At 38.3% G+C, this 57,477-nt stretch overlaps 3 protein-coding genes and 1 pseudogene across 3 annotated transcripts; 2 read left to right on the top strand and 2 right to left on the bottom strand.

Annotated features, from left to right (window-relative positions):
• The first annotated feature begins 15,186 nt into the window (after window positions 1-15,186).
• LOC143540202 (MLO-like protein 11) lies at window positions 15,187-21,281 on the top strand. Its single transcript, XM_077033325.1, has 15 exons — window positions 15,187-15,407; window positions 16,031-16,088; window positions 16,198-16,424; window positions 16,514-16,630; window positions 16,760-16,820; window positions 16,892-16,986; window positions 17,074-17,148; window positions 18,027-18,112; window positions 18,235-18,284; window positions 18,364-18,404; window positions 18,485-18,655; window positions 18,751-18,786; window positions 18,869-18,936; window positions 19,063-19,123; window positions 20,659-21,281. The coding sequence occupies exons 1-15, from the start codon at window positions 15,276-15,278 to the stop codon at window positions 21,064-21,066; spliced, it is 1,686 nt and encodes a 561-aa protein (XP_076889440.1). The 5' UTR covers window positions 15,187-15,275; the 3' UTR covers window positions 21,067-21,281.
• Window positions 21,282-32,286: 11,005 nt separating this feature from the next.
• On the top strand, window positions 32,287-34,957 carry LOC143540201 (putative nuclear RNA export factor SDE5). Its single transcript, XM_077033324.1, has 11 exons — window positions 32,287-33,132; window positions 33,210-33,235; window positions 33,338-33,415; window positions 33,514-33,584; window positions 33,666-33,853; window positions 33,947-34,032; window positions 34,114-34,170; window positions 34,284-34,351; window positions 34,462-34,562; window positions 34,635-34,696; window positions 34,799-34,957. The coding sequence occupies exons 1-11, from the start codon at window positions 32,604-32,606 to the stop codon at window positions 34,928-34,930; spliced, it is 1,398 nt and encodes a 465-aa protein (XP_076889439.1). The 5' UTR covers window positions 32,287-32,603; the 3' UTR covers window positions 34,931-34,957.
• Window positions 34,958-38,478: 3,521 nt separating this feature from the next.
• On the bottom strand, window positions 38,479-42,497 carry LOC143540200 (uncharacterized). Its single transcript, XM_077033323.1, has 13 exons — window positions 42,123-42,497; window positions 40,735-40,847; window positions 40,589-40,645; window positions 40,414-40,509; window positions 40,244-40,314; window positions 40,113-40,155; window positions 39,923-40,003; window positions 39,768-39,827; window positions 39,510-39,560; window positions 39,318-39,411; window positions 39,161-39,210; window positions 39,037-39,081; window positions 38,479-38,949 (listed from the first exon to the last, which is right to left on the bottom strand). Exons 1-13 carry the CDS (start codon window positions 42,478-42,480, stop codon window positions 38,554-38,556), a joined length of 1,515 nt encoding a protein of 504 aa, XP_076889438.1. The 5' UTR covers window positions 42,481-42,497; the 3' UTR covers window positions 38,479-38,553.
• Window positions 42,498-56,469: 13,972 nt separating this feature from the next.
• On the bottom strand, window positions 56,470-57,237 carry LOC143540228 (putative ubiquitin-conjugating enzyme E2 38 pseudogene; annotated as a pseudogene).
• Between the last annotated feature and the right edge of the window lie 240 nt (window positions 57,238-57,477).

Here is a 57,477-nt window from a genome sequence, read left to right as displayed (position 1 = left end):
AACAAAGAAATGGTGGGACTTTAAACCACAACACAGTGTTAAAGAGATGTGTGTTATTTAGAGCTCCACTGACTACGTCGTGTTTTAACTTGAGGTTTAAAGCCTCTCTACAATAACCAATCTTATTTCTTTTTCTTAGTATATACGATTGTTATCTTTTTGTTGATATTTAATTATATGACTTGTTACTTTTTTTTTAGTTTAACGTATATGAGGATGTGTTTGCATTCTTGAACTTGTCTGTTTTTTTAACATTTTTATTTGAAATAGTTTTGTTAGCCTTCGAGTTACATTGTCTTCAGAATCATAATAAGATACCTTAAACCAAGTTCACGCTGGTATATATAGTCGAAACTCCAATTTAGAGATATAAGTTATGGCCTGGTTTTTTATTTTATTTTACTTTTGAACTATCATTCTATCAAGTGGATTTTCATAGCAGGTTATGAAATTACGTGTAAGTAAGGCTATAAGGTTCTTTAAGCGTGAACGACATGAAAATATGCCCTACGCGTTCAAATCCTCAGCTGTTAATAAATAACAACTTCCACAAGCCATCATCATAATCTTCAGTCTAGCAATAATATCAGACGAACCCTGAAGAAACACTAATTGACCCCGAGTAGATTATGGATAATCTGGGGGTTAAGTAATGTTTCCCACGAGGGTTAGGTCCGGCAGAGATGGTTATTCTGATGACCTGCAAAACAGACACCGTGAGCTCGTCACTGAGAAGGGGGGGGGTTCCTCCTTGTGACCACCCTCCGGCGTGAGAATCAGACTAGATTGCTCTGAATATGTGTATATAAAGAGAGATTGCTAGAGAAGATAAGATACAAGATAATGATATCGTTCCAAGGTGTTGGAGTATTTATAGCCGAAGGTAGGTTTCCAAGCAGGTACAGCCAGTTGTATAATATTCCTGTTCTACCAACTATGGGCTACGCCCGTGCCATGCTGGTTGGTGGGTAGGCAGCGGCTGATAGTGACAAGGCCGGCTGTGTATTGTTCCCTTTCCACCAACTGCAGGCTATATGCGTGCCACGACAAGGGTTGGTGAATAGGCAGCGGCTAATAGTGACAAACAGTACTAGAGCGTGCTCCTCCTCGTACTGTTGTCGGTGAGCTGTCACCCTGTGATTGGTTCATGGGCTGCTTTGGTCAGATCTTGTCTATTTTGTCCATACCTTGGCAGGTATAGTACAAAAGATCTTCCAGAAGCATACGGACTGGCTCATTTGGGCGGGAGTACTCCCGCCTTGCTCATTCCTTCAGGTGACACTGAATTATTGAGAGTTAGTGCCTTGTGCGTGTAGCCTTGCTATTAGTGCGGGTAGCCTTCCCTGATGGCTTGTATCCGCAGCTGTGGGAACAGGCGGGGTACTTCACCATTGGGAGGCTTTCCCTGCGGGAATAGCTGGCGTACTGCGCGTAAGGTCTTCATCTCTGAGCATGGTGGGTCCTGCGGAACCAGTTGGTCCTTGCGCAGAACGTCCCTCTTCAAGGTGAGTCTTGCGGGTTCAACTGGGCTCTGCTGGGACCTACCTCTTCAAGTCCCCCCAGTCCAATGTTCTTATTATGAATTGTTAATAAGTGATGTGAACTTTGGACTTAAGCAAGGGGTTTTGAAAAGGATTTAGTTTTAAGGTTGTCCGTGGGGATTCTTCCCGCGGTTTCCCTAATGTCACGCAGAAATTCCCGACTTTTCTGCTTGACCTTTGGGTATGATGCGGGTAGGTGTGTAACCTCCTCGCAAGTCAGGAACGTTGGGTTTCACTTGTGTAGATTCTCCACGAGGTTTTGGTAGTTTTAAACATAGTGATCAATTATGTTAAAGAACCAATTCCATCCTGGAGCTTCAAACAATCTAGTTCTCAACGTTCCAGCTATGCGGGGATGTTATTTCCCTTTCCGCAAGCATGGCCCAGAAGATCCTTCTTGGTTTCAATTCCCTGCGAGTGCTAAGTATGTGAAGGGTTTCTCCTTGACACTGTACCCGCACTCGTCTTATAGTTATCTTACTTCCAAGGTATTCTTGGCGTCCATTCCCTGCGGGTGCTAAGTATGTGAAGGGTTTTGCCTTGACACTGTACTCGCACCTGTCTTATAGTTACTTGGTTGCCAAGGTAAGGGGTATAGTCCCGCTTACTTTTGAATCTTTTTGAAATTCGAAGAGTTGGTGAAAGGATAAGAACAGTCCAAACTGTTGAAACGTCGTCCGACGGTTTCTTCTGACAGTGTCAGGACGTGCAGGAAGTTATGGCGACGTGACAGTATATGGTCATTCCAGACGCTTTTTCAGGCGCGTGGGCGCGATTTTTCGGGCGCGTGGGGTGCGGATTTTACGGCGCGCGTCCCGTCAACAGCTGTTGCCAGCTTGCTTTTTCCACGTGTCATAGTTTCATTGCACCAGCTCTTTTCTCTCTCCTACGCATTAAATTCATCGCATTCATTGCGATGAGTATATAAAGGGGGAAAGGGTTCCTGGTAATCCACACTTTCACTTCTTTCTTCTTTTTCTAAGCGATTTCCGGCGAATACTCTAACTTTCTGTCGAGCATTCTCCTGAAATCGTTCTTTACCTCCAAAACATGTCGTCTACTCATGATCCAGAAGCTACCGTCGAGGAGTCTGACTTGTATGTCGAGAACCCGACGTCTACGTCCGATAAGGACGATAAGAGCACTGCTGGCGAATGCCAGTGTGCTCTTCCCATCGAGCTTTACCGGTACATCGTCCGGAAGTTCATGCTGGAGCCGTTCGAGCCTGAGTTTCCGGAGCCACACCAGACGGTGTACGATGCCCCCAAGGGCAAAATAGGGGTATATGCCGCCTTCTTCGTCTATGGGAATCTTAGGTTCCCATTGACGAAGTTTGTATACCGTGTTCTGGATAGACACGGTGTGCAACTGACGGAGGTACACCCAATGGCGAACGCCAAGATCCGCCATTTTGAGTGGGTGTGCCTCATTCTTGGCGTGGATCCCCACGTCGACCGCCTGATGACCTTCTACTCCTGGAGGTGCATCCAAGGCTGGTACACCCTGGTCACCCGGATCAAGGGTTTGAAGATCTGCGCTACCGAGCGCAGTCTTCGGTCTTGGAAGCGGGAGTTCTTTTACATCTCTGCCCGTGTCGTCCCTATAGCGATGACATTTAAGAACGGGAGAGCTCTCCCCAGCCTTCACGCCTCCAACTACCAGGAGGCGGAATGGTTCTCCAAGATTTCCCGGATCCAGACTCCGGTTTACCGCTTTCCGGAGTCCGGGAAGGTGATGCTCAGTATGAGCAGGGTGTGGAAGGATGCTGGGGCGGATGCGCCACAGATTCCCATCGTACTTGAATACGGTTTGAACTTTATCCCTTACGGTATGCTCCGTCTTCTTTGTTGATTTAAGGTTTTTTCTAACTGTTTTTCTTTTTATTTCAGAGGGAAATGACTTGCAGTCCCTTCTGCATCCGCGGGAAGCTGACGGTCCCACTCGGTTGGGTACTCGTGCTCTTGACGAGAACGAGTTGCCCATCCTTGCGCAGACTGCGGATCGGTTTGTGGAGGCCTACCCGCCAGGCCACGAAATATTGAGCGCCACGCGGCCAGGTAAAAGACTATTTAACCCTCGCCCTCTGAATGCTGAAACCTCTGCTGGAATTCCTCTAATCTTGTCATCTTCTGATGAGGAATCCGCAGATGGTCCTTTTTTTGCGCGGAAGAAGAAGGCTGCTGGCGGGAAGGGCAAGGCGAAGGTAGCCTCCATTGCCGACCAGTTGAACCGGTCTGAGTCGGAGACCGAGAGTGAAGAGGCGGCGAGGAACCCGGGTGGTATTGAGACCACTGCTCTGGAGGTTGAAACGGCTGTCACCTCCGAGCAGCCCAGGACAACGACGGTGACCGGTACGAAGAGGCCGGCTCCATCGGGTTCGTCCCCGCCCGTTCGCACCTTCAAGCTCAAAAGGACCCGTAAGTATACTTCCTTTATCTTAACTGCATAACTTTCCGCCATTATATTTATATATCTTCTTTGTGCAGGCGTGGATGCTACCGCATTCCAGGGTGGAGCGGGGAGGAGCACCTCCGGACCCATGACGGTAGGTTTGGTCAACCTACCTGAGGCGATGACCCAGGAGACTGCGCCTGCTTCAGTTGTTGGTTCAGTTGCTCACCCGGTTGAGCCAACTGTTCCAACTGTGACGACGTCTCCGCCGGCTGTCAGTGTCATATTCACTGATTCCTTCACTGAGCCGGCGGTGAGTGTTTCTGTGGATTCTTCCACAGCCGCGGCCGCGGTTGTGAGTTCACCTCCGGTGAGTTCACCTCCGTTGGTTTCTACCACGGCGGCCTCCGCTATGCCTCCTCCGGCGCCGGCGACTACGGCCGGTCCTTCAGGTATGTCCGGGGTTGGGGCGTCAAGCCAATCTCTGCCTCCTTCCCATCTGCCTGACCTCTTGGATGGATATCCGTTAGGTTCGGGTGATGGGTTTGGCGGCTACAGGCCTGTCGTCGACCCTACAGGTGCGTAGGGTTATTTTGGCCTTTTATTATTTTATTTTATATTTTTTTTATCATCTTTTCCTAACTGTTTTTTGCTTTTGCAGTGTCGGATTCCAATGAAGTGTATGTTCCACGATGGAACATCCGCTGAGGAACAACCCTTCGGACGCCTGTGGAATGCGTCGAGTGGGCGCGCCACGCCGCCCCAAGTGGGGCGCTGGGGGAAGCAATGTCAAGCTACCAGGAGGGTAGGTTGACAAATGAGCTCCGCATTCTCGTAGCCCGGATGCAGCCGCGCGTCGAGCTGCTTTGTAGTGAAAACGACAAGTTAAAGGCAGCTCGTATCCAAGAAGTAGCTCAGGCGCGGGCTGTCCGGGAGGAGAACAGGAGGCTCTCCGCCGTTGCTGCGGAGAAGGAGAAGGCCTTCAAGGCCCTTGAGGTTGAAGTTCAGGCTCGTCTCGAGGCCCGTTCCAAGGCCGCCCAAGCTGTTAATGAACAGCTTCGGTTGGCTAAGGAAACTGCACGGAACGCAACCGAGAGGGCCACCAAGGCTGAAGCTGCTGTTGAGCCTCTACGCATCGAGAATGAGGAACTTAAAGCCAAATTAGAGAGGCTCCAGCAGGCTCATGATGCCTTGGCCATGGAAGATGCCAAGAAGCTCCAAGAGATCTTGGACCAGAGGGGGGTGCTTGACCACACTGAGCGTAAGCTAAAGGGCGTCGAAGACGCCGCAGCCAAAGATGTGTTGCTTGCCAACCTTACAAAGAACGAAGCCGAACGCGCCCGTAATGAAGCTCAAGCTGCCCTCCAGGAGGCTCTGGTTACCAAGGAATGGCTTCTCCGAGAAGCGTTGTCTCTGGTATGCGCAGTTTCACAATTTCTTTACGCTTTTCCTTAGAAGAGTTTTTGATATACTTTTGTTTTTTAGGTTGTGCATCGGGTGTTCACGAACACATCATATGACGATGCGATGAGCGCAGCCCTCAACGCTTCTCATGAGGATGGGGAAAAGGCTGGCTTCCTGCTTGGTCTAGGGTTTGTTGAACAAGGCATTCCGCCTTCCAACTTCCCTCTTTACAATGTGGATACTGAAGCTGCGTATGACCAAGCAGTGAATCAGTATGTCGCCTTCCCGCATCCGGTGGTGGAGAAGGTAAACGAGATTGCTGCTGCTGATGATGGGCTAGCTATCCTCAAAGCTTTCCTTGAACCGCCACACTCTACTGATGGTGCGGGGTCCAAGTGGGAGTGGTCCTGAAGCTTGATACTTTAGATCCCTTTCCACCATTAGAGTAGATTTTTATGTTTGTATAGACTTCTAATCTTGTATGCGGGTATGTACCCAGCAATTCTTGTAATGTTTGAATGTTGATGGAATAAAGATTATTTGTTAATGCCTTGCCTTGTTTATTTCGCGCATATTTTGTTTTAACTTAGCAATTTCTTGAGTACTTAGATAAGTTAACTTTTCAACGTGGCAGATAATAAGTTAAATTTTTGCTTCCTCTTTCGTGATTGTGCGGATAAGACCGTCACTTTCACTTAGTAGGATGGCTAAACTTTACCTATATCTGACCTGCGTGGAAGTTTTCCTCATCTTTTCCTTTGAAATTTTCTAAGTGTTTTGAATAAGTTAACCTTTCGACGCGCGGTTGCCAATAGGTTAATGTTCAGTTTCCTCTCATGATTGTGCGGGTAGGACCGTCACTTTCATTTATTGGGATGACCAAACTTCACCTATAGCTGACCTGCGTGAAGGTTTTCCTTATCTTTTCCTTAGAAATTTTTACCGTTTTATGTGTTTATGCGGGTTTTGCCGCCTTCCACACGCAACGACTTACTTCTTCCCATATTTATGCGGTGAATACCGGCATATCAGTGTGGGAAGTTCATAAGTATAAAGGTAAGGCTATCAACACAATGTGATAAAGGAGAATCATTTCCATTAGAAGTGGCTCTAAGCCTTTTCTTTACAAGTTTGGAATTGATCTACATGTAACATTTGCGTAATTGAGCTCCGTTCCATGTTCTTGGGATAGGAGTGCCATCGAGCCTTTCGAGCCGGTATGCGCCTTTTCCCAAAACATCTTTGATAATGTACGGTCCTTCCTAGACCGGTGCCAGTTTTCCTGGGCGCTCTTGGTTTGAAGCCTCGTTGTTACGCAATATGTAGTCTCCTACATTGAAGTTGCAGAGTTTTACCCGCGTGTTGTAGTACTTTTGCATTTGTCGCTTGTAGCTTTCTTCACGCGCTGTGGCTAAGTCTCTGCGTTCCTCGGTTAGCATAAGGTCTAACCGTCTTTCCGCATCATTGTCTTCTGGCTGAATCAAGACCCTTGGTGAGGGCAAACCAATTTCGACTGGGACCATGGCTTCAGTGCCATAAGTGAGGCTGAACGGGGTTTCTCCCGTACTGGCCTTTTTCAGCGTTCTGTTTTCCCAAAGGACGTGTGGAACTTCGTCTACCCAGCCGGATCTGTGTTCCAGGAGTCTTTTCTTTATGCCTTCGACGATGCTTTTATTTGCTCTTTCCACCTCGCCGTTACCTTGCGGGTGTGCCACTGAGGTAAAGGTGTGGGTGATTTGAAGTTCTTCCAGCCACTTTTGTAGCTTCTTGTCAGCAAAGTTGGTGCCGTTATCACTCACCAAAGTCTGTGGAAGTCCAAAACGACAAATAATAAATTCCCAAATAAATTTTTTAATATGTTTTGCGGTTGTTTGGGCTAAGGGTTTTGCTTCTATCCACTTGGTGAAGTAGTCGATGGCTACCACTAGGAACTGAACGTTTCCTGCTGCTGTAGGAAATGAGCCTGTCACATCGATGGCCCACTTCTGAAATGGCCATGAAGAGGTGACTGGAACAAGTTCATTCTTCGGGCGATGCGTGTTGGGTGCGTAGAGCTGGCAAGACCTACACTTTCTGATGTATGCCAGCGCATCCGTATGCATCCCCGGCCAAAAGTATCCCGTGTTGTTTAGCTTAGCTACAACAGCGCGTGGACCTGCGTGTACTCCACAGATGCCTTCGTGTACTTCCCTTAGGAGGTAGTCAGCATCTTGGTTGTCCACGCATCTTAAGAGTGGGCCAAGAAAGTTACGTCTGTAAAGGATGTCATCGATGAGTTGATAGTTTAATGCTTTACAACGTATTTTTCTTGCCTGTGTTTTTGACTCTGGTAGTATACCCGCTGCAAGGTAATTTATTATCGGTGTCATCCACGTTTCTGTGCCAGTTTGGATGACACAAATTTCCTTGTGCGGGACTGATGGTGCTTCAAGGAGTTCAATGCGGATGTCCTTTCCCAAATGGGTGAAGGCTAATGATGCAAGCTTGCTTAACGCATCCGCAGATTTGTTTTCGCTACGCTTGACGTGTATGACTTTACAATCATTAAAATCGCGCATAAGGGTTTTTGCTTGTGCGAGGTACAGGGCCATTGTGTCGTTCACGGCCGTGTACGTTCCGTTTATTTGGTTGGCTACTAACATGGAATCCACGTGGGCTTCCAAGTTTTTCACTCCCATTTTACGCGCAATTCTCAGCCCGGCCAAGAATGCTTCATACTCGGCTTCGTTATTCGTACTTGGAAAATCCAGTCGAATAGCGTAAGTGTATTCTTGGCCTGCTGGGTTGGTTAGTTTCAACCCTGCGCCTGAACCCTCGTTGCTGGCTGCTCCATCTGTGTAGAGTCGCCAGACATCATTGATGTCCTGTGCTGGGGAGGGTTGAGCCTCCTCCTGGCACTCTTTCTCCCGCGAAGCGGGGACTTCTGCAATAAAGTCGGCCAGGACCTGGCCTTTTATGGCTGGTCTTGGCTTGTACTTTATCGCATATTCCCCCAACTCAATTGCCCATTTGGCTAGACGTCCCGATAACTCGGGTTTGCCTAGAACGTTTGCAAGTTTGAAGTTGGTGAGAATGGTGATTGGGTGACCTTGGAAATATCGTCTTAGCCTGCGTGAAGCCTGTACAAGTGCTAAGACTAGTTTTTCCAGGGTGGAGTACCGGGTTTCTACGTCTGTTAGGACACGGCTAACATAGTAAATAGGCATCTGGATACCTTTTCGCTCTACTAGCAGGACTGCCCCGGTTGCTCTATCTGTGGCAGAAAGGTATATGATTAATTCCTCCCCCGCTTCTGGTGCTGTGAGCGTTGGGAGTTCGATCAAGCGTGACCGAATTTCCTGAAAAGCTGCTTCCGCTTCTGGTGTCCAGCGGAAGTGCGTTTTCTTTAAACAGTTTCTCAATGTTGACACGAATGGGAACGACCTATCCGCATGGTTTGACAAAAAGCGGTTAAGTGCGACTAGGCGTCCATTCAGTGTCTTGGCTTGCTTGATGGTAGTAGGTGATTCCATTTTGATAATGGCTTCGACCTTTTCAGGGTTCGCTCTGAAGCCATCTTTAGTAACAATGACTCCCAAGAACTTCCCTTCTTCCATCCCAAAGGAACACTTGCTCGGGTTGAGCTTCATGTTTATCTTTCTGAGCGTGTTGAAAGTTTCTTCAATGTCTTTCAACATCGCTTCTGGCTCAGGGCTTTTGATAACCAAATCATCCATGTAGACTTCCAAGTTTCTCCCAATTTGGGCATGAAACTCTTTGTCCATCAGGCGTTGGTATGTGGACCCTGCATTCTTAAGTCCGAATGACATCATTTGATAACAAAATGTGCCATCGGGCGTCCAAAATGCGGTTTTGTCCTGATCATCTACAACCATGTGGATTTGATGGTACCCCTTATATGCGTCAAGGAAGCATTTAAGGCGAAACGGTGCTAATGAATCCACTTTGAGGTCAATTTCGGGTAACGGGTAACAATCTTTGGGGCATGCTTTGTTTAAATCTTTGAAATCTATGCACATGCGCCATTGTTTGTTAGCCTTCGGTACCATAACGGGATTTGCAACCCATGTTTGATATCTACTAACGCGTACGATGCCCGCGTCAAGGAGTTCCTTGACTTGGGTTCTACACGCGTTAGCTTGTTCCTCCCCCATTACTCTGCGCTTTTGTATGACTGGTGTAAAAGCCAGGTCACACTTGAGCTTATGCTCTGCCTTACTTCGAGGTACACCAGTCATGTCAGCTGGTGTCCACGCGAAGATGTCAGCGTTTTTCTGTAGTAAGCGTTTGAGCAAGGTGCGCGTAGGATCAGTGATTGTTGGGCCAATTGTAACAGCCTGGTCAGGGTATTTGCCATTGAGGGCCCATTTTTCTGGCTCGGTGATGGTTGGTTTAGCCATCTTTGGTTTGGGTTTAGATGAGACAGATGCGATGCATACCTGGGGGATACCGGTGATTATCGCTACACCCTCAGCAGTTGGCCATCCCATCATGCCGTGGACTGAAGATACCACGGCGTTGAATCTTGCCATCCCGTCTCTCTCGAAGAGAATGTCGTATGTGTGATGTGGCTTCCTCATTACGACGAAGTCCACGTCTTCTGTGCGGGAGTATTTCCCGTCCGTGAGAATGACGGGGAAAGATAGGATACCCAGGGGGGTGTTTATGCTGCCGTCGAACCCTTCCATTGAGGCGTAAACCGTTTCCAGGCGTTCTTTGTCTTCGTCGTCTAGCTTGTCAAAGAACTGCCTGTACATAACCGTTGACGAGGCGCCGTTGTCAGCAAGAGTGCGGGAAGTTATGTAATGCCCCAGCTGGCTTTTGATGACGATAGGGCCTTCCTTGCTGGGTCCTCCTGGCACTCGCGGGAAGCGCACCTCAGCTTCCTTCCATGCGCATGGTTCTGTCGTTCGTCTTTTTCTTCCTCTGATGTTGCCATGAACCATGTGGATGCTGATGTCAACGGGCTTTCGTCCGTTGCCTTTATACCGGTTATCATTCCTTCCTCCATTCTTGATTGATGCCACAAGGTGTGCAAGTCTTCCATCCTTGACGAATGTTTCAACAATATCCTTCAAGGATGTACACTCCTCTGTATTGTGATCCTTTGTCCCGTGGAAGTCACAGGATTTGCTCTGATCCGCATTAGGTCGCTGCCGGATCATTGGAGCTTTTGGCCATGGGAGTTTTTCGGTGGCAAATATCTCCGTGACGCTTTTGGTGAGTGGCGTCCACCGGTGTTTTCGGCTTGAAGGGTGCGTGTTATCCCTTCCGCCAACAAGAGGGCGAGAGCTGGATGAGGTGTCAAAGTTTACCCTTGACTGCCAAATACCTAGCTTCCTCTTTTTGTTCTGCCGGGCGGTCCGAACATTGTTTTCTCTGGTCTTCTGCGTGTAGAGGTGTGTACTCTGGGGAAGATCCCTACCCAGTTGCTTCTCCGTCTCGGCAAAGCGCTTGGCCGCCGTCATGATGGCATCCCATGTGGATGGCATGCCGTCCTTACCCGTCAACGTGCGGATAAGCTCTGGGTATTCGGCGCCCTGGATGAAAGCGGCGCGAACAAGATCTTCACTTATGTTGCCCAGACTCAGCTTTTTGGAGTTGAAGCGAGCGATGAAGTCTAGTAAAGATTCATCCTCCTCTCTAACGCAGTTGAGGATCGTCCACTGTTCTTCAGTATATTTCCTCTGTTGACTGAAGTGTTGGCTGAACTTGTGCTGAAAGTCCGCCCAATCATAGATGTGGTGGACCGGTAAACGATCGAACCACGCCCTGGCCGCTCCAACCAGTGTCATCTGGAACATATAACACCACGTGGGTTCCGTCCAGTTGCTGACGGTTGCCCCCGCTATGAATCTGTTCAAGTGATCGTCTGGGTCGGATATACCATCATAAGTGCCGATGTTGGACATCTGTTTGGCACTTCTCGGGGCGATTGCTTCCGCAATGTCCCTTGCAAACTTGGACGTTCCCGCATTTGCAGCAGTTGGTCTAAAGGTTTTGGAGAAGTCACGTGGGTTTCCCCCGCGTTCCTTGGTTTGAAGGTTTCTCCAAAATTCCTTCTTGGTTGGAAGTCCGTTTTTTTACGCTTCCCTTTCGCCCTGTGGCGAGGGTTTGCGTCGGCGTCGGATTCCTCCCGATCATCGTCCGAGTACTCGCACTCACTGTTCATGTTGAGCTGTTGTCGAGTGCTTCCGAATTCGTCAGCCTGTTGGAGTGAACGCAAGCGTTCATCCAACTCAGCTTGGAATTCCTTCTGACGTGCTTCGGCCCACGCCTTAACTTGATCGAGTGTTTGGCGAGGGAGCCTCGTCTGTTTCTCCAACTGGGCATCAGTGAACCCCAGTGAAATATTGTTTACTGCACTTGCCCCGGCTTGGGTAACCGGGGTAGTGTTCGTAAAATTTGTGTAACCGCCGGTGTTCCCCCCAGTAGCTGGGGTTGTGGTTACCGGGATTTCTTGGTCACTCACTGGCCTTGGGACCGGAGTAACGTTAACAATCTTTTCAGAGGTTTTTGAAAAAACTGAGAATTAGTTCTAGCTTTTATGCACGGATGGCGCCAATGAAGAAACACTAATTGACCCCGAGTACAGAGATGGTTATTCTGATGACCTGCAAAACAGACACCGTGAGCTCGTCACTGAGAAGGGGGGGGGTTCCTCCTTGTGACCACCCTCCGGCGTGAGAATCAGACTAGATTGCTCTGAATATGTGTATATAAAGAGAGATTGCTAGAGAAGATAAGATACAAGATAATGATATCGTTCCAAGGTGTTGGAGTATTTATAGCCGAAGGTAGGTTTCCAAGCAGGTACAGCCAGCTGTATAATATTCCTGTTCTACCAACTATGGGCTACGCCCGTGCCATGCTGGTTGGTGGGTAGGCAGCGGCTGATAGTGACAAGGCCGGCTGTGTACTGTTCCCTTTCCACCAACTACAGGCTATATGCGTGCCACGACAAGGGTTGGTGAATAGGCAGCGGCTAATAGTGACAAACAGTACTAGAGCGTGCTCCTCCTCGTACTGTTGTCGGTGAGCTGTCACCCTGTGATTGGTTCATGGGCTGCTTTGGTCAGATCTTGTCTATTTTGTCCATACCTTGGCAGGTATAGTACAAAAGATCTTCCAGAAGCATACGGACTGGCTCATTTGGGCGGGAGTACTCCCGCCTTGCTCATTCCTTCAGGTGACACTGAATTATTGAGAGTTAGTGCCTTGTGCGTGTAGCCTTGCTATTAGTGCGGGTAGCCTTCCCTGATGGCTTGTATCCGCAGCTGCGGGAACAGGCGGGGTACTTCACCATTGGGAGGCTTTCCCTGCGGGAACAGCTGGCGTACTGCGCGTAAGGTCTTCATCTCTGAGCATGGTGGGTCCTGCGGAACCAGTTGGTCCTTGCGCAGACGTCCCTCTTCAAGGTGAGTCTTGCGGGTCCAACTGGGCTCTGCTGGGACCTACCTCTTCAAACCCGAATAACATATTCATCTTACAACTTATTTAAGTATAACTTTTTTTTAAAAAAAACGTTAACAAACTCGAACTTGACTCACTTCGAGCTCATTATTCAAAACTCGAGCTTCACTCAGTTGTTATTGTTTTAATTGTTTATTAGATATTCAGATTAGATTTTTTAGTTCTATACAAAATTAAGAGTATTTGCTATTTATTTAAGGTATATTGTGTTGAAATTTTGGACAATAATTAATATTTATTAGTACTTGTTACTAATAAATAAATAAATTAGTAACGTGTCTAAAGAGTAAAGATGAATGCGATATCGATACTCTAAAGTGTGTAGTTGAGAACTTGAACATTGGTAAAAATATAAATGGGTTTGTCCCACATAGGTAGAACGCTTGAGAGCCGCATTAGCATTTTTGGTGGTTAGACCGGTGTACTACGACAAGTGTCGATGTGAGGAACGACCTTGTGACAAGTGTTGGTTGATCTGATGAGTCAGCGTGCCATGTGTCACGACCAGGGAGTCAGTGTGCCACAACATGCCATGTGTCGTGACTGAAGGTGAGTCGGCATGCTAGGTGTCATCTTCTGGTGGTATGCGCACCACACGCTGCCACGTGTCCCGTGACTCATCACATGGGTTGCTATATATAGACATCTCGGGTGAGCAGATTTGGACACCGAAAAAAAAACGAGACCTAGTAACATGACTACGAATTCGGTCACACAATCAACCACTAATTCTCAACTTTCGTTTCCAGCTTTGAGATCTCGAACTCTCGTTACAAATAAAGTTCGGGTGCTAGGTTAATCCCGGCAGTACATACTGCTTCGGCTGTTGTACCCTGGGAAACAGACGGGCTTGCGGAGGTAGCCCGAAATCTGTTTTAAGGGAGCTCTGTTTAACATAAATCCTCAGCCACAACGGGGAACCACAATTTGTTCAGTTTTGTAGCTAGAAATGTGTAGATGTTTTCGGGTGATCAAGACGGGTTCACCAAGCGAAGGGGTGTACAAGAAGACATGACTCGGAGGTGATGCTCGGGTCTCGGTGAACACGAGCTATACGATGTGAGCTTGGTTCCGGTGAGGCTTCAACACGATGATCAACTCGGCTCCGGGCCAGTTTCAACTCGTCAAAGAATTCAGCGTTCAAGCACAAGTTAAGGACTTCGGTACGAATCAAGACATGTATATACGTTATATTTGTTGTTATTCTCGTTTAAATTTGTACACGGTATATGTACTACAATTTCCCAAATTGTATAAAGAGATTATTTGTTTGTTTTATTAATATTGTTTAATAAAATCGTGACTCATGTCCTACATATTGGTTTTATTAATCCCAACTATTGTCTTTTGGTCACTGTCGGTACCAACTAATAAATTGGCTAATGACAGTCCCAACTTTTAAAGTATTTGTTTCTAATGGTTCGCAACTAACAAAATCCTAATGCCATTAGTTTCAGGTCATCGGAAAATCATTTTTGGCCGAAAAAGTCAAATTTGTTGCCGGAAAGCACCACCCGAACACCGCAACCACCACCAATTGACTCACCGTCAACCAACTACCACCACTCGAGCACAATCAACCGATTCCGACGATGGTTATAGGGTTTCCGGCAACCTCAATAATCGGGGCTTTTACTAGAAAAAGGTTCCTAAAGGTCCGATACGAAGTTGCCAAGATGTTTGGGACGAAAATATTGAGTTTTCGGGAAAAAGTTTGAGTTTTCCGACAAAAAACATTTTTCCGGCGACCTGAAACTAACGACGCTAGAATTCTGTTAGTCGTGAACTGTTAGGAACAAATACATTAAAAGTTGGGACCGGGAGCAGCCAATTCGTTAGTTGGGACCGGCAGTGACCAAAAGACGATAATTAGGATTAATAAAAACCAATACACATTTATTTAATTATTTATTGTTACCTATATATGTGTATATATATATATATATATATTATTAGCCAAAAGGGTTGCGACATGGCTTGCTGCTCGGTTATTTAACATTGTTGTTTGTTTTTAACGAAATCCAAATTTTTCATTTTCAAAAAGGAAAATTATATATAAAAAAAAGATGTTTATTATGTAATAATTTATTATTATACTAATAAAAATATTATATTTATAGCTGTTGTCTGTGCTTCATTCAAACTCCAGATGTAGAAAACTATTAACAAAACTACTTCCAAGAACCAAACCCTCAATTTGCATATTTATTTATTACATTACACACTCAACACACACAGTTGTTGGGTATCTTTGAAACCACTAAAGGTTCAATCTTGATTTGTTCAAGACTTAGTAACTTTTTGTTATGCTATGTTATCATTAACTTGTTACTGAGCTCCAAGAAAAGTGGGTTTGAATTATTATTGGGTTATTAATGTGTGCACACCACCTGTTCGACTAAATGTCTGTGAGAGATTATTCAGAAGAAAACACAAATCTTATTTATTAGAGTTGTTGTGTGAAGTATGTCTTCTGAAGTTGACCAGGAAGAGTCAAGATCTTTGGCTTTGACTCCAACATGGTCTGTGGCTACTGTTTTGACTGTCTTTGTTGTTGTTTCGTTGATTGTCGAGAGGTCGATTCATCGGTTAAGCAATGTAAGTGTTGTGTTCTTCATTCTAATGTGATATATGCTTGTATTGTTTAATTTGGTGCCTACTGAGAATTTAGGGGTGTGCACTGTTCAGTTTGGGCTAAAACCGAACCAAAAACTGAAACTTTAGTTTTTAAATTTTTGAAGACGGTTTGGTTTCGGTTTGGGTTCGGTTCTGCATTTGAGCTTGAAAATTCTGGGCTTAAATCATCTTGTTTATTGATAACTATTTTATTATTATACATTTGGGCTAAAATATATGAGTTACATATTTATCAAAAGTTCTTATAAATTACATAAAATAAAAACTGAAAATGTATAAATTCGGTTCGGTTTTTTTTTTTGGTTTTTATTACATGCAAAACCATAACCGAACTGTAAACGTGGTTTTTACAAAAACATAAAACCAAACCGTCAGTTTTTGTTTTGTTTGGTTTTTTCGGTTCCCGATCGGTTTTTCAGTTTCATGCACACCTTTAATTGAGATAATGAATGAACGATATGTGATTTATCCAAGTGTATGCAATAATTTGTTTTTGTTAATATTTATGCAAGCCAATTTGTTACTATTATGCTGCAATAGTTATAGGTTTTAAATGTTCCTGACAATTTAATTTGACATGCCAGTGGTTGAAGAAAACAAACCGCAAGCCGTTGCTTGCTGCTGTGGAGAAAATGAAAGAAGGTATTCCAGTATACAAAACCTATTTAAGAAATGTAACTGCTTCATAGTTATGTTTTTTTTTAATTTAAGAAATGTTAATGATTCATATGTTTTGGTTGTTTGTGTGCAGAGTTGATGCTTCTTGGCTTCTTATCCCTCCTTCTAACAGCTACTTCTAGTATTATATCAAACATTTGTATCCCCTCAAAATTCTACAATAGCGCATTTGCTCCATGTACTCGATCCGAGGTTGATGAAGAAATGGAGAATAATGATAATAAGCGGAAACTTTTTATGAGTTTCGTGTATCCTCATAGGAGAGTGTTGAATGTATTGAATCAGAACACGTGTAAGAAGGTAGGTCACAATAATTTACAATCGGTACTTCATGTATTATGTTTTTTTAAACCCTTTAATATATTTTTGTTGCCATTTTTAATATACAGGATTACGAGCCGTTTGTATCATATGAAGGCCTTGAGCAACTCCACCGCTTTATTTTTGTCATGGCAATAACTCACGTGTCGTACAGCTGCTTAACAATGCTTCTTGCTGTAGTGAAGGTTACATACTTATTATTATTATTATGATTATGATTATTATTATTATTATTATTATTATATACTTGATAATTATATAAAGATAACATAATATGAAAATATTTATTTGTTGTAAATTTGTAATCTCTCCAGATTCATAGTTGGAGGAGATGGGAGGATGAGGCTCAAGTGGACCGACATGATGTGCTAACCGGTATTATATACTTATCATTTTTAAATTTAACGATGGTATCATGTATACAATTAATATATATTTTAATGCAGAAATATCAAGAAATGAGCTATTTAAGAGACAATCAACAATGGCCAAATTCCACTCATCAAATCCGTTAGTTAGGAATGGATTTTTAACTTGGATGGTAGGTACATTCTCTCCTATTTTTGCATAGTTAGCTTTAATCTTTCTATGTGGATGATAATATTTTATTATATAATTTGCTATACAGATATGTTTCTTTCGGAAATTTGGGCGTTCGGTTGTTCGTGCAGATTACCTAACTCTGCGTAAAGCGTTCATCATGGTATGCCAAATTTCGACAAAAGCAATTAATATTGTTGTACAGTTGCTGAGGTCCCCTTTACAGCTAGATATCACCCTATATCTACTTGGAAAATATTTATGTTTTTTAAAAATTTATTGCACTAGCAATAAGTTGGGGAGTAAATTATCCAAGCCACTTGTGAGCTTCTCAAGACCAGCTCGCTAAAAGCTCAGATCGTGACAAGCTTATACGAGCACGGACCTAAAAACAAGCTCATTTAATTAGTGGGCCCGAGCTGAGCTTCACTTATCGAGCCCGTGTAGACTCTCGAGCCTAAATGAGCCCACTGTTTATATAATTTTTATTTAATGTATTAAATATATATACACACACAATAATAAATATATTTTATAAACTTATGATAAAATAACTACACACACACACACGCACATATATATATGATGATTATGAATATAGTTATAAATGTATATAAATCAACATAAGATAAAATTTATAATTATAAAATAGTTATAAACGTGTATAAATTAATTAATAAAATAACTAATAAATAATAAACAAGCGGAGCTGGAGCTTTAGAAGTACAGCTCGAAACGAACCGAGCTTGAGCTCTCAGCCTCTCGTAAGTTAAATGAGCAGAGCTTGAGCTCTCAGCCTCTCGTAAGTTAAATGAGCCGAGCTCGAGCTCTCAGCCTCTTGTAAGTTAAATGAGGCAAGCTTGAGCTGAGATTAGCTTGGCTCGTTTACACCCCTAGCCATAATGCATTGTTAGTTGGTTAACATGAATAACGAGTCTGAACATCAATGGTCAACCTTATATGATATGTAATATGGGCAATTAAATTTGTTGTACCTTCAGATTATTATTCACAGTGGTTTATTTTTCTTATTCATGACAGAACCATCACCTCACATCAAAATATGATTTTCACAGTTATATGATTCGTTCTATGGAAGAAGAGTTTCAAAGAATAGTTGGAGTCAGGTAATGTATTTTCTTTCTTGCTATTTTTATTCACACATGTTAATTTTATACATAAATTTAACATAAATACCATTACTGTTCGAAAGTTGATTTTTTTTGTTTGTTTGTTCGGTTTCTTGCAGTGGCCCGCTTTGGGGGTTTGTGGTTGCTTTTATGCTGTTTAATATAAAAGGTACGTGATGTGAACTAATTATGTATAAAACCAGCGTTGGAAAAACAAATCTTGATTGATTATCATGCATATCTTGCAGGATCAAATCTTTATTTCTGGATTGCCATTATTCCTATTACTGTACGTACTCGATTTTCTTATCTTATTAACATTGTGGCTAGCTTTAGATTATAGTTCTGATTGCATATGTATACATTCAGCTTGTTTTACTTGTGGGGGCAAAATTACAACATGTTATTGCTACTTTGGCTCTAGAGAGTGCTCAAATTACTCAATATTTTAGTGAAACGAGATTAAAGCCTCGAGATGAACTCTTTTGGTTTAAAAAGCCAGAGTTATTGCTCTCTTTAATCCATTTCATTCTTTTCCAGGTCAGCATCACCTTTTCATTGTTTCAAATTTGTTTTCATTAATCCAAAATCTTTAGATAATTTGGTTGTCTAACTTGAAATAAACTTATGTGCAGAACGCGTTTGAGCTAGCTTCGTTCTTTTGGTTCTGGGTAATTTCAGTTACTTGATTTCTTAGCCATGTTTGATGTTTAAACTTGAGTTGTATAAACTTTTTTGTTTTTGTTGTTGCAGTGGCAATTTGGCTATAATTCTTGTTTTATCAAGAACCACACAGTCGTGTATATACGGTTGATTTTGGGGTACGTGTTTGTTTACATTCAGTTTCACCAGATTTTATACGTGTTGGTTAAAAGTAGCAAAATGGGCTGATCGGGTTGGGTGGTGGGTCAAAACAGGATATCGCTCACTTTTATTATGTGTTATAGGTTTATGGGCCAGTTCTTATGCAGCTATAGCACCTTACCGCTTTATGCACTCGTTACCCAGGTATAATTTCCGACCAAAAATTTTAAAAAAACATTTACACACACACATATATTAGGGTAAGGATCCTAAGAGAACCCTTTGCAAATTGAGAACTTTGAGAATCATTTTAGACCACTAAAAAAAACCTCTAAAAACATATTTAAAAAATTATAAAACAAAAAAAAACGAAAATTTTAAAAAAGTAAAAAAACCAAAATTCTTATATTTCATTCCGGTTTCATAAAAAAAACAAACACACAAATTTTTTTTTTTAATTAATTCGTATTATACCTATACACATGTGTATAATTTTATTTAATCTCTAGCTACGTAATATACACATATGTACATTATCATTTACCTTAAGTTATACATGTATGTATAATAAAAAAACATGTGTGTAAATATATGTACATATTATACATATATGCATAATTTAGCTAAACTGAGAATTTTTTTTTTCGTTTTTTTATGAACCGGGATGATAAATAAGATTTTTTTTTTACTTTTTTTATTTTTGTGTTTTTTTTTTGTTTTATGATTTTTTTTTATTTTTGGGTTTTTTGTGGTCCAAAATGGTTCTCATAGTTCTCAATTCCCAAAAAGTTCTCACATGATCCTAATCCTATATATATGTGTGTGTGTGTGTGTGTGTGCACAAAATTCGTTTACGTATAGAACCTACTCATGTAGGGAAATTATTAAACTTTAAAATTCCATATGAACAAACTAGTTTGATGCCTTTTTATCTACATAGCATACATATTGGTCTTTAAGAAGTACTACACTTTAAAAGCATGAATCATTTATCAAATAAAAAAATTACACGATTTAGTACTGCTATTGCGAGGACCGTATAACATGTGTACATTTCACTTCAACAAACAATGTAAATTTGAAAAACAAATGTTTATTTGTCTCTTCTCACTCTTTCTTTATTTTATATCCTCTATCCTAACTTTTTATAAAATATATATAAAAATGTGGGGGAAGGTTCATGTACATTTTAATCTTAACATGAGAACGTAGGAAATAATACCAATTTATAAAAAAATGAGAACGTAAGAAACAATATCAACTACAATACCAATCTACATAAGCAATGATTTATAAAAACAAAAAAAAAACCTAAAAATTACAACCAAAGAATCAAAATCAAGAAAAAAAATTAATAACAACAAATACCAACATATACTTATAACAGCAAAAAAATCTAATAATAACAAAATATAAATAAGCAAATACTTATAACGTCTCATAATCGAAAATTAGCAAATACGAACAAACAATAACAGCAAACACCTATAAAAATAAACTTAATAATAACACCAAATTGGTTCTCACTGTTTTCATGTTAAGAATAAAATGTATTTAACATATGCATGCAAAGACTATTAATATTGTAAATTTTTAGAATCAGTCGTTGAAATCTACAAGCCTTCTGGATGATTTAATATATATAGCAAATAGTATGCAATTTAATACGGCATTGGTAGTTCTCAGCATATTATTGGTTTTGAAATGAACACCCGTCTATATTATGTGTGTGTATGCAGATGGGTACAAATTACAAGGCTGCACTAATTCCACAAAGAATAAGAGATACAATCCATGGATGGGGAAAGGAAGCCCGAAGAAGGAGAAGGCGGTTAGGAATATATAATGACGACTCAACGATTCACACCGATACAAGCACCGTCGTATCTGTAGAAGAATTTGACCACCACGAGCTCGATAGTCCACAAGCCGGGCTAGCACCCGGTCAGGTTATTGACATCGAGCTGCAGCCGCATAGTGGTCCAATGACGGATGGTTCAAGGTCCCCGCTTGTGGCTAATGAAAACTCGAGCCGGGCTGGTACGCCTCTGCTTAGACCGTGTGCATCCGTGTGTTCTTCGGCTTCACCAAGTTTTGTGCCGGAAGTTTTTATGAGGTCAGCGTCGTTGCCAGCTCAGCGGGAATGAAGGTGAAGATAGGTGGTTTTTAACTTTTTATAGTTACTTTTGCATGTTAATATGTTGAGGTGGTATATAAGAAATTGTGACAGTTAAAATGTAGAATAATATTTACAGTTTCATGTTAAGTTTTTAGCACAAGAAGTTAAGTAACCACATAAGATTGAAACTTTCCTTGCTCAAAAAGGAAATATGCAATCTTGAGTAAGGAAAGACACAATCTTGAGTGCTCTTTTGCATTATTTTGTCTAGTTGGTTGTTTGGACTTTACAACTCACTGTGGACCCATGTGTTGGGTACATGAAGTGATGAGTCTAGTCATTCTAAACTAATTAACCCCCCCCCCCCCCACCGGTGTCGTACAACTTTCTTGTATGTTAGGCACCGTACTTTTCAATTTTGGAAGTCTCTGTTGTTCCACTCTGGCCAGACTATGTTGTCTTAACCGAGCTCACGTTAGCTTCATAGTTTGGTTGGGTGTTTCCTCGGAAAACCATACCGTCGGTTGCTACTTGATAGTCGTTGTGTAGTCACAAGAGCATAACTCTCTAACGTAACAAACGGGTGAAAACTTGGGTGGGTTCGAGATCCAAACTGACAACCTTGCAAGGTTTAGCTCAACACTGCATTTTTGAGTTTTTTATTTAAGGGTTTGGAAAAGAAAAGATAAGAAAAATTTTCTTTTTTCATTCTTGAGTTTTTTTTTTAAGAAAAGAAAGAGAATGAAAAGAAAAAATAGAGTTTTTTTCCTCCAAAACTTTATGTGAATGAAAAGTTTATAGCCATGTATAATATTAATAATTTATCGTATCTTTTCCTTGCTATCTAACTCAAGAATGAGGACATATTTGTAAAGTTACGATTTTTTTTTCCTATCTTTTCCTTCCTATCTAACTCAAGAATGTTTAGCACTTTCTTTTCTTTTATTTTAACTCGAGAATTCCTTTTAGTATATAATTTCACTTCCTTTCTTCCCCTATCCAATCTTATCATTTTTTTTTCTTTGTATTTTAAACCCGAGAATGCAGTGCAAATCTTTCATTGCTAATATCCACATATATTGACACAAGTGGGGATCAAACTTAGGTCTCCACTAGAAAATCCAAGCCCTCCTACCACTAAGCCATAATGAAAGATACACAATAATAATTTCTTTCTTAGCGATCATTTTTTAATTTATGTGTAATTTATTTTTATGTATAGCATTCCCAACCCATCCCCTAAAATTATGTGAGGAGGGCTTGTAAATTATAGGGTGGGGTTGTGAGTGTAAATTATAGGGTGGAGAGAGAAAAGGTAGTGATATTTTGTAAATTTGGGGAAAATGTAGTGATTTTTTTGTAAATTATAGGGTGGAGAGAGAAACTGTAATGAAAAATGTATAAAAAAATATTATTTGATTAAACAGGAGAGAGAAATATAGTGTTTTTTAGTGTAATTATATGATATATATGGATATAGGGATAGGAAACAGAATTAGAATGCTCTAATATACAAAAAGTGATTATGATACTGAACACATTCAAATATTTACATTGCTGAAAATCATATTCAAAACTTTAAGGGTACTTCTATTACTTTAGATAAAGTTAATAGAAACAATAGCCGGTGTTAATACTTAGGTCGTACGATATGACTCATTTGAGCAAGGGAAAAGGTTCTATGTAAAGTCGTGGACAAAGGGTCATGCAAATGAGCCCTTTGAACACCACACCACCCCCAAATGACCATGCATGACGGGATGGGAATGGCCTTGGTCATGGTCATGCTCGTCCTTTGAAGGATGGTGGAAGTCCATCTAATGAGATTTTTTTGTTTTTGTTTTTTTTTTCTTTTCTTTTTCATTTTTAATATTATTAAGTAATATAACAGTGAAGAATGACGTAGAATGAGGGAAATGAACCATACATGAGTTGAGTGGTTAGGTTAAATGATGGAGAAAATACTAAGTTGGCACTGATGTAGCACATACGTGACGAATTATGGAAATTGAGGAGAATGAACGATAATACATGGTCTTATAAGATGGTTTTAAATGACAAGAAAGTAAAACTTTACTATCTTGGACAAGTAATTGAAATCGATAATTTAACTAAACCACGTAAAAAATTACAGTTAATTCTTCTATATCAATTACGAGAATCTACTTCTCTCACATAATATTGGTCTATGCACATTTTTGTTTTCTTTATTGGTACATATAGAGTATAGACGTAGTACAAACACAATAGCTTACACTATCAGATACACTTTACTCATACACGACGCTAACCTCTCATCTTTTGATATGACAATTTTCTCTTTATATGGATACGTTTACGGAGCCGAAAAAGGCTTGGGTCCTCAATACTAGCTATTTATATTCATAAGATGTTCACTCGAAGCATTTGAGAGCAATTACTGCTCATTTGGCGTGAGCTCTATAGTCTATGGTCTGGGCCTCCCTCCTCACTCGGGTCCATCTCACGCTTCTTCGAATGCTAATGTTAGCTAAAATTTTTATTTTGTTTTTTTGGTTCTCTATTTTACATATATTCTAATGACGTTAATTTATTTTAGGGTTTTAACTTTTCTTCCTTTTTTGAAACTCTGAAAACTTTAATTTTTTTTCATGATTTAACACCTAATACTCGCAATTTAATTTTGTTGTTTTTTTATTGATCCATGTTTACATAATACAAACACAATAGCATAAAGTATTAAGTATTAATAAATATGGGTCAAGTTATTTTATAAAGGGAGACAAAAATGAGAATGATGCGAATAATTTGTAGTAAAAAAATCTCTCAAAAAAATAATGAAAAAATAATTAAAAAAAATCATAACTCAAAATTTAATTAAAAAAACGAAAAAAGTAAAAACACAAAAGTGTTTCCACCGTCTTTCTCATTTTAAAAAAAAAAAGCATAGTGTTGAGGAAAAAAGATCATTGTGTATTTTTGTTTATAATTGTGTTTTGTGTTTATTTTCGTTATTGATTATGTGTTTTTTTACTTTGACATTTTATCTGATTTTCTTAATATTATGTTATATTACTCAACATTGTGTTATATTTGCGATCTATTGTGTCTTTTTTTATTTATCATTGTGTTTTTGTTTGTTTTCGTCATTATGTCTTTTCGTTGTTTTTTTAATGGGAATGAATGCTTGTTTTCGTCATTATGTCTTTTCGTCGTTTTTTTAATGGGAATGACATGGGAAACATTTTAGTCTTTTGATTTTTTTTCGTTCTTTTATTAATATTTTAAGCTGTGATTTTTTAATTATATTTTTAAAGGCTTTTCTTTGTCACAAGTTCTATTCATACTTCCCATTTAACCTCATATACAACACTGACCCATCATCTCTCTTTAACATATGATAATCTTTCTTCAAAACATTATTTTTTATAATTAATAAAGAAAAATAAAACCTTCATTAATAAATTACCTATGGTTTACGAACCTAATGCAATACACGAACCCTTAAAAAGCACTAACCTACGGCGTTGGCACAAGCTCTTGACTAAAGTGGTCGTTAACTCAATGGTCTACACCTTCCCTCCTCACCCGTAAGACGTAACTTCAACCCCCCCCCCCCCCACACCAACACACAAAAAATCTCTTTCAATGCTTACGTCAGCTTAAATTTCAATTTTCAATCATTCAATCAATCAATCATGCCCAATAAAATCCCACCGACAGCAAAGCTATAAGTAGAGTCTGGGGAGGGTGGGATGTAGGCACACCGTACCTCTATCCAAAGGAATAAAGAGGTGGCTTCCAGAGAGACCCTCGGCTCTAAGTGCATGTATATGAAGCAAAATAAAGGAAATCAAAGTTTAACAGTTATATAAAAACTACTACTAATTATAATAATATTAATAATAAGATCACAGTTTGACAGCTATATAAAAGCTAATAATAATTATAATAATAATAATAATAATATATGTAAGGGAAATACCATTATGGTATGTGACCTAAATAAGTTAAGTTTAAGCCCTAAGGTATTAAATTCTCTCTAAAATTCCTTAACTTTAATTCTACTTCTCCACGAATTCCTATCCTCAACCATGTCCTCGGAGAGGTTTAGGTCTATTAAATCATGCCTAATCCTCTCATCCCAAGTCAATTTCGGTCGTCCTCTACCCTCCTCCCCTCTATAGTAATGTTTTCTACGGATTTAACAGGATTCGTCGTCTGTCTTCTCTTTACATGTCCAAACCATCTCAATCTCCACTCTCTTATCTTGTCTGCTATGTTCGCCACCCCTAATCTCTCGCGAAACACAACGTTTCTTATTCGGTCTAGCCTTGTGTGCCCACACATCCAACGTAGCATTCTCATTTCTGCTACCTCCATCTTCCGCACTTGTGCCTTCTTGATGGCCCAACAATCTGTTCCATATAGCATTGCAGGTCTAACTGCCACCCTATAGAATTTTCCCTTTAGTTTAGTCGGGAAACTCTTGTCGCACAATATACCTGTGGCTGCTTTCCATCTACACCATCCTACCTGAACTCGGTGGGTCACATCACTGTCTAATTCCCCATCGCTCTGTACAAATGATCCTAAATACTTGAACTTCGTTACCTGCGGGACCACCTGCCCTTCAATTGTGATCTGTGCGTCTTCATTGTCGTTTATCCCACCAAAATCACAGTGGAGGTACTCCGTCTTAGATCGGCTAATCTTTAAACCTTTTGTCTCTAAGGTTGTTCGCCACTCCTCAAGCCTCATGTTTAGATCTTGTTTTTTCTCAGCAAGTAACACAATATCATCTGCGAACATCATGCACCACGGGAGAGTCCCCTGAATCGACTTTGACAACTCATCCAAGACTACTGCAAAAAGAAACGGGCTCAACGCTGACCCCTGGTGAAGACCTACCTCTACAGGAAAGAAATCAGTATCCCCCACTGGCGCACGGACACTTGTTTCACTCCTGGTATACATATCCATAATTATCTCTATGTATTTCCTGGGCACTCTTCTACCCTCCAAGCACTCCCAGAGCACCTGTCGTGGCACACTGTCGTAGGCCTTTTCTAGGTCAATAAACACCATATGTAGATCACGCTTCTTCTCCCTATACTTTTCCATTAATCTTCTTATAAGGTGTATTGCCTCTGTGGTGGAACGCCCCGGCATGAAGCCAAATTGGTTGACCGTAACCTGAGTTTCTCGTCTAAGTCTAACCTCGATCACTCTTTCCCATAGCTTCATAGTATGACTTAGTAGTTTGATTTCTCGGTAGTTACCACAACATTGGGCGTCTCCTTTGTTCTTATAGATAGGAACTACAACGCTGCTCCTCCACTGGTCTGGCATCTTCCCTGATTTGAGAATACTATTGAACAGAGTAGTTAACCACATGACTCCTTCCTCCCCCAGACACTTCCACACCTCGATGGGTATGTTGTCTGGGCCAACCGCCTTAGACCTTCCCATCCTCCTAAGTGCATCCTTCACCTCTTCTCGTGTGATCCGTCGACAGTAGCAGTTATTCGATTGTTGTCGTTGAAAGTTTGTGTTGTCATGTTCTTCTTGGTAAGCTCTCCCATTGTTAAAAAGATTGTAGAAGTAGGTTTGCCATCTTAGCTTGATGTCCTGCTCCTTGACCAGTACATGCCCATCTGTATCCTTTATGAACTTCACCGGTCCTAGATCTTGCCTTCTACGCTCCCTGGCTTTGGCAATCTTAAACATAGCATGTTCCCCCTCTTTTGTTTATAGACTTTCATACATCCGTTTAAAGGCCGCCTTCTTTGCTTCCGCCACTGCCTTCTTCGCCTCTATCTTGGCCGTTTTGTAGTTGTCCCTCAATTCCACTCGCTCCTCCTCATTCGTGCACCTCATTAGCTCCCTAAAACATCCTTGTTTGTCCCTTATCTTGTCTTGCACTGCGTCATTCCACCACCAAGACTCCTTATGCCTACTTGTCTTTCCTGTTGTGACCCCGAGAGTCTCCTTTGCTACTTGGATGATCTTTGTCTCCATAGCTTCCCATATATGAGTTGAGTCCCCATTTAGTCGAGCCCGCGTATGCAGTATGAGTTTATCCTTAAACAGTAGGAGATTTTCGTCCTTCAACTTTCCCCATCGAATTCTCGGTGTACCTTTCTTCTCTCGAACAGTCAGCTTATTTCTGAAGGCTATATCTGTCACTAGTAGTCGATGTTGAGTCACAACTGCCTCCCCGGGTATGACTTTGCAGTCCTTCCACCAACGTCGGTCTCCTTGCCTCGTCAAAAGGTAGTCAATTTGCGTGTCGCGTCCGCCACTGCTAAAAGTGATTAAATGAGAATCTTGTTTCCTAAAATAAGAATTTATAATACCTAGGTCATGTGCCACCGCAAACTCTAGAAGATCTGTTCCGGTCTCATTCCTATCACCAAAACCGAAACCCCCATGTACGGCTTGAAAACCATCGTTAGCCTTACCAATGTGTCCATTAAAATCACCTCCTATGCAAATCCTCTCCCCCCTAGGAATGCCCCCTACCACTGCGTCTAGGAAATCCCAAAATTCTCTCTTTTCCTGGTCCCCTAGGCCTACATGAGGCGCGTAGGCGGAGACTACTGCCACTACTTCCTCTCCTAGTACTAATTTCAACACCATAATCCTGTCATTATGTCTTATCACCTCCACCACACTAGTGTGTATTTCCTTAGCCACTAGAAACCCCACTCCATTCCTAGCTCCATCAGACCCCGAGTACCACAACTTATACCCATTACACTCAGCCCCTCTATGTCCTTTCCACTTAGTCTCCTGGAGGCATGCTATCTGAACCCTACGTCTTTTAAGCACATCTACCAATTCTAGCAACTTACCATTTAATGTTCCTACATTCCAAGAAGCCAAACGCAATATACGCTCCCTATTTTTACTCTTTCCTACACCCCTCGTTTCAGGACATGGTCTCAAGTAATAGTCATGGTTCCTACGCTCTATGGTTGCAACTAATCACACAAACACAAGCAATAGAACACCAAATCAATAATAATAATAATAATAATAGTAACAAAAACTAATAATAATAATAATAGTGTGTAGCAATAACAATAATAGTCAAGAGATCTTAAAATGAAAATATACTCCAAAGATCCGGATCACGTATGTTCTAATGATAATAATAATAATACTAATAATAATAATAATAGTGAGAAATGAACGAGTATACCGTGAAGATGATGAAGGCAGATACAGCTCAACGGCAGCCAGGTTACAAGAAGCTCACTCTTTTGCTTCAGCGTCGTGGCGGCAGCTTGTGTTAATGCGGAATAAGAAGAGCAGCCAGCAGCTTGCGAAAGGCCGGCAGCGTGAGAACGGTGTGTTGAATAAGCAGAGCAGCCAGCAGCGTCGTGTGGTAAACTGTACGGAAGTCAAAATCGGTTGCAACAGAATAACGGAACAGCGAAAACAGACGAAAACAGAGAGAGAATGAAGCGGAATAAGCAGTTGGAGTAATAGATCTGAATGCTTTAATTGTCGGTGAAGTAAGAAATAAGAAATGAGAAGAAGAATAAAGGTGTGGTTTCTGAAACACTAGAAACAGCGAAAACTAATTTCAATTTTGACATTTTAATTTAGCTTATTTCACGGTTTTACTTTTCTTTCTTATTTAAAACTTCAAAAACATTAATTTTTTTTCAGAATTTAAAACACCATAACGTCTCCGCAATCAATACAATTAATAATAATAATAGAAGCTCCTAACAACTAAGAATTTGAGCTAGCCCGCAAAGGTTGTCAAATTGAACTCCGAGTCCACCCGAGCTTTCGTCCCACAGTGTGTTACACCATATAATTTTGCTCTTGTGGTAGAACGACTATCAAGTGGCAGCCGACAATATGGTTTCCCGAATAAACACCCAAACCAAACTCTAAAAGCCAGCGTGAGTTTGGTTAAGAAAACGGTCTCACCATAAGATAACATGACTCTCTGAACCCCTATAAATAGGTAGCTCCCCATCTTGTCACACTTTGATCACCTTCATTTCTCGGAAACTTCTCTCGGAAGAAAAATAAGAAAGAAAGAAGTGTGTGTCCTTTCTTCATAAACAACCACCACCACCACCACCGCCGTTCGCCGTCACCGTTACCGTTAACGTTACCGCCGCTAGTAAAAACAAACTCTGCAACTGAACAACAACCGGTTACCGAACAAACGCCGCCTGCATTATTATTATTATCTCTAACGCGATGTATGTAGATCAATTAAACGTTATCAGTTTGTTTATTTGTTGATCGTATTTCGTTTATGCTTCACCGATCGTGTTTAATTTACTGTAATTGTTTATTTATTGATCGTACATTCACCTGCGATGCTGATTTTGCCCTAGGCTACTAATTTTCGGGTTGATGTACGGCTTTTGTTCGTAGAGAATAATAATAATAATTATTATTATTATTATTATAATTATTATTATTATTATTATTATTATTATTATTATATATGAAAATGAAGAGCAGCAGTAGGCGTTGAGTGTTAATACTCAGGTTAAGATAAACATAGATCAATGAAACATCATCAGTTTGTTTATTTATCGATCGTACTTCGTTTATGCTTCACCAATCGTGTTTAGTTTACTGTAATTGTTGTGTGCATTGATTTCTGATGACGATTTGCCCTAGGTTACTGATAATTAATTAGAGATTAGATATAATAATAATAATAATAATAATAATAATAATAATAATAAATTGATGAGCAGTAGTAGGTGTTGAGTACTCAATTAAAGAGAAATATAGATAAATTACAGTTAATTGGAGTTTTTATTGAGTGAATTTAACCACAAGATAAAGTGGATTTTAAAATGTGATTGTTTTTGTAGGTGTTCATAAGGTATAGTATAAGTTTTTCTACTCAGTTTGTTTATTTATCGATTGTACTTTGTTTATGGTTCACCGATCGTGTTTAATTTACTGTAATTGTTATGTACATTGATTTCTGATGATGATTTTGCCCTAGGTTACTAATTTTTTGCTGATTTTGCCCTAGGTTACTGATAATTAATTAGAGATTGGAGATGATAATAATAATAATAATAATTATAATGATAATAATAATAAATTGATGAGCAGTAGTAGGTGTTGAGTACTCAGTTAAAGAGGAATATAGATAAATGACAGTTAATTAGAGTTTAAAGTAAAGTGGATTGTAAAATGTAAGTGTTTTTGTAGGTGTTCATAAGGTATAATATATGTTTTTCTACTCAGTTTGTTTGTTTATAGGCCGTACTTCGTTTATGCTTCATTAGAGATTGGAGATAATAATAATAATAATAATAATAATAATAATAATAATAATAAATTGATGTGCAGTAGTAGGTGTTGAGTACTCAGTTAAAGAGGAATATAGATAAATTACAGTTAATTAGAGTTTAAAGTAAAGTGGATTGTAAAATGTGAGTGTTTTTGTAGGTGTTCATAAGGTATAATATAAGTTTTTTTACTCAGTTTGTTTGTTTATAGGCCGTCTTTTGGCCTATTTTATTAGATTTAATTCCAAGTCCACTCCACATTTAAAATCGTTGGCCCAAACACATTCCAGACCCTAACTGTTCGCTTAGATATGTTTGTTCGTGTTCGTGTACCTATATTTATATATGTTCATTTATGTTCGTTTATCTTTATTCAGTTTTGTTCATTTATATTCGTTAACTGTTCGCTTAGATATTTGCCCAAAATCGAAAAATCCTGCAATCGGTCATCCACTTAACCCTAAATGGCATCTTCAGCAGCAACTCTAAAACTGAAAGTGCCCGTAACTACAATCGGACCTTAATTGTATATAGATCATGTTTATATCATGTTTTGAATCTCCCTGCAAAATCCGATATTTTTCCACATTAACTGCATAGCTAATTAATCAAATCAACCCTAAGTCCCTAACCCAATAATTAATATGTTTTGACTGGCTTTAGAATGCCCAATTTGTTAGCCCAAACCCTAACCCTATGTCAATGATATAATACACATAAAAAAATAATAATAAAAATAAAAAATAATAAAAATTGCACCTTTATGAAGCTGAAGCATGGGGCTTTTAAACCTACCATTAGCCCTAAACCATCCAGCTTCAAGCAACCTCTTCGGCTCCTCATCCGCCACCGGCGTAGCCAATCTCGAACGTTTCAACGGCGGCGTAGGCGTTCTGCAATCGTCTTCGTCGTTAGCAACATCAAGAGAGAAGAATTCGGTAGCGTCAGTTTCCGGCAACGGCGTTGAGATTGTGGTTATCGGAATGTGATTACGAAGCACCAGGTAATCTTCGTTGTCACCGATCGTGTTTAATTTACTGTAATTGTTGTGTACATTGATTTCTGATGATGATTTTGCCCTAGGTTACTACTTTTAGGGTTGATGTACGTCTTTTGTTCGTAGAGATCATTATAATAATAATAGTAATATAAAAAAAAAGATGAGCTGTAGTAGGTGTTGAGTGTTGAATACTCATGCTAAGATACAAATATATAAATTACAGTCACTTAAGAGTTTTTATTGAGTGAATGTAGCCGCAAGATAAAGTGGATTGTAAAATGTGAGTGCTTTTGTAGGTGTTTGACTGCTCATAAAGTATAGTACAAGTTTTTATACTCATGAATCTTGATTTTTCTTTTTTTAATCGTTAGTGATGAGTTGCAGGGCTAACTGCTGAGGCTCGTATCGGTCCCAAATTGGAGATTATAAGAGAATATAATAAATTGATGAGCAGTTGTAGGTGTTGAGTACTCAGTTAAAGACAGATATAGATAAATTTCAGTTAATCAGAGTTCTTATTGTGTGAATTTAACTACAAGATAAAGTGCATTGTAAAATGTGAGTGTTTTTGTTGGTGTTTGACTGTTCATAAAGTGTAATATAAGTTTTTGTACTCTTGATTTTGTCATGTCGAAGTTATATCTTTTGTTATCAGTTTAGTAGAATTTTCGACGTTATATTTTTGTTAAGTGTTAGTGATGATTTTGCTCTAGGTAACTTTACTACTCTAGTGCTGTTTTTTGTGTTTGCTTAGACGTAAGACGATCTAGCAGCTCTGTATCATCATATTTGAAATTTTAGGGTTGAGGATTGTCTTTATTGAGTCCCAAGTTAGAGATTATAAAGAGAATAATAATGAACTGATGAGCAGTAATAGGTTTGGGATACACGATTTCAGATAAGCATTGATAAATTACAGTTAATCAAGTAGGATTTATTAAGGGAATATAATAAGTGGATGAGCAGTACTAAGTGTTGAATACTCAAATTGATATAAACATATATAAATTACAGTTAATCAGAGTTTTCATTGTGTGAATTTTACCACAAGTTAAAGTTGATTGTAAAATGTGAGTGCTTTTGTAGGTGATCTTAAAGTATAACATAAGTTTTTTTGCTCTTGTTTTTCTTATTCAAGTAGGAGATTTTGATTTTCTGTTTTTTGTTAACCGTTAGTGATGATGTTTGTTCATTTTTGTGTGCGTAAGGACGATAATTAAAGGGCTTTCTTCGAATTTGAACCTTTCCAATACCGATGATAAGAACCTAGAAATTCTGATCGAAGCTTTTGGATCAATGATATCTCCCGAAGAAATGGCATCTGCCTATAGCCAAGCAGGCTATGATGTACACAAAGCAAGTGATATACTGTACACTATGTTGGGAAGCTCTTCCAACAGTAGTACACATGTATCAACAGATGGTTTTACTAGAGCACCTGCACCATCAGTTGGTGCAACTGTGGGTAAAGTTTCTGGAACAAATGGTGCTGGCCTTGCAAGACCAAGAGGTTTAACTAATGAACCTGCAACAGTTCATTCTAGATATAAACCAAGAACCTCTGGTGCATCATTGGGTACAGTTTCTGGCGTAATCGGTGCAGATTACGGGAGGGTTAAGGCTAAAACTAAAAGAACTGGTGAAACTACAAAACCAGTGAAGTTGTTTTCAAATGAGATTCCTGTTTCTCAAATATGGGTTGAGAAACCACAACCTGTTAAGAATGTACCAACTGAAACTATTAACGCGGATACTGTGTCGTTTTTGTATGAGATGCTTGGAGATGGCTTTAATTTAGGCATTGATGACATTAGAGGAGTTCTTGGTAAGAACTTAATCATTCATTTTTCTATTATAAGCTTCAGTTGTTTATGTACTAATGGCTGCATATTGATATTGCAGGTGGTTGTGGCTATGATGTCCAAGAGGTTAGTTTTCTCTATTATTTCCATGCATATCATTTTTGGTTCAATGCTTATATTCTTTGTTTGTGAATCAACATTCTTGTTTTATTATTTTACTTGTTGCAGACTATGGAGAGACTGATGAACATGTCAGCTCCCAGTGTGGATTTGGGAAGTGGTACTTCAAGCTCGGTTGACCAAACAGTAAGATATATTAAAAGGAATTTAACAGCATGATATATTTAGTTATAACATCATTACCAACTCATATTCTTACATTGTTTCGTCTATGTATAAACAAGTCTACGGATACTCATGAAGACCTGAGCGTTAACTTTGAAGAGAAAGTACAGATCAGTGATCCATCCAGAAGGTTAATATTAAGCTTCCACTTTCGGCTTCTTTTTTGGTATTTCAAGTTTTAACCAAAATGTGAATCATATTTCTTTTACAGGTCAAATGTTGAAAAAGAGATCTTGAGCAGCCTGTATCGTGGTCCTCAAATATCTGAAGTGGCACACGAAACAGTCCGTCCAAAAAGGCAACCTAGGACTAGAAAATACGGTCTGGTAACTGCACCTCTAGAAGACAGGGCTTTAGAGCTTAAAACTCCTATCGTAAAGAAGGAAGTTAATGAGAATGGTACGACATTTTTACATATAATTTCAAAATGTTATTCCTATTAATAGTTTTGACAGTTAAATATAATCTTTATGCTTGCTTTTAGATGAATAGGAAATGAAGAGGTTGAGGATAACTATGAGACCTTGAGGGAAGCTGTAATGGAACACTGGATTACAATGAAACAATATTATAGAGCCGTAAGCAGGATGCCTTATTATTTACATATTTCAGTTTTTGTATTGTATATTGCATTTATGATCGGCCGTATGTGACAACAGGCTGCTGATGCATATGCCAAGGGTGACGATGAGCGTTCACATAAGCTCATTGAACAGGTAAGAATTTTTAGTTTTTTGAGTTGTTTTATTGTCTTCAATGTTAATTATTCAAAAGCAACAAAGTTTGTTTTACGTTTATTTGTTTGGTTGGTATATTTTTGGTTATGCAGGGACACTTTTACATGGCTAAGGCTCGAGAGGCAGATGAAAAATCTACCAAATTACTCACACAAAACAGGTTTATAGATTATTTTCAAATTACTTAATGATGAAAAAGCAAAAGGCTGTTTAATTACTTATTGGGTGGAAATGTAAAATTTGAAAGCGATTTTATGATTTTGGTTGTAGTGATGATGGGGAAGTGATTTCCATCAATCTAAAAGATTATGATCCAAAGGATGCGATACATCTATTGAAAACTCAATTGAAATCTATGTCGGGCATACCATGTAAGTTGTCGTTTTTGTTTTATAGCTTTATTCATATTTTTAGAAAGCTTAAATGAATTCTGTTTGGTGCAGCCATTCATTATCTGAAAGTCATGGTTGGGGCCAATGATGACAAGAACAAACGTAAACGTCTGGTAAGAATTCTGCGATTCTTATTAATTCCACTCGCATGAATAATCTGTTTTGGTCGTTTTGCTTTTTCATTATTTATTTATATTTTGTGTGAATGTATGCAGATACGCAAACTACTAGAGAGGGATGCGATAAATTGGACCGAAGAAGAAGATGGGCAGGTGATGTCTATTCGGATTGATGTCATCAATCCGACCCGTTTAAGTTTTAACAAGGCTGAGTGTGTTGCTTATTGATAACTAGCATCTTAGATAACTTTGCTAAATCTCGTAACTTATTTTTGTTTGGAAACGTCGATGCTTGTTGTGTTTGTTTGAAGGCATCTATTAATGCTATTAGGCTTTTATGAAGTATTTTGGTGGCATTGGTGTCACTTTAGAATATGTGACAAACCCACGAATCGTATCGTGTCATGATTATTTGGGGGTTGACATGAACACAGCATGCCTCGTGTGATTCGATTTTTTTACTTTTGCATGTGGGAAATAAAAAATAAAATTTATATAAAGCAGTTACATTTAAATTATAAAACTTGATTTCTATATTTTTTTAAGTTTCAGATTTTATCATAAAATGCTTAAAACCATTTTAAGCTATAACATATACAAACATCTAAAAGGAAATAGACAGGTTAACATGTGAACCTGTCAACCTGAACCCGGGCCTTTTAAGTTTAATGTGTTTGCGGGTTTGTTTGAATCCTGTTTGTACTAAACACAACCTAGTTTCTAATTCAAAAATTAAAACTCGTTGCATGTGTGACCACACTTGCGGATCTGTTATATACGCTCTATCGGTCTCTTTTGGCCTTAAAAAAACACCTAGGGCTAGACGTGCACAAAAAAAACCGGTTCCGGAACCTAACTGGTGGAACCGAACCGGAACCGGTTCCAGTTCCAACCCGGTTGGTACAATACCCGGTTTGGGTATTTTTGTACCCGAAAATCGTACCCGGTTCTCATATTTGTATGTTAGTATCAGTTCCAACCCGGTTCCTACCCGGTTCTTAATTGTAACCGGTTCGGTTCGTACCCGGAAAAACCGGTTCCGGCGGGTTTTTTTTTTGAAGAGTCAAACAAAAGTCAAAGAAGCCGTTGGAACCGGTTCCAACGGTAATATAGCCGTTGGAACCGGTTTTTTAGCCACCAATTAGCCGTTGGAACCGGTTCCAACGGTAATATAGCCGTTGGAACCGGTTTTTTAGCCACCAATTAGCCGTTGGAACCGGTTCCAACGGTAATATAGCCGTTGGAACTGGTTTTTGAGAGACAATAGGTCCGTTGGAACCGGTTCCAACGGTAATATAGCCGTTGGAACCGGTTTTTGATGCCCAAACCTATATATAACTTGTTTTCCACCACTAATTTCACCACCAAACTCAAAAACAAACTAAAATACTACTCCTTTAGCAAACCCGTTCCGTTACCCGACCATCCAACTAAATATTATTATGGCACCCATCAAAAAAACTAACAAGAAGGCTAAGAAGAGTGTTTTTGTTGCCCCCGTTCCTGTTACGGAGGACCCAAGGGTTGTTACGGTAGTCAACCATAACCGCAACCAAGACATATGGAAGAATTGGGATTTGATTGTGGATGACGAAGGTTATCAAAAGGCTCGTTGCAAACTATGTGGTTCAATATTAAAGCACGATTCCAACTCTACTTTGAGAAAGCACATCGAGAAGCCATATTGCAAGGCGTTGAAAGGGATTGGCGCGACCGATCAAATTGACTTGGGTAAAGATGGTACACTATTTCGTTACAACACGACTCAAGTTCAAGATATAATGGCAAAGTTCGTTATTCAACGAGGTTTGCCGTTTAACCACTTTGATGACCCGGAGTTGACGTCATTGATTCGCGAAACTCTACAACCGAGATACACACATGTAAGTCGTACTACCTTAAGACGTCATTGTATCAGGTTGTGGGAGTGTGCTAAAAAAGAGTTAATCGAGTCTTTTCATTCTTTAGAAGCCATGGTTAGTTTAACTACCGATGTTTGGTCGGCACCACACGGGTTGCCCGAATCATACATATGTGTCACCGCTCATTGGGTTGATCCGGTGACATGGCAATTGATGAAACGCACCATCGCTTTTGACCGGGAATACTTATTTTTGGGTTGTAGAGCCGGACGACTCTCCCACTTCCGTTTTTTTAGCATCCAAACTTCTTTTCTCTCGACAATACTTATTCGTATGTTTTCGTAATGTCGAGTTGGACCCTGCTTTAAGAAACTTCGAGCAATATTTGCAACGTGCCAACTCATGTGAGTCGGTCATGAGACACAAATCATAATGAACCCAAACATCGGGGCATCTTGTTGTTTCGATCACCATAACGTCATCATTAGTTGCCATTTGTTGTCGGTTTAAGGTTAATTGTGGTTTGGAGTGTGTTTTATAGTTTTGGAAGTGGTTTAACAAGTACACAAACAAACCTTGCTATTTAGAGTAAAAAAATAACCTATTTATAGTTAAAAAACCGGTTCCAACGGTCAAAAACGGCTATATAGCCGTTGGAACCGGTTCCTAACGGCTATAATATTTAAATTTAAAAAAAAACCGGTGGAACCGGTTTTTACGTAAAAACCGGTTCCGGTTCATACCCTACCCGGTTCTTAAAAGTTAGCATATCTGGGCATCGGTTCGGGTCGGGAACCGAACCGGTTCTTGATTGGAACCGGTGCCATTTTACAACCCGGTGTGAAAAAACCGGTTTCGAACCGGTTCGGGTTTTCCAGTTGAACCCGATTTGTGCACCTCTACCTAGGGCGTGGTTTCAAAAGCTTTCAAAGGTCCTTTGAATACTTGATGAAGAAACACCAAACCAAATTAGGTATAGGAATAAGCTATCTGGCTGGAGTTGTATTGGAGATGGGGAGATGAGCATCCGGCAAAGAGCTTCTAACCTGCAAAACCAATTGCCATTGAAAGTCTCGCCACATCAAGGGGTTCTCATTGTGGCCAATCTCCGACGTTGAATCGGTAAAGCGATCTTGAGAGCATAAGCTAGATGGACTTTGATCATAGACCTTATATTTATGTTGGTAGACGTTACTCTCATTGAGTGAGGTCCATTCTATTGAGAGTAACAACCTTTGATGGTGACCTCTTATATTTGATTGGTCCAAAATCTATCGCACGCGTCGAGACATAATCTCATTAAGTGAGGTCCATTCTGTTGAGAGTAACAGCCTTTGATAGTGACTTCTTGTATTTGATTGGTCAAATATCTATCGCACGCGTAACCGCCTTTGATGGTGACCTCTTGTATTTGATTGGTCCAAAATCTATCACACGCGTTGTGACAGTATCATGAAACAATCTTTTAACTACCTCCTCGTGCGACATGTGGACACGATCTTAGGCATGATCTAAACCAACGAGTTTTTAGTATTTTGATTCATGTGGTTCTTGGGTCACCATATCTTCATAAGGTCGCCTATTGACGTGGCACCACGTTTGGATCTTGATACTTTATGTTTGCCACTGGATCATTTACCATTGGATCACCAACCCCAAGACGGCACTTGCTAATTATGTAACAATGAGGCATCTAAAGTTAAAATAACCTTATAAAGCATAAAGTTGACACAAAGGTATGTATGCACAATAGCTAATAACCAATCTCATATCTAACTAAATCAAAGATTCCAAACAAAATTAACATAAATTTTATACCAAAGACAAAAACTATCAAAATTTAAGATCAGTCGACCGCATGCTATCATAATTTAAGGTACAAGCAAAGAATAACCTTAAAATTACCGTTATATCTATCGTCCTCAAGGATCAATAGTCTACAACAATCATCAACAAAACTGACCAAGATTTCTTGGTAGTATATAACCTCTATGTATCTGCTGATGTTCTCTTCCTTTTCTTGACAGTCACCGCCTTTTTAACTTTGACCGTCCTCTTCTTGGCCGCTTTCTTTGACTTTTTACCAGACTCTTTAACACCACCATCATCACCAGCAATATCATTTCCACGTGGTAACGGTTCTTCCTCATCCACGTTCCAATTACAAAAAAGCCCCTCGTGTTCGCCAAAATCTTTTTGTAATGGTTCTCCGGCTCCCGGAAGTAGGTTAGTGAATGTCACGTCACCGTTTAAACCGCCTTTCCGTTCCAGTAATACTTTATCTGGTCTTATAATGGTACCGAGGATGCTTCGGTTCGGGCCCAGACTCATTATAAGTTTATTGTCTGTGAGAGTCGAGCATGCCATTCCAAATGCAGACTTAATCTGCACCAGCCGAATAAACAAGGGTATTTTTAGACATTTCACTTATTCAAACACTTTAGGTCAATGCCAAATAGTCAATTGACTAACCTGGAAATAGTTGAAGGAATTTTTCCCTATATCATTATCTGGATCCTATCATGAAACACAAAAAACTAAATTAATTATATACTTTCATAACTTTATAAAATACAAAACTAGAAAAACAAGTTACCTGTGGATCCTGAATAGAAAGCAGTGACCGTCTGTTCGCATTTAAAAAACTGAAAGTGCAAAAAAATATATATATATATAACGATTTAAAAATCTAACAAACATATAAACTGAAGTACATCGAAATATTCTTAATTGTTTCAAATTCCTATATTCCCCTATGCTCTTTTTAGAGAAAAACGTGCCTCCATCGCAAGATACGCCAACGTCTGAACTATTTAACTTACGTCCAAACATATCAAAGAAAGTTACCTATTTCCACAACATAAAGTATTATTATTAGCAAAAACAGAAAGATCACTACATAACGTTAAGAACACACAAATACAACAGTTTAAAGAGACAAATACCAGAAGGACTCCAAAATTTTGTTCTGCAGAAGCATGGGTACCAATCGAATTCTATAAAAATCAAATATAGCAAAAATAACAAGAATTTCATCAGAAACCAAATATAGAAAAGAAGTAACTGAAGTTACAATAACTTTTTAAACCAAATTCTATGAGAACTGATTGTATAAGATGCCTCTTTACTCTTTTAAGATAAAAAGCATGAAGCCCGTGATTGAAAAAACGAGCACCCATGTGGTAAGTGCATATAGTAAGTACCCGCAGCATTGCTATTAACATAGCTAAAAGCGCATAGGACCCGATCCCACCAGAATACACCTGCAATGATAACAATCGGTTGATATTTGATAATAAATATATTAAACAAAACATTCTTAGAATTGAGACAAGCATGCTGTAAAAGTGTCACGCACCTCGTTTAACTCTCGTTGTTGTAGAAAAACTTTCAAGATTAAACACAACGGCCTTAAAGGGGGCCACTTAGATATAGCATCCTGGAAATAAATATTAAAAACTTATTACATTAATACAAATTTCGTTAACTTTTATATTATTTTCTCATCAAAGGAAATTGTTCCTCTGTTTTCAGATATATAAACAAACCTGTATATATTCAGCAGCTTTTGGCCCATTTTCCATATCAAAACTGTTGGAAGGAATATAAATATTCAAGAAAAACTGATAATACTCAAAGTTATCATTTTAGCAACACAAAATATGTTGAAATGTCTAACCTTACATCAAATGAGATACCACTTCGTTTCTCCACAAACTTAATGATTGGCACACGAGCCTTGGCAATCACCTGATATGTTTTACAATATATATACATACATCCAAACATATAAATTAGACAGATTTGATGGAAGCAATGATGCAAATTTACCATAAATTATAAAAGTACCTGAATCTTTTTTGCAACACCTTTCTGTGACAAAGCCCTAGAAAGAGCATATAAGCCCATCTGAGGCGTTCTAATACGCGATTCTAATATCACCATCTACAGTTCAGCAAGCAGCGATAAGTTCTCTAATAAGATCATATTATAAAAAATAAGATAAAAACAATATAATTCTCACATCAACATCGCTACTTGGCAGGAACAAACCAGTCTTGAATGAACCAAATACTTCTACCTGCAACCAAATATAAACCATCAAATCATGCATCTTCTAGCAATTATCAATAGTCAATACCATTTTATAACTCTTTTTCTAAAGCATACCTTGCAGTTAGGCCAGATATACTTAATAACATCTGAAACGCCTTCAACAGCTGCATTTCGTGACACTTGCTCTTCAGCAGTTGGAGATAGAAAATCACAAAAATCCAGTATCTCTGCAAGAAAAAAACAAAAATAAAACAAATGCTTCTTAACATCATACAAACACATGTTCAGCAAAAACAAGGTGTTATTAATCTCAACACTCAATTCAAAAAATTTAATCAAAAATGATTTTTAATCAGATTAAAAGACATTTCAAATTATAGATGAGCATTTTTTTACAGAATACCGGTACCGATCACTGACCAAAGACAATTGGTAATCGTTTTTCATGTCAAAACTGTTGGAAAGTATATAAAAATTCAATCAGGACTCCTTTTTCGTGTTTTCAGTATTGGAGCCCCTCAGCTTCTTATTTTATCGAACCAAAACAAAGATACAGTATTCAGTCTACCGTTTCACTAGTTTTCGATATCGGTAGTTTTTGGTAATTCCAATGGCCCGTGCCAATCAGTACCAAACCGAAAAACAGTGTGGTATTTGACATTCAGTTTCACTCGTTTGCGGCATCTGTATCTTTCGGTAACACACGGGTTCGGTACCCATCTCATCCCTATTTATAATATGTCAAAATAAATGCCCAATTTGATAACCCTAACCTAATTAACTATGCAGTCAAATCGGCCGATATATCGGTGACATATCACCGATATATCAGTTGCCGGTCATAGGCCAACATATCGGTAAATATCGGTGTTTGTATCGGCACCGAGAATATCTGTGATTTTTACCGATATATCGGCGATATTTTGAGTCACAAATATCGGTGAGATCACCGAGATTATCTGTTTGGCCTATTTTATTAGATTTAATTCCAAGTCCACTCCACATTTAAAATCGTTGGCCCAAACACATTCCAGACCCTAACTGTTCGCTTAGATATGTTTGTTCGTGTTCGTGTACCTATATTTATATATGTTCATTTATGTTCGTTTATCTTTATTCAGTTTTGTTCATTTATATTCGTTAACTGTTCGCTTAGATATTTGCCCAAACTCGAAAAATCCTGCAATCGGTCATCCACTTAACCCTAAATGCATCTTCAGCAGCAACTCTAAAACTGAAAGTGCCCGTAACTACAATCGGACCTTAATTGTATATAGATCATGTTTATATCATGTTTTGAATCTCCCTGCAAAATCCGATATTTTTCCACATTAACTGCATAGCTAATTAATCAAATCAACCCTAAGTCCCTAACCCAATAATTAATATGTTTTGAGTGGCTTTAGAATGCCCAATTTGTTAGCCCAAACCCTAACCCTATGTCAATGATATAATACACATAAAAAAATAATAATAAAAATAAAAAATAATAAAAATTGCACCTTTATGAAGCTGAAGCATGGGGCTTTTAAACCTACCATTAGCCCTAAACCATCCAGCTTCAAGCAACCTCTTCGGCTCCTCATCCGCCACCGGCGTAGCCAATCTCGAACGTTTCAACGGCGGCGTAGGCGTTCTGCAATCGTCTTCGTCGTTAGCAACATCAAGAGAGAAGAATTCGGTAGCGTCAGTTTCCGGCAACGGCGTTGAGATTGTGGTTATCGGAATGTGATTACGAAGCACCAGGTAATCTTCGTTGTCACCGGGTGTTTCCGGTGGCGGTGTGGTTGGTGGAGATGAGACGGCTGCGGTGGATGATAGAGGAGATAGGGTTTCGTATAGGTAGCCGTCGGTTGCCATGACGGAATTAGTTAATTTTCCGGCGATCGAAATTAGGGTTACGAGGGTTTATGGCGAAGATGTATATGTAAGTAGGGGGGTGTTCTTTTGGGTTTATTTTCCGAGTTTCGGGTTTTTCGGGTCAGGTTATTCGGATTTTAAAGTTTTTAATCTTGACCCGAAATCCAACTTAAATCTTTCACGGGTTTTTCGGGTTCGAATAATTCAAGTTTGGATTGGGTTAATCGGGTTTCAAGTATCCAGGAAAACAAAAAACAAAACAAAAAAATGAAAACTATAATACTAAATTAAAGTGGCATATTAGTCTTCTTCTAACGAAAATAACCAAATAATAACCTAATATAAATCGATAAAACAATTCAAAAAAAGGAGTAAAACTTATCGAAGTTCAACCATTAAAAAAAACCAACGTAAGTGTTAATGTGGCGTGACTTGTGTATTCGGTTACGATTGCTATTAGTGATAGGTAGAACATATACATAAACAATAAAGAGTCAATCCATATTATATCTAACCTTAATGGTTAAGAGTTAGCCTAATATATCTAAAAATATATTTAGTTTTAAAACTAAAAGTTTATTCTGGTTGACCCGAAACCCATAAATTAGAATCGAGAACTAACTCAAATTACTTCGATTCAGGTTCGAGCTAGTCCTTTCTTGGGTTCGGGTTTTTCGGGTCGGATTAGTTCAGTTTCGGGTATGGGTTTTCTCGGGTTAGGTTTCGGATTTCGGGTAAAAGTAACATATAAATAATAATCTATATCTATATCTATATCTATATCTATATCTACATATTCTAATAAAGAAAAATAATTGTGAACACCTGTCATATTTTGGTTAATTCTCACAATTCTTTGTTAGGTTTCTATGGATATTTTAAACATAGTTAACCATTTAACTAGTCACAATTAAGGCGGAAGCGTGATATAAACAAACTAAACATATGTATCCATGTGTATATATATGTATATATATTACAAGTTTATAGGAAATGTGTACATGAACAACCTAATTTATTCATGTTATAAGATTACCAATAATCTATATATTAGAAACCCGAAACAAGGATCAAGTATACGGGAAAACTAAACTATCAAAGCCATAAACACTTACATTCTTAACCTTTTAAGAGTGTAGTTGATGTTGAAGAAGATGATGATGTTAATGCTAGACTTTCAAAGGGAAAATCCTCAAACAGAATATACCCCGAGCCTCCAACACACACCGAGCTATGTTAGGGAGCTTGAACACGAATAACCGAGACCCGAGCCTCTTCTTTTGATCTTGGCCGAAAAACAAGAACCAAGAAAGGGAAAGAGTTATTGTTCTTTTGTTACTTGAAAGTATATGTTGTTACTTGAAAGAATATCTATATATTCACACTCAACCTTTTTCAAATCTTTTCATCCATGATGTTAGTTTTTAGTCAAGTAATGTTTACTCAACTTCCACCAAATACATGACAAAATTTGACCAAGACATTGGGGTGTGGGGCCCACCCTAAAACCGGCCCCAATAATTATTATTTATTTATTTATTTATTTTTTATTTTATTTATTTTATACTTTATAAAATATATATAAACACCCCATCATTTATAAACCATTTTATAAAAGAACACATATTTAAATAATCATTCCAATAATAATTATTTGAATAAATAAATTAACCAATTAATTTATTTAACACTTTCAAGTAAGTATTCAGAAACCCGATTTTCTGAATGCGTCGTGTTCTGTATTTGTCTTATAGATCTTATCTTAACAAATACATAATTGGTGTGTGTCTAACTCGTTATTGGGTATGACCCGACTTGGATCAAACACAGCTAGCCACATTAACCTAATTATGTGTCTCGGGCATACGGTATTCCAACAATCTCCCACTTGCACGTGACTCATAAGAAGTTAATGCTAATGGTGAATACCGCCTAACAACAGGTCACCACCCCTAGTGTGTTTGACTAAGTGCCATTCAATAACATCATCCCCTTCAAGTCCATACTTGATATGATATAGGTAAGTCTTATCATTACATCCCTTTGTTACTAGATGTCCTGTCAAATCGAAGAGACACAGAGTGATCATTCTCTCAATGATTTAACTTAACAGGCCTTAGACATCTAAACTCTCAACACATAAGAGGAACAAATCCCATCTTGACTGCATACATCCTCGTTGACATCTCATATGATATCTGAGCTCTTTATTACACGTCATCGTGTTACCGAAATAACAAAGAAGAGAGTCAAGTTATCAGACTTGATGAAAAACCAGATCCAATATGCATCTCAGGTCAAAAGACACAATGATACTCGCCTTTACTCAAGGATTACTTATGATCAGTTGCACTAACTCTATGCAGTGATCCTTGAGAGCGGATCATGTCCAATATTTGTATCCCACAAATATCTATGAACCTTGGTGGCAAACCTATGCCCTATATTCATCACATGAATATCAACCAATCCGGGTTCATAATAGTCTTACCTTCATACTTGTTCCCATAAGCATGATCGACTACGGACGTTTAGAACAACATAAGTCATTCATGGATTAAACATGCAAATATAGAACATAACTCATTGAAAAATTAAAACATAATTAATTATCATGAGATACCCATTACATTTGTTCTTATACAAACACTAAACATAGATTAAATCCACTCACTAGAATACCGAAGTCCTAATGCACAAACATGACCCTCATGCTTTGGCCTATCGAGGAGCTTCGTGAGTGGGTCCGCAATATTTTGATCGGTATGAACTTTATGAATACATATCTTTCCCTTTTCAACTTCATCCCTTATGTAGTTGAATCTGCGCTCAATGTGCCTCGTTTTCTGATGAGCACGAGGCTCCTTGATCTGTGCAATAGCACCCTCATTGTCACAGAATATCTCTAGGGGCTCCTGAATGGTAGAGATAATCCCTAGATCCATGATGAACTTTTTCATCCATGCAGCCTCTTGGGCTGCCATTGAAGCGGCGATGTACTCAGATTCTGTAGTGGATAATGCGACAACATCCTGCTTCGAACTCTTCCAAGAGACAGCGCCTCCATTCAAAATGAAGACATATCCCGACTGTGACCAAGAATCATCTCGGTCAGTTTGGAAACTCGCATCCACGTAACCCTTTACGACGAGTTCCTCCTCACCAGACCCATATATTAAAAACATATCCTTAGTCCTTCTAAGGTATTTTAATATATTCTTGACAGCCATCCAATGACTGTCACCTGGGTTGTGCTGGTATCTACTCGTTATGCTTAAAGCATACGAGACGTCCGGTCTGGTGCACATCATTGCATACATAATAGATCCTATTGCCGAAGCATAAGGAACATGCTTCATCATATCCTGCTCTTCCTTAGAGCTAGGACTTTGGGATGAGCTTAACACGGCTCCTCTAGGAATAGGTACCAAACCTTTCTTAGAGTTTTCCATCATGAACCTTTTCAGGATTTTATCAATGTACGCACTTTGATTGAGTCCGATCAATTTCCTTTGTCTATCCCTATAGACCTTTATTCCCAAGATATATGTCGCTTCTCCAAGATCCTTAATTGAGAAACAACTACTTAACCACGCTTTAACGCTCTCCATACTTGGTATATCATTTCCAAATAAAAGTATATCATCGACATACAAAATAAGGAACATGATTATACTCCCACTAGCCCATTTATACACACACGCCTCATCACCGTTTTGGACGAAACCAAACGCTTTGATTTCTTCATTAAAACGATGATTCCACATCCGTGATGCTTGTTTCAACCCGTAGATTGATTTCCTTAACTTACATACTTTATCAGGATTAGATGGATCGACAAAACCTTCAAGCTGAACCATATGGACATCTTCCTCAAGATATCCATTAAGAAAAGCGGTCTTGACATCCATTTGCCATATCTCATAATCAAAATGAGCTGCAATGGCAAATAATATCCTGATCGACTTAAGCATCGCGACCGGCGAGAAGGTTTCATCATAATCAATCCCTTGAGTTTGCGTGAAACCTTTTGCTACAAGTCGTGCTTTGTAAGTATCTAAATTTCCATGCATATCGGTCTTCTTCTTGAAGACCCACTTACATCCAACCATTTTGGAGTTAAGTGGACGATTAACCAATTCCCAAACTTGGTTATCGTGCATGGATTGCATCTCGGCGCTCATGGCTTCAAGCCACTTGTCACAATCAGGTTGTGACATAGCATCTTTGTAGGAGATCGGTTCATCCGAATCGACCAAGTAGCAATCATCCACGAGAAATCCATATTTCTTGGGAGGTCGACTAATCCTACTAGATCTGCGAGCAACGTGTGTATGATCAACCATTTGATCACCTTCAACATCCTCGTGTTGAAAACTAGTATCGACCAACTGTGTATCATCCAGTGATTCTTGAACCTCTTCAAGTTCCACTCTCTTTTCACTAGGTCCTTCCATAAGGAACTTAGTTTCTAAGAAGTATCCTTTGCGTGAAATAAACACTTTTTGTTCACTAGGATCATAGAATATATATCCTATATCATCCTTTGGGTATCCTATGAAGATACACTTGATGGATCGAGCCTCAAGCTTATTTGGGGTGTCACGTTTAACATAAACTATGCATCCCCATACCCTTAAATATGAAAAGGATGGAACCTTTCCATGCCACACTTCATAGGGTATTCGATCCACCTTTTTGGTCGGGGCCATATTCAAAATACGAGCCGCTGTAAGTAGCGCATATCCCCAAAATGATGGCGGTAGTGAGCTTCGTGCCATCATTGATCGAACCATGTCCAACAGTGTTCTATTCCTCCTCTCGGATACTCCGTTATGTTGAGGAGTTCCAGGAGGAGTGAACTGTGAATAATTCCACAATCTCTAAGATGACATTGAAAAGCATCACTTAGGTATTCGCCTCCTCTATCGGAGCGGAGTACCTTGATTGTTCGGTCGAGCTGATTTTGTACTTCATTTTGAAATTCCTTGAACATTTCAAAGGCTTCATATTTGTGTTTCATTAGATACACATACCCATATCGACTAAAATCGTCGGTAAAGGTAATGAAGTACCTTTCACTATTCCTACTAGTGGGCTTGAGAGGTCCGCATACATCCGTATGTATGATACCTAACAAGTCCTTAGCCCTCTCATTTGTACCTTTAAAAGGTTCTTTGGTCATCTTGCCTTGAATACAAGATTCACACTCATCAAACGAACCTAACTCATTTGTTTTCAAAAGACCATTCTTTTGGAGAGTATTTACACGATTCTTGTTTATGTGTCCAAGACGACAATGCCAAATGTAGGAATCACTCAAATCCTTTTTGAGTCTTTTAGTGGAAGTTTGATATAATGAGCTATTTGAGGTATTGTCATGAACCAATTCATAAATACCGTTGTTTGGTACAGCTTTAAAATAAAAGATACCATTAGATGATACATGCATTTCTGATTTTACAAATTTAAAGTCAAAGTTACATTGTCTAAGAAGGTGCACGGAAATAATGTTCCTAGTCAAACTAGGAGCATACAAAACATTTCTCAAAACAACTTCCAAACCACTTGGAAGCGATAAAGTGAAGTCTCCTCTAGCGACTACGTGCACCCTTGCACCGTTGCCCATGAAAAGACTCACTTCGCCCTTCTTTAAGTCTTCATTCCTTTTGAACCCCTGCAACCAATTGCAAATATGAGTTCCACATCCGGTATCCAATACCCATGTGTTAGAAGAAATAAGATTTAGCTCAATATTAATCATAAAGACATTACCCGAGGCATGCCCCGCATTCCTCTTGTCTCTTAGCTCTTTTAGGTAGACCGGGCAATTGCGTTTCCAATTTCCGGTCTCCCCACAACCAAAACAAGGATCATCCTTATGACCCCTTTGTTCCACAACCTTTTGTTTCTTTGCCATGACCGGTGATTTGCCCTTACCCTTAAGATGCACAGGAGGACCCTTTCTTTTTGCTACCTTAGCCTTAGAATTGGGTTGAGATCGATTCTTGGATTTACCTTCATTGATCGCAAACACGGGTAAAACCCTTTTACCCATGCTCGCCTCGGCTGTTTTAAGCATTGAGTGAAGTTCTCCAATGTTTTTGTCCCACCCATTCATGTTATAATTTAACACGAAAGTGTCGAACCTTTTCGACAGGGAGTTAAGGATCAAATCCGTTGCTAACTCTTTTGAGATGGGACAATTGAGCTTGGCGAGGCGATCAATGTAACTTTTCATCTTAAGTACATAAGTTGAAACTGGTTGATTATCATCCATTCTACATGCATGCAAGGCTCGAACCGTTTCGAACCTTTCAACTCTTGATTGCTTAAGGAACATTTCCTTAAGTTGAGTAATCATGTCGTACGCATTATGGTTTTCGAAATCCTTTTGGATTTCGGGAACCATAGTCGCCAACATGAGGCATGACACTTGAATGGAATCTTCCGTGTGTTGGACCCAATTCATATATTCGACCTCACTTCACTCTTCCGGTTCGTTGGGGATAGGTGTTTCCAAAACATGATATAATTTTTCTTGTTTTAGAACAATCCTTAAATTTCGGAACCAATCCGAAAAGTTGTTGTGGTTAAGACGGTCTTTAGCGAGAATAGATCGGAGAGATACATTTTGGACGTTAGGGATTATGTTGTCGTCGACGTGTGCGGCCATCTGCAGAATTTTAATTAAGTTCATTTTAGTGTTTTACCTTTTTAATTATTAATACCCTTTTATATATACCAAATATAATTAATAATTAAAATCTAGAATCCAACGATAAACCCGACTCCGGTTAGGTGACCTTTTTCCCGTTGTCGGTTTATCAAGGTAGTTATTCATAACAATTGCAAACCCTTTTGCAACTTCTAGAGTTTATAGGACCGGTTCGAAATCATATTTCGTGTCGGCATGTATATCCCATCAACACCTATTAGACCCCATGCTTGGGTGACCCTCTTCACATGGTTCTAATTTAAGTCGTCCTACTTGTATCAACTTGTAATATCAACATACAAACGGTTAGGTGACCTTTTTCCCATTTATATGCCAATATTACCTTAACATATTAATTTACTCTACGCGGTTAGGTGACCTTTTTCCCACTAAGAGCTTACTAATATGTTAAGCGTTATACAAAAGGATGGTGTTTGACTTATTATCCTTAATTTTAAAGGGATTTTTAGTTTTAATAATTCTAGTTGTAAAACTTTAAATCATGTTCTAACATGCATTTAGTAACATGATATTTTGAAACCATTTTCAAAATTCTAATTTATAATAAAACCATTTTATTATGGGCGTGAGACGGCTAGTTAATAAATCCATTTTATTAAACTATGTGTCACGTAATTACCGATAATTATTAGAACCCGTTTTATGCTTTGTTAATTAATTCTATGTGACGAAGTTGATATCCTAATATCTAGCAACCACATAATCAAACAATCAATTAACAAGCATACACAATTATACTAGACACGAGCCACTAAGTTAGACCACACTTGTTAGCCGAAACAAGTGTGTGTCTTAGGTCCGATCCTAAGGGACACATGACACATGGATGTTGTAGCTCCCACTCGATCCCGCATCCAAATGCTTCGAGCATCTTCTTCAACCCCGTTGTGATCCATTGGGCTTGAACTTGGGCCTTAGCTTCCATAAGCTTCCATTTGGGCTCAATAGGTGGGCTTAGGTCCTTTTGGGCTTGAATCCCCTTAATGGGCTTGTGAGACCCATTATCACCATACCCGGCCCAATAAGGCCCAAACTTCCAATTTTGCAATCTTCTTTAAATTTACAAAACAAATGTCCTAATACATTTTTTCTATAAAATAAAGATATTACAAATAATCTATTTATTACATACCCATATGAATAAATAATTACAGAACTGCCCCTAATTAATTATTACAAACCGAAACTTGAATAATTAATTACAATTATCAACCACAAATAAACATCCATTTTGGTCTACGGCTCGGTCTAGTTTTAATAATTAATAAACATAACCCGTTATGTTTTAGGATCCCGTTTCAAAACCCCTTGACTTTATCGAGCCTAGCCCAACCCATTTTGGGCTTGACCCAATAACTTGATTATGAGCTTCGGCCCACATGTCCAAAACACATGGGCTTCGGCCCAATGAAAGGTCTCATGAGCTTCGGCCCATTTAACCAAAATGGGCTTCGGCCCATTTCACTTTCTCCCCTCCTTTTTTTCTTCTCGGTTAACCCATTAACCTAATGAAGTGGGCTTCGGCCCAATATATTCGGTTTTATTATTATTATTATTAATTTTTTTTTTTTGAACAAAGCCAAAAAAAAATAACAAGATTAAATACAAAATTCATGCATGTTAATTTTCGTATAAAATCTTTCAAGGGGAAAATATAAAACCGAAAACCCGAAGCTTAGTTTCCCGTATCCCGGCTCTGATACCATTTGTTAGGTTTCTATGGATATTTTAAACATAGTTAACCATTTAACTAGTCACAATTAAGGCGGAAGCGTGATATAAACAAACTAAACATATGTATCCATGTGTATATATATGTATATATATTACAAGTTTATAGGAAATGTGTACATGAACAACCTAATTTATTCATGTTATAAGATTACCAATAATCTATATATTAGAAACCCGAAGCAAGGATCAAATGATACGGGAAAACTAAACTATCAAAGCCATAAACACTTACATTCTTAACCTTTTAAGAGTGTAGTTGATGTTGAAGAAGATGATGATGTTAATGCTAGACTTTCAAAGGGAAAATCCTCAAACAGAATATACCCCGAGCCTCCAACACACACCGAGCTATGTTAGGGAGCTTGAACACGAATAACCGAGACCCGAGCCTCTTCTTTTGATCTTGGCCGAAAACAACCAAGAAAGGGAAAGAGTTATTGTTCTTTTGTTACTTGAAAGTATATGTTGTTACTTGAAAGAATATCTATATATTCACACTCAACCTTTTTCAAATCTTTTCATCCATGATGTTAGTTTTTAGTCAAGTAATGTTTACTCAACTTCCACCAAATACATGACAAAATTTGACCAAGACATTGGGGTGTGGGGCCCACCCTAAAACCGGCCCCAATAATTATTATTTATTTATTTTTTTTTATTTTATTTATTTTATACTTTATAAAATATATATAAACACCCCATCTTTTATAAACCATTTTATAAAAGAACACATATTTAAATAATCATTCCAATAATAATTATTTGAATAAACAAATTAACCAATTAATTTATTTAACACTTTCAAGTAAGTATTCAGAAACCCGATTTTCTGAATGCGTCGTGTTCTGTATTTGTCTTATAGATCTTATCTTAACAAATACATAATTGGTGTGTGTCTAACTCGTTATTGGGTATGACCCGACTTGGATCAAACACAGCTAGCCACATTAACCTAATTATGTGTCTCGGGCATACGGTATTCCAACATTCTTTTCCTTCCAAAATAAATATCTTAATTGACCATAATATATGTAATAAATCAGTAATTATTCACTTTCCTTTTATACTCTATTTATATTATATCTATACATTTTTATAAAAATAAATATTAACATATTAATTTACGATATATTTCAAAATACTTGGTGAAATCCAAAAATCAACAACAAACTATGTTTATCAAATATTGAAAAGAATATAATTTCAAATGTTAATTAGCATATTGTACTACATATATTGTAGAAGATTGTAAAGAAAAATAAAACTCGAATATGTTTTCATTTTACAAAGTAATTTTTTTTAATCATTAAATTAAAAATATATGCTTAAAAGTCGATCAATTTTTTAAAAATTAATCAATTTATCTATTATTATTATATAACAATCGTTGTCTGACATAACAAAGTTTATCATATTTAGTTTCTTAGTTTTTTTATCAAGGATAGTTTCGGGTTTTTTGTGAAACTTAAATTTGATTTTTATGGGTCAAAAGTTGATAATGTATTATTTGGTACAAGTTAACTATATTTAGATCAAATTTATTACAGGTCAAAAAATGGGAAATTTGAGTATTTTAAAAAAATATGAAAATGCAAATAGATTTATCATCAAATTTATTACGTGTTCAAAGTGTTGACTTGAAAATGTAAAACGGATGAAAGTTAGAATTTTAAACATGATTCGGGTTTCAAAATTATTTTCAAGGGCATTTTTGGAACTAATCAAAAGGTTCGGGATTTGGCAAATTGACTATTTTTCCCTCGACTATTAAAATTTAAGAAAAGATTGCGAGCACTTTCGACATGCCACCCTCAGACCTATCAATGCTTCTAACTTTTATCAAATTTGAAATACTTGTGTATGCATTAACTTTTTCTTCAATGGTGATGAGAACGTTATACGGAAAGCATGTCATGCAAAACTATGCACAAATGAAGCAAAATATTTACAAAATTGAATGAGTTAATATGTCATTTTTTATGTTGTTATTATGAGTATATGACAAAGTCGAGAAGCTTCCTGAAACTTATCAAAATCTTTTTCATGGTGTAGCTCAGAAAAACATAGTTCTTGAAAAACATCCGTCGTTACAATTTAATGTTCTCATTTCCTTTGATGGATGGTAAATTGATAAATATATCAATAAAGGTAACAATTATTCTGTATTTAGGCTGAGTGATTAGAACTACCTATTGTATGAGAAGTCTTATTCTCGAAATGGTTAATAACCAAAATTCTTTCAATTACACATATATGAGACTAATAATGAATTTCCAATAGAAAGAGCGTTCTCGGGTACATTTATGTGCATGCATTTTTTTTATTAAGTTTATTTAAAGAAAATCATTTTGTGATATAAATAAAATTAACTTATGTACACATAGTATAACTACAACCATAGATGTAATACATTTTTTCATATACTTTATGTGATTATTTGTTTTACTTGTAATTTTATAATTTGGATAATCCCGTGTGTGACACGAGCTCTAAAATAGTATATTATTAAAGAATGCAATCTATTCAATTTATATTGGTTGATTTTACTACTTTCTAAAAATAACTAAGATTATTAAAATTTCTTTACAATTTAATAATTCAAATTAATTAATAATTTATTTTGAATAGCTCTTCTGTTTCTCTACACTTTAATCATTTTCCATGTACACTTTAATCTCTTCTCTAAATAATTTAAACTTAGTTTTGAAAAGTATTAATGTAAACAAAATTCATCACATTTATAAGCTCCATCATGTTATAAATGTAACACACTCATCTAATCTAATCTAACTATATATTAAGGGTATGTTTGGCAAGGAGCTTTTAGAAGTTTTTATGGGCTTCAAGCTTCAAGCTTTTAAGAAAAACTCATACTCAATTAAAGCCTTGTTTGGGTTGAAAGAGCTTGAAGCTTTTTGGTCATGAGAAAAAGCTTAAAGCTTAAAGCTCCAACTAGTAACGTTTAGAAAGAACCACAAGCTTTTAGTATTTTAATTACTTAAAGAACCTTTCAAAACAAGTATATTTAATATTATTGTTTTTAGTTATGTCCATTTTGATCATTTTATACATTTATTTATTCAAAAGCTCCAGCTACTCTGCCAAACATCTAAATATATCTAAAAGCTACAGCTTCCATCTAGCAGTTACAGCTACCAGCTTCTAGCTTCTAGCCTTCAGTCACCAGCTAGTTTTGCCAAACATACCCTAAAGCAACATGATTTTTCCACATGGCATCATTCTAGGACTTCCACATAGGATGCAACATGCCATGTAAGCAGTTTTCTATTTTATCATATCTTTTTCTAAACATAATATGAGAGCATGAACCCGTTTGGTTATGTTATAACCCATGACCCCGGTTTCTCTTCAAATACAACCATCTTCATATGAAGATAACACTTTGTAAAATTTTGAAAAATATATTATTGTGCAATACAAGTCCTCGAACCCAAGACCTCATGTTTCAAACTAAAGATGCTTACCAACTCCACTTAAGTAGTTATTGTGTTGGTTTTCTTGACTTATAAATGATATATTGTTAATTCACTTATCATTATTAATATCATATGAATCTATAACGTATGTTATCATGTATATTACTAAATTTAACTTTTTTGTTGTTTTTAACCACCGTGTCTATCCTAGTTTAAACATTAATTCGTTTTGAATCATATGTTTTGGCTAATCCACTAGGTTCATCAAAATAATCCCAATATCTAGGTGCGTGATGTTGTTCCATTCATTTTGTAGTGTATTCGTTAAGGAAACTTTTAAAGATTTATGATTTGTTTATAACTTTATAAATTATAAGTGTAAATTAAATTCATCTTTATTTAATGTAATACACTAACTTTTCTATTTTTATAAGTTACCACTTATATAATTTAAATGGTTTAACCAATGTAAGTAGAAAAAAAAATTATTTAAGGTCTTAAGTATAGATATAATGGTTTCTTGAGTCTTTCAATGTGGTCATCATGTTTTGAGTAAAAGTGTCAATTTCAACTCGTTTACTAATGAACGGCCGATTTTGATAACATGTTGATGGGCCAAAATAAAATATCTATTACTATTATTGTTTTTTAATCCGCCAAAATTGGCTCATTCAATTTTAGGTTGGGTTGGGTTATGCAGGTTACTTCGGTTACAAACATATATAATCAATTTAAACGAGTCCGTACAAAAAAAGAAAAATGTAAAAATTATATATGTTTGTTAGACACTTAGACCTAGTTTAACATGGATGCAAATATTTATCCGATCAAGTGTTTGTTCGGTCGCTTACAGACCTAGTTTCCCCACTTACTCCCATTTACTTTCTCTCTCTAATTAAATCAGGGTACTTGTAGCGGGTCCAATAAAAACTTAAAAAAACATCACATGTCACTACGCCATGTATGTGAAAAACATGTGCACTCATCGTTTACGATGCAGATAAGATTGTTTGCAGTGCAAATCATCGTTTTTGACAAAAGTCATTGTCAAACTGTTAACTACGGTTTTAGAAAAGAAAAACACAAATCGAACCAGGCAGGTTGGGTTGGTCGGCCGGACCAACTGAAAATACTAGTTTGACGGTTTAACGACTAGACAAGTTTTAATTTTATTCAACCATTAGCTTGTATTAAAAATCGTAAAATAAAAATGATTATGATTAAAGAAAAGGCGATTTTATGTTTAGAATATACGTACACATTACCATACCAACCCGAACCGCTAAAACCATCAAAACCTAAATATTAGGATTTCAAACCGGCCGACTAGCTTATATTTGGACAGTTGAAACTGTAACTTCAATTTGGACAGTTCAATCATTCCAACAATTATTAGACACCCTACAAACCATGCCCTTCTAGCAACAAAATCTCTATTTGGTCCTCACAAAAAGTCATTTAAACAGGGAGACTTGGTTTTCACAAAAAGTCATTTAAACAAGTTAAACCACATTCTACTGGATTGAGTTATCACTTTAGCATCTACAGCAAAATCTATTACTTCCATAACTATTACTTCCTTCCATCTACTGTTTTGCCTTCAAGAGAGTTCTCAAATCGGTAAACGATTTGCACACTTCTCGGGTCAAAGTTAGGGTTGTTTGGCAATCTTGTGCTGAATTAATAAGAGGTATGACTGACTAAGAGGTAGCCTCTGAATCATTCAATACGTCTCTTAAACTTTACCTCTGACCGATTAGAAACAGCCCCATAGTCTCAATTACCGTTTTCACCATAAACCACAACCGCAGTAACACATAACTAACCATATCTACATTTGTAATCCAAGTCACCCAAACAAGTAGATATGTTTCCCAAGCCATACTTTTATACCATAACAAAACGGTTAGTCCCCTATATACATGGCATAATCATATGTGGTGCCCCTAAGTTCCAAACCACAAAAAAAAACAAAAAACAAAAAAAAAAAGGAGAAAAAAAAAAACAATGCAAGTACCAAATCCAATCACATTCACATCGTTTCACCAAGGCTGATGATTATAACCAGCAGATAAAGAATTATAAGAGAATGGAGGATAACCATGGTGCAGTGATGTTAGGGCTAGGGTTGAAACTTGTGGGGTATAAAGGGAGGAGTGTGGGAAAGCCCGGAGCCGGGGCCGGTGACGGAGGCACGGAACTTTCCTCGACACTTAAATAAAGAAACTCTTGGGCTTCTTTTGCACCTATCTTCTCAAATGCAGCTATAAGTGTCTTAATATATAAACCCACATCATTCTTGAACTTTTGCGAGCAACTTTTATTACCCTCATCAACATCTTGCACACCGCCTTTAACAAGGCACCCGACTTGCACACCTTCAGTATACGCTTTACACGCCATTAATATATCGTGTGTGCGATGCTGAAAATGCCCAATCACCAAATCCTCAAGTGCTGCATTAACCAACCACATATGCATATTAAACAATAAACATTAAACAAACAAATAAACGAAAATGATCAAATCTTACCTTTGTGGGTTGTTCATGGCATAGACCATTGTTTTGAGTGATAAAATAAGGGTGTTTTCATTGTATTTGTAAGGAAGCCTTTTCTCCAAGTTCAGAACCACTTGAATTTGCATACCCCGTTTCGTTAAAGTAGGGTTTCATATTCAAAATAAGACCCTGTATCGATACCAGAACTTGAAGCATGGTTGAAGTGCCCGGGAGCCACTCTGCCTTGTGCCCCCCTGGTCCATGTGTTAAGCAGACTCAAGCAAACTTTACCACAGTGGTATAGATTTGGATTGATACGAAGACCACCGGAGTGATAGTACACAAAGCTAAAAAAATGATTAAATATATTAGTAGGAATGCGTGTGAAAATCGAGAAACCAAAAAAACCGGCTTTTGTTATCTAATCTAAACTATCGACTACAGTGGTGTAGCCCAAAAATTTAGGCTTAAATGTACCATAATCAATTAATTATTAAGAGTTAAGACTAATTAGTTTTTGTCCTTTACACTATTGCAAATTACGGACCGAGTCCTTTCAAGAAATGATTTAAAGTGGCTATCCTTTA

The sequence above is a fragment of the Bidens hawaiensis genome, unplaced genomic scaffold, assembly GCF_021521415.1.
Source record: "Bidens hawaiensis isolate Kalapana, Puna unplaced genomic scaffold, B.hawaiensis_p1.1 tig00012182_1, whole genome shotgun sequence".
Classification (NCBI taxonomy): Eukaryota; Viridiplantae; Streptophyta; class Magnoliopsida; order Asterales; family Asteraceae; genus Bidens; species Bidens hawaiensis.
Note: the sequence above shows the minus strand (reverse complement) of the source record. Positions and strands in the feature narration are given on the sequence as shown.

Bases quoted from the DNA above. Each gene is read 5' to 3' on its own strand.
- LOC143540202 (XM_077033325.1), top strand. From the start codon at position 15,276: ATGTCTTCTGAAGTTGACCAGGAAGAGTCAAGATCTTTGGCTTTGACT. The intron at 18,113-18,234 runs GTAATGTATTTT...GGTTTCTTGCAG, and splicing joins CAAAGAATAGTTGGAGTCAG to TGGCCCGCTTTGGGGGTTTG. The intron at 18,405-18,484 runs GTACGTACTCGA...GTATACATTCAG, and splicing joins TTGCCATTATTCCTATTACT to CTTGTTTTACTTGTGGGGGC.
- LOC143540201 (XM_077033324.1), top strand. From the start codon at position 32,604: ATGATATCTCCCGAAGAAATGGCATCTGCCTATAGCCAAGCAGGCTAT. The intron at 33,854-33,946 runs GTACGACATTTT...TTAGATGAATAG, and splicing joins GAAGGAAGTTAATGAGAATG to GAAATGAAGAGGTTGAGGAT. The intron at 34,697-34,798 runs GTAAGAATTCTG...GAATGTATGCAG, and splicing joins AGAACAAACGTAAACGTCTG to ATACGCAAACTACTAGAGAG.
- LOC143540200 (XM_077033323.1), bottom strand. From the start codon at position 42,480: ATGGCAACCGACGGCTACCTATACGAAACCCTATCTCCTCTATCATCC. The intron at 40,315-40,413 runs GTACTTTTATAA...AAAACATATCAG, and splicing joins GTGTTGCAAAAAAGATTCAG to GTGATTGCCAAGGCTCGTGT. The intron at 39,211-39,317 runs GGGAATATAGGA...TTTGCACTTTCA, and splicing joins TTTCTCTAAAAAGAGCATAG to GTTTTTTAAATGCGAACAGA.